The sequence below is a fragment of the Globicephala melas genome, chromosome 6 (assembly GCF_963455315.2).
Source record: "Globicephala melas chromosome 6, mGloMel1.2, whole genome shotgun sequence".
In the NCBI taxonomy this organism is placed as follows: Eukaryota; Metazoa; Chordata; class Mammalia; order Artiodactyla; family Delphinidae; genus Globicephala; species Globicephala melas.
Window position 1 is genome coordinate 97,147,353 of NC_083319.1, and position 72,089 is coordinate 97,219,441.

Here is a 72,089-nt window from a genome sequence, read left to right on the forward strand (position 1 = left end):
GCAAATTCAGGAAAATAATATTCCGGTGGGTCCCCTGATTCTATTAAGGCAATACAAACACTTAGATTCAATTGCAGTGTTTCAGAGACTTTAGAGCGAGCTCAGGAGTGCAGCCATCTGGGCATGTGTCAAGGTCTCTGACATGGTGATATGCCCCTGGTGTGTCCTCTCTACTGTATGGGGCATAGTCATCTCCAGCAATGAACTCTTGGGCTGGGGCAGTCATCTGAGGTGATGTCCTCTCCAAATCTTTGACCCTCCCATGTGGCTATCTGGTTGGGGCTGGTCAGGGGCTGGGGATAGACTAGCCTGTTACAGGAGGCTTTCCTGATGTCTGCCCTTCATATTTGGTGCCTCCTGCTAGTGGAACAAATTATGAACACCTCTCTGGCATCACTGGGGACACATTTAGGAAACAACAGGTGGCTGCCCTTTCAACCCCAGCAGAGCTCATCCAAGGCACATAAAGATTCTGAGCACATTCACATCCCAGGCATTCTTGGGACTGACACATGAGGGTGATGGACAAATCATGGGAGCACAGTCCCAGTAACGAGATGAGTTTTGTGTATGGTCACTCACAGGGCCAATTAGTTTGTGACAATACTCGATATATAGAATTGGTGGGTGAGTATCACTTAGACATCACCTCCAGAGGGCCCATTTCCTGTGAAGGGATTCAATCCCTTTGCTTCCAGATTTGGTGTCATGCTAGCCTAGGCCCTTCCAACACAGCTCTCCCACATTTCCCATTTTTCCACCTTGTGGTGCAGTTGTGGGCTGGAGCAGGATTATTCCAACATTGCCCTTGTGTGATGGGTAGGCCCAAGGGGATCTACCAGTAACTCAGTTATCAGGACTGCACAAAGCAGTAAGAATAGCTACAGCCATACAGAGCACCACATTTGATGAGCTTCGATAGGGTTCCTTCTGGCTGAGCTACTTGAATATTGATTAACAGTCCACAAGAAAGCCTTGGGTTACCTCTTGTAGCGTGGGAAAGTCACATTCTTCTGTAACATGGAAACGCTTTTGATGCCAAGCTTAGACCTTCTTGAAGATACCATTCCCATTTTGCCAAGGATGCCTCAGTGGTTGTGCTGAGCTCCTGCTGGCAGGCATCTCTAACCCAGGGCATTACAGAAACTTGGGTATGGAGTAGTCCTGGGTGTGGGCCATTTAGGGCCTCGGTTTCTAAAAGAGTCCAGTAGAATGCCAAGAGTTGGCACTCAAGGGCAATGTATCAGGATGCCACTGATATACTAGGTTTTAACTTTTATGCCAAAAACCCAGAAGAAACCAGGTAGACTTAGGTTTGGTGCAGAGGCTCCAGGAGGAATAGTCAGGCATAGCCACGAACTATACTCAGAATGTGGAGTAGGTGGCACTGAAGGTAAGGCTTGTTGGACTTCCTGTTGGGCAGTTTCCAAAACACAGTATTGGGCCTCATCCTAATGGAAGGTGGCAAATTTACACGTGGTTGCATAGATGGGGCAAATAACTAGTGGAGAGATGAGGGATGTGTTGCCGCCAGAACCTGAAAAGGTCTATTATTTGTTGTGCCTGTCTGAGCGTAGTGGGTAATTCAACAGTGAGCAATGGCTAGTTGGTACATTTCAGCAGCTGAGAGTAACAATCCAGAGCCCATTCCAAAAACCCGCAACAGTCAATCAGCTCCCTTCTCTCCCCTCTGCTGCACCAAATTTTTAAGTTTTCAATTGAAGATATAATTTCAGATCTCAGTTTTGAGATTTTGAGTTTTTCTCCTGTTACCTGAACCTTATGTGTTGGTATTGGAAATTTTGTGGAGGACTTCCTGTAAGCCCTCTTAGTAAGTGGCTGACTCCCCTTCCTGGGTGTCCCAGTGAAGCACCCAAGAATTAGGGTCTGCCTCCACTAGTGTCTTACATACAGGGTCTTCGGAAAAAGCCCCGAGGCCTCTGGAGAGTAATAACAAAGCCCTGGCCTCTGGCCTGCTGTGCTCCCAAGCCACGCCCAGGAAGTTCCTATAGGGATTTTACATCTATGGAGGAGTTACTGAATCTCCTCCGGAGTTTCAGAAGGCACTGGCACAAGATGTTCAGAACACTTGCAGTTGTCCATTAAGTTTTTTTGCAACACTGTGTTAGGGACTGGACCCACTGTTTTGTTACAGGGCCCAGCAGTAAGGCCAGGTAATAATCACAAGATTAAGATACATGAAACTAGCCAATATTCAACAAGTCACTTGGTTTATTGCACACAGCACACATCACAGATTAGTCAAAATAGTTAACGTTCAAAGGGGATAACGAACCACACCAAGGAGAAGTCTAAGAAAGAAATGTGTCAGCACCAGCAGCAATCTCTCTGGTCCAGCAACAGGTCTTGAGACAAGCAAGAGTGGGAAGTTGCCTTCTGCTCCCACAGAGGCTCCAGCAGCATCAGTCGGGAACAGCTCTCAGCAGGGTGGAGTTGGTCCTCCAGCAAAGTGCCTTCAAGTTGCTGAGTTCAGTGGTCTCATTTGAAGGAGCCTGCCTGTAGGGCACAGTAGTTACACCCAGGGGGTTGCGTATCTTATGAGTTGCTCCTTCTGTTTCAGTGAAGTCTTTCCTTGGATGTCATCAAATTCCCCATCTCAACTTTTTTTTTTTAATTCAAGTATAGTTGATTTACAATGTTGTATTAGTTTCTGGTGTACAGCAAAGTGATTCAGTTATACATATATATATACACATGTTCTTTTCCATTATGGTTTATTACAGGGTAATGAATATAGTTCCCTGTGCTATACAGTAGGACCTTGCTGTTTATCCATTCTATAGATAATAGTTTGCATCTGCTAATCCCAAACTCCCAATCCATCCCTCCCCCACAGCAACCACATGTCTGTTCTCTATATCTGAGTCAGTGTCTTTTTCATAGATATGTTCATTTGTGTGTATTTTACATTCTATATAGAAGTGATATCACATGGTATTTGTCTTCCTCTTTCTGACTTCACTTAGTATGATAATCTTCAGGTCCATCTATGTTGTTGCAAATGGCATTATTTCATTCTTCTTTATGGCTGAGTAGTATTCATTGTGTAATATATATATATATATATATATATATATATATATATATATATATATATATATATATATACACTACATCTTCTGTATCTATTCATCTGTCAATGGATATTTAGGTTGTTTCCATGTCCTAGCTATTATAAATAGTGCTGCTATGAATACAGGGGTACATGTATCTTTTCAAATTAGTTTCATCCCGATATATGCCCACTAGTGGGATTGCTGGCTCATATGGCAAATCTATATTTAGTTTTCCGAGGAACCTCCGTACTGTTTTCCATAGTGGCTGCACCAATTTTCACCCACTGTGTAGGAGGGTTGCACTTTCTCCACACTCCCTCCAGCATTTGTTACTTGCAGACTTTTTAAATGATGGCCATTCTGAGCGGTGTGAGGTGGTATCTCATTTACTTTTAATTTGCATTTCTCTAATAATTAGAGATGATGAGCATCTTTTCATGTGCTTCCTGGCCATCTGTATGTCTTCTTTGGAGAAATGTCTATTTAGGCCTTCTGTCCACTTTTCAATTGGTTTTTTTTTTTTGTTATTGAGTTGTATGAGCTGTTCGTATATTTTGGAAATTAAACCCCTATCAGTTGCATCATTTGCAAATATTTCCTCCCAGTCCATATGTTGTCTCTTTGTTTTGTTTATGGTTTCCTTTGTTGTGCAAAAGCTTGTAACTTTGATTAGGTCCCATTTGTTTATTTTTCCTTTTATTTCTCTTGCCTTGGTAGACTGACCTAGGAAAACATTGTCATGATTTACATCAGAGAACCTTTTGCCTATGTTCTCTTCCAGGAGTTTTATGGTGTCAAATCTTACAGTTAAGTCTTTAAGCCATTTTGAGTTTATTTTTGTGTACGGTGTAAGGGTGTGTTCTAACTTCACTGATTTACGTGCAGCTGGCCAGCTTTCCCAGCACGACTTGCTAAAGAGACTGTCTTTCCTCCACTGTATATTCTTGCCTCTGTTGTTGAAGATTAATTGACCATATGTGTGTGGGTTTATTTCTAGGCTCTCTTTTCTGTTCCACTGATCCATGTCTGTTTCTGTGCCTAAAGTAACACTCAATTTATCATACCAAGACATCTACAGTCACATACCAAACATTTCAAAACAACTAATATGTAAGTTCACGTTAGCCACTGTGACTCCATTTAAAATTATTTAACGTAGCTTAAGTCCTATAATTTCACACAAGATGGATCATGATACAAAAGAAATCAAATCATAACACATGATATCCCATCAGGTTGGGGGACAAAGAGTGATGGCAGGGGTGAGGCAGCCACTGAGAGAAAGCAAGTCTTGGTTGAATTTCCCTTCTCTTGGTGCTGTTAGTTTCTGTTGCAAGAATATTTCACTCATCTAGGTTAGGACACAATAGTCCTTGCACCACCTACTGCCTCAGTGGATGCAGGGACAAGTTTCCCTCCACCTTACCTATGGGAATATCCTTTCCTTGTGCCTTTGACCAGAAGCTCCACCTTGTGCAGTGATAACAGCCTTATGATTCAATCCACCTTCCTCAGCTCTCCTTGGCGTGAGGTGTGGAGGACTCTTGAGTATATGAACAGTTAATTAGGCCTTTATAATTACTGGTCTAATTGTTTTATTAGATCATACAGCCTTGATCATGCAGCTCTGGGAAAACTGTTGAATTATTATGGCAGTTGTGATACTTGGGGATGGGTACTGCTGGCAACACATGGTACAGATAATACACAAAAACAGACAGCAGTGTCAAGGACCTCCAGCAAGTGGCTGCTTCCTTTCCAAAGGGTGTTACCCAGCTAGGTTAGCCAATCTCTAAGCCAGTCACAGCTAAAGGGTATTCCTCTCGGTTACTTGCAAGTGCAATCATGCAATCCTGCTGGCTACACCAGCAGGATGTATTGGTCTCATTCTATTGATAGTGAGGTTACTGAGTAGGAATCCCTGAGGCACTCACCTAGGATGTACTATTGGTACCACAGACATTTCTCCTACCAGAGCCAATGCTATGGCTAGACCAATGCTTGTGGTTATTATGATCACAGGATGCACCTGAGGAAGAAATCATCAGGAAGTTCAGAAGAACAAGAGGTCCTGGAGGGTACAGGGCACACCTGAGGGCCACAGAGTGAGTTAGATATACAGGCAGGGAGCATGGACATGGAGCTCTGCCTTTATTAGGGTCTGGGGTTGGCTGCATGTCTATGCTTTTGTGGGTTCACTTTTTCTTGGCAAATTTAAAGTATAAGAGCAGGAATTAGGGTGCAGAAAGGGAGAAGCAGGGTCATTCAAAAGGATAGTTACCTAGGTTACACAGGGCTTTCTAAAAGGGGAACTTCATGGGTTGAGGTTGCCCGGTCCCTCATCTACTTAATTTGCTAATATCTGTGTTACACAACTGGCAATATGTTTATTTGAAATGGATGTCTCTGAATGGATCCCTCACCAATCAAAAAGTTTTTCCACTCTGTTCTACAAGTTTATTAATTTTGATCCAATTTCTTTATAATATATGGGCATAATCACATCCTTGTGTGAGTTTTGGTAGACTGTCTTATATGAAGTTATATTTCATGAAACTGGTTCATTTCACCTAAGGTATACAAATTGGGGGCATATAGTTGTTCGTAATATTCCTTCATTTTCCTTTTAATTTATATGGATTTAGTAGTGATGGTCCCTCTTTGACTTCTGGTACTAGTAATTTGTGTCTTCTCTCTTTCCTTGCTTAGCCTGGCTCAAGGTTTATTGATTGTCTTATCTCTTCAAACAACCAGCTTTTGGTTTTGTTGATTTTTCTCTACAGTTGTTCTCTACTCAATTTAATTGATATCTGCTCTATTTTTTATTTCTTTTATCCAGTTTGATTTAGGTCTGAATTGTTGTTCTAGGTCTAGTTTCATAAGGTGAAAACACATACCTATTTTTCATACTCCTGATGTGTTTTCAATGAAATTCCTACCTAGAACTGACTGTGCAAATCTTAACTCTGTAATCCATATATTGTCTGACTTTTTAATTAGTATGATAGAGTCCCACATAGCGTACTCTGACTTTTCCAGGTTTGGTAAATGACACAACATTTGAAAACATGGACTTGTTACCAGACTGCATGTGCAGTTGTCTCAGGTCTCCTGTGGGACACTGGGTAGGACACAAACTCTGTAGCACTGTATGTTTATCTGAAAAACGTGTATAATGTATTATCAACCTCATAGGGCTATTATGAAGTATGAAGACTTTAATCTATTGGATTGGCCAACAGGTTCTTTCAGCTCTTCCTGTAAGATGGCTCCAGTAGAACTTAGCTGTCTTTAACTTCATTTGAAACAATTTTGTTAGACTGTATGTGACAGCTGTCATATCACCACCTTGCATTTAAAAAAAGATTTATCAAAGTTGAATTTTTGTGCAGCCATTTTAATACTGAAAATGGGTTTTAAAAAAGCAACATTTTCAGCATGTTATGCTTTATTATTTTGATAAAGGTAAAAATGCAACTGAAATGCAAAAAAAGATTTGTGCACTGTATGGAGAAGGTGCTGTGACTGATCGACCATATCAAAAGTGGTTTGCGAAGTTTTGTGCTGGAGATTTCTCGCAGGAGGATGCTCCACGGTTGGGTAGACCAATTGAAGTTGACAGCGATCAAATAGAGACATTAACTGAGAACAATCAACATTATACCACATGGGAGATAGCTGACATACTCAAAATATCCAAATCAAGCACTGAAAATCATTTGCACCAGCTTGGTATGATCATTGCTTTTCTGTTTGGGTTCCACATAAGTTAAGCGAGAAAAACCTTCTTGACCATATTTCTGCACGCGATTCTCTACTTAAACGTAATGAAAACGTTCTGTTTTTAAAACAAATTGTGATGGACGGGTGATGAAAAGTGGTTACTGTACAATAATGTGGAACGGAAGAGATCATGGGGCAAGAGAAATGAACCACCACCAACCACACCAAAGGCCAGTCTTCATCCAAAGAAGTTGATGTGTATTTGGTGGGATTGGAAGGGAGTCCTCTATTATGAGCTCCATCTGGAAAACCAAATGATTAATTCCAACAAGTACTGCTCCCAATTAGACCAACTGAAAGCAGCACTCAACGAAAAGCATCCAGAATTAGCCAACAGAAAACACATAATCTTCCATCAGGATAATGCAAGACCACATGTTTCTTTGATGACCAGGCAAACACTGTTACAGCCTGGCTGGGAAGTTCTGATTCATCTTCCGTATTCACCAGACATTGCACCTTTGGCTTTCCATTTATTTTAGTCTTTACAAAATTCTCTTAATGGAAAAATTTCAATTCCCTGGAAGACTGTAAAAGGTACCTGGAACAGTTCTTTGCTCAAAAAGATAAAAAGTTTTGAGAAGATGAAATTATGAAGTTGCCTGAAAAATGGCAAAATGTAGTGGAACAAAAGGGTGAATACGTTGTTCAATAAAGTTCTTGGTGAAATGAAAAATGTGTCTTTTACTTTAACTTAAAACCGAAGGCACTTTTTGGCCAACCCAATATATAAAGGGAGTGGAAATACACCATTGTAAGTGTTTTACAAGTGTTAGGTGGTGTTACTATCATCAAATATACACGGAAGATAAGATAGGAAGTTTTAACAGATTCAGTTCATTGGCTGTCCAGGATCCAATCCCTGCTTATTCGTCAGGGGGTGGGGTGGGTGGGGGGTGGGTGGGTGGGGGCAGACAAACATCTGCCCCAGAAGATATAGAGTTAAGGCCTATTAGTTGGATGAACCTGGGAATACACATCAAGCCTGTGGGCATCATAGTTTCTCTCCTGGGTTTACTCCAGCCACCTCCAGATGGTCCACTTGCCTCTAATCTTAGCATCTTTAATCCATTTTCTGCAAAACAGTCACAATGACCTTTTAAAAAATGCAATGTCTTTAGACTTCTCGGCTGCTAGTGACAGAGTACTTAGTACCCAACTGGTACTAATTCAGCCAAAAACAACTGTATAAACGAACAAAATATGTCACACAAGTATTTTCAGTCATGCACAACCAGGCAATTGTTTTTTGTTATGGGGGCACATTCTTGATCCGTAGAAATTACCTAAACTAAAGATCAGATAGAGAAATAGGCTGAGAAACAAGTGAACACTTTATCAGTGATCTGTGAGAAAATACTAGTGATCAAATGTGTGTGGTTAAGACACGGAAAAATGATAAAATATTTGAAGAAATAATTCTTGAAAATTTCCAAAATTTGGTGAAGAAATTATGTTTTGTATCCAAGAATCTCAAAATCAAAGCAACATAAATGTGAAGAAAATATGTAGGTACACAACAGAAAAACTTCAAAACCTAAACATAAAGAGAAAAATTTTAAAGCAGCCAGAGGGTTTTCTGAGGCTAAGCACTGAGGTGTGGTGGATCATCTACTCATATTAAAAAAGAGAAAACAAAACAACAGCAAAATAACTGATTTAACTGGATAAAGTTGTCTTTAAAATATTATTAAGTTTCTGGATATTGCCTGAAGGGCATATCACAAAGTGAAAAACATACATTCAAGAAAATTTAAACTAAGAATGGCCAGAGTCTGAAATACGAATGCACTACTTTCCCCTTCCCTCACCCCACAGATCTTTGCTGTGGGCATGGTAATCTGAGCAAAGTCAAACCAGCAAATGGGCTCCATTCCCCCATTTCAGAATTCTGCATTTTTACCTCAGGAGGGGCAGGACACTGAAATTTCTCATTTCTGCCTGCCCGGGGTTGCAGAAGCTACTTCTTACAGACATGACAATGACTATCCCCACCCAGACAGTACACATGGGATGAAAGCTGTACTCCTGGTACATTGTGTCAAGATTATTTGAGTCCAAGCCTAGCAGTATCATCAAAAACTGTGAAGACTGCTCTGGTTTCTACTCCAACATGTAAAAAAGTCAGAAACTGTCAGTCCCATCTATACAACAATGAAGAAAATCTAACAAAGTGAACAACACTTCTAAGACAACAGAGGTCACTGGGAGAACAAATGCCCCAAGAAAGGTGAATACAGAGAAACACAGCTTGCCAAGAGAAGAAGCTGCTAGAGCCAGAAACTGGTAGGTAAATATAATCAAACTGCTGGAGCTTGACTGTGGACTAGCTTGAGATTTAGAAACTCCCGTGAGCCTATTCTTAGGGGAAATGCCACACATTCATGAGTTTTACCTCAAGGAGCCCCACCAAGTTCTCCTGATGACGGTCAGAGAAAAATCCCCTCGTGTTTCCAGCAGGGAGGGGGAAAAGGAGCCATTTTTAATATATCCAGAGCATACTGTTCTGTGCCTGTTCTTAAGAGAAATTACTCTGAGTTAATCTAACTCATGTAGGGGAAGGAAAACACTCAACGCCAAGCCTCCCTGTTTCTCACACCTACAGGAAACAAAAAGCTGAGAAGCACTTGAGAAGGATACATCCCAGGGGCACAGGTCAAGTAAAAGACTGATAGGTAATCATAGACTGCTTCCCCTCCCCCCACACCTATCAACTCATTAACAGGATTCTTGCATAAAAGAGGATTACAGCTGAAAGAACTGCAAGATTTAGACTCTGAGGAGGAAATTCTAGGGAAACTCAAAGACAATCAAGAACAGAAAAACAAGCATATTAGAGGAAATTGATTTAGACACCTACAGGTATAGCAAACAGTGAACATGCAGTGAACATGCCAGCATAAATCTTACCAAGATAAACATTAACCCTCCCACTGAAGTCCTATTTATCTTAGTTTCTGGACCCAATAAATCATGTCTGCCTTTCAACAAAAAATTACAATGTATCAGAAGAGAAGAAAAAAACACAGTATGAAGATACAAAGCAAGCAAGAGAACGAGACTTAGATATGACAGATTTGGGAATTATCAGATGGAATTTAAAAATATGATTAATATGCTAAAACCTCTCTTGCAAAAATGGACAACATGCAAGAACAAATGGACATTAGAAGAACAGAGATTAAAATTCTAGGAAAGAACCTAAGGGGAAAACTAGTAATTAAAACAGTGCAGCAGAAATGAAGATACCTTTGATGGGCTCCCAAGTAGCCTGGACACAGTAGAGGAACAATAAATGAACTTCAAGACGGAAACATCAGAAATTGAAATGCAAGAGGAAAAAATGGAAGAAAAAAAAGGACAAAACACCTACGGAATGTGAGAACAATTACAAAGGAAGGAACGTACATATAATTAGGATTCCAGAAGGAGAAAAAAGAAACAAATTAGGGGAGTTCCCTGGTGGTCCAGTATTAGGACTCGGCACTTTCTGCCGTGGCCTGGGTTCAATCCCTGGTCAGGGAATTAAGATCCCGCAAGCCGCGTGGATCTTAACAAAAAATAAACAACAAAAAATAATGGCTGAATTTTTCAAAATTAGTGACACACTCCCACCACAGATCCAGGAGGCCAGAGAATACCAGGCCATATATAAATAAAAATATCTAGATATATCCTGTTCAAGCATCCAGCATACGGAGTATTATTTGAAGGCTACTTGAATTACTTTTAAGTGTGTACTGTACTCTGGGGTAACCACTAAAGCTTTAAAAGTTATAACTGATATGCCAAGAAGAAAGAAAATGCAATCATATAAAATACACAGTTAAAATTATATAAGGAAGAAAAAGAGAAGAATGAAAAAGTACAATGAATAGACAATATTTTAAAACATGACAGATATATGTGAATTATCTAAATGTACTAATGAAAAAACAATCTCAGAGTGGATTTAAAAAAGACCCAAAATGCTACCTGTACAAAACCCCTATGAATATAAAAAGAAATATATTAAAGTAAAGGGATGAAGAAAAAAATGTCATACTAACACAAACCAAAAGAAAACTAGAGTAGCTTTATTACTTTCAGACAAAGCCAACTTTAAGAAAGGAAAGTTATCAGGAATAAAGAGGAGCATTACATAACGATAAAGGAGTAAAGACAAGAAGGAGATATAACAGTCCTTAAGAGTGTGTGCCTAAAAACAGATCATCCAAATTGGTGAGGCAAGAACTGATAACAATTATAGTCTGAGATTTCAACAAACTTCCATTTGTACTTCATGGATTCATCAGTCAAAATAAGGACATAGCAGAACTGAGCAGCACCATCAGTCAATGGGATCTAATCAACGTTTATAGAATACTTTATTCTACAACAGCAGAATACACATTTTTAAGCTCAGATAGCACTTTGATTGCGATAGGAAACAGTCTGGGTCAGAAAGCACAATTCAACAAATTTAAGAGCAGAAATCATACAAAACATTTTCACATATGACAAGACAATGAAGCTAGTCATTAATAAATCACGGCTATAAATATCAGAATATTTGCAGATTGAACAACACATTTCTAAATAACGTGTGGGTCAAAAAACTCCCAGATAATTTTAAAATATTTTGAACTAAAAGAGAAGGAAAATACAACTTCTTTTTCTGTTTACAGGGTAAATAGTGAGTACCACTGTTCACAGCAACTCCTTGATTGAATCAGATTTGTTCTCCAAACAACTGTGCTTATGACTTTTGCATAGAGAATCTAATGTTCACACTAAATGCACTGCTGACCTTGAGACAATAAAAGTCTTGCAGAAAACACTGTTTGGCTTCTTTCTTGAAGAGGCAATTCAGTAACAATAGTCTTCCTTATATACGCTGACCAGAAGACAGTAAGAAAAAATAGGAACATATGTTTTTTTTTTTTCTTGTGATAAGCGGGCCTCTCACTGTTGTGGCCTCTCCCGTTGCGGAGCACAGGCTCCGGACGTGCAGGCTCGGTGGCCATGGCTCACGGGCGCAGCTGCTCCGCAGCACGTGGGATCTTCCTGCACCGGGGCATGAACCCGTGTCCCCTGCATCGGCAGGCGGACTGTCAACCACTGCGCCACCAGGGAAGCCCAGAACATACGTATTTTAATTAACCAAATGTATCCTCTAACATATTTACATGATGATGGTTTTTGCATAAAAAGTGCATAATTCCCACAACCCTCATGTTGGATTCCAGTACAATTAAATTGAAGGTAGTCTTTGGGGAGAGAAGTTTTCCTCATCCATTACCTTCACAGGAATTTTTTTCTGTGTAAATTTCTAACACCCATTGAGTAGTCTGGTGGAAAGACTGTTCATAAGTGATTAATTTCAAGGATTTACCACTTGTGTGAGTCCTCTAATGTCCAATGAGGGCTGAAATCTGGTTGAAACACTATCCATACACAATACACATGAGGGATTTCTCTGTGAGTTTTGTTGATTGATGGTTGATTTCTCAAAGGGAAAATTTCCAGGTTTATTATATTCATTGATCTTCCCCTGAGTCCTCTGATGCTGCACTTCCAGTCAAAGTTTCCCCATATCCATTACATTCATAGGGTTTCCCCCACATGGGGACTGACGTACTCTGAGGTTGTTTGTAGATGAAAACGTTCCCACGTTCATTAATAATAGGATTTCTCCCCAGTGTGAGTTCTCTGAAGTGTTTAGGACTGGCATTTGGCTAAAAGCTTTTTCACATTCAACCCATTCACAGGGTTTCTCCCGTGTGAATTCTATGATGCAGAGGTAGATGAGAATTTCTCTTGAAGGACTTTCCACCCTTGTTACACTCCTAAGGTTTCTGTCCTGTGTGAATTCTCTGATGCCAAGTGAAGTGAAACTTCCTAGAGAGAGATATTTCACACGTATTACATTCATAGGGTTTCTCTCATGTGTGGACCCTCTGATGTAACCTGAGGTTGACTTTATAGGTGAAAACTTTCCGACATTCATTACATCCATAGGGTTTCTCCCCAGTGTGAATTCTCTGATGTCTACTTAGTAATGACTTCCAGTTAAAAGCCTTCCCACATTGAATACATACATAGGGTTTCTCCCCTGTGTGATTTCTCTGATGCTCAGTGAGGTAAGACTTTGTATAGAAGGACTTTCCACATTTGTTACACTCATAGGGTTTCTCCCCTGTGTGACTTCTCTGATGCAGAACGAGGTAAGACTTTCTATAGAAGGATTTTCTACATCTGTTACACTCATAGGGTTTCTCCCCAGTGTGAATTCTGTGATGCTCAGTGAGGTAACTCTTTCTGTGGAAGGATTTTCCACATTTATTACACTCATAGGGTTTCTCCCCTGTGTGACTTCTCTGATGATCACTGAGGTAACTTTTTCTATTGAAGGATTTTCCACATTTATTACACGCGTAGGGTTTCTCTCCCGTGTGAGTACGCTGATGTATTTTTAGGGATGACTTATGTCTAAAAGTTTTCCCACATTTATTACAGTCATAGGCTTTCTCCCCTGTGTGAATTCTCTGATGCACAATGAGGTATGACTTCCTACAGACAGATTTTCCACACTCACCACATTCATAGCGTTTCGCCCCTGTGTGACGTCTCTGATGTTTTCTGAGGTATGATATGTGGGTAAAAGCTTTCCCACATTCAGTACATTCATGGCGTTTCTCCCCTGCATGACTTTTCTGATGCTCAGTGAGGTGAGAATTTCTATAGAAGGCTTTTCCACATTTACTACACTCATAGGGTTTCTCCCCTGTGTGAGTTCTCTGATGTCTTTTTAGGGTTGATTTATGGCCATAAGCTTTCCCACATTCAATACATTCATAGGGTTTCTCCCCTATGCAACTTCTCTGATGTTCTCTGAGGTATGACATGTGGGTAAAAGTTTTCTCACATTCACTGCATGCGTAAGGTCTCTCCCCACTATGAGTTCTCTGATGTCCAATGAGGTGTGACTTCCTAGAGAAGGATTTTCCACATTCTTCATAGGGTTTCACACTCACTTGAGTTCTCTGATGTACAGTAAAGGTAGTCTGAGGGTATAAGGTTTGCCAAAATATGGTATCATCACAGAAGCTCCTCTTTGTGTCAAGTTTCTGGGATATGGTAAGGGCTGCATTAGGGCTTAAGTTACTTCCAATTTCAAAGGGCTTTATTTCTGAGTGAGTGCTCTGATGTTCTCTGCAGTGTGACTTCTGGCTGAAAGTTTTCTCACCTGTGTCTGTATTCTGAAGTTGAGTAAAAAAGTCTTGCTGCAAATATTTTCCTTGATTTGCCAGGCTTTTCTCTAAGAGGTTATCAAGTTTGCAGTCTTATAAAATAAAGAAAATAAAAATGCCTTATAAGCCTTAAAACACATTTCTTATAGGATGCAGCCTTTACATATATGCCCTATATTGTATTTGACTCTTTGGTTTCTAGCCACCACATCTTCCCAAAATAAATAAATTCCAAATGTATGTTTCCTATACTCCTTGAGAAAAAAGGACACCAAAATTATGATGATTGTCTCTATATAGCTGGCATTTTAAAAATAAGGAAATGAACAGTAAATAGCTAATAGAGGACTCTCAAAAGTGATTCACTTGGGCAACTGGAAAATGAGACACTGGGATGACTGATTATTAGCAGTAAGTAGAACTACAAGAAAAATCAGTCAGTAAGGGTTTTCAAACAATATATCAGAGAAGGGATTGGACTGAGGAAGAATATCAATGTCTAGGTCTTTATACTTCCAACTAAAGATTATGATCGTAGGAACTTATTAGTCTACAAGCTTCCAGCTGGAGTTCCCTCTGTTCTATTCTACACATCAACACTGAAATAAATTCATAATTGAACTGATTTTCTTCTGATTAAAGAAACAATTCTATAGCTCAAGCTCAAATCCTCCTGGAGTTATTCACAGAATTACAAATGTACAAGAAGGGTAAAACCATATATTGACCTGGAATGAATTCACTTCTATATGCTGGCTCTGATGCCTTAGTTTATTATATCAGTGCTGGTAAACAACAAACTTCTCTTGAATATCAAATCACAAGTTTCCCCTTTCATTATGATCACTCACTCTCCTGAAACTAGTTTTTTTGTTTTGTTTTTGCTTTTTGCCACACTGCACTACATGCAGGATCTTAGTTCCCTGATCAGGGATCAAACCTGTGCCCCCTGCAGTCTTAACCACTGGACCACCAAGGAATTCCCCCTAAAACTAGTCCTAACCAGGACTAATCTCTATGTAGGATCTCAGTTCCCTGACCAGGGATCAAACCTGTGCCCCCTGCAGTCTTAACCACTGGACCACCAAGGAATTCCCCCTAAAACTAGTCTTAACCAGGACTAATCTCTATGTAAGCATTCCATCTACTTCTGAACATACAGCTTCTATTAACTGAGATCCTTTAATATCACGTTTCAACCTGTTTCCAAAAGCCTATTTAGAAATGTACAGTTTATTCATTTCTCATAAAAGTTTCTTTCATATATTTGACTGCTCTTACCTAGGTTATTTTCACTTTCTACATAAAATGCCAGCCCTATGCTAAAACCTAAGATGGCACTGAACACACTGCTCTAAATACAACAGATAAAAAGAGTTAAGTGGCATCATTTTGGAAAATAACCTTTTTTACCAACTTCAGGCACATGAGATATTCTAGCTATCATTCCACAACTCCACGATATTTTCCAATCTAACCTGGTCAGGCTATTTGTCTCTCGTCAGTGGTTCCTCAACAACAATAATATTTTTCATTTTCAACAATTATCTTCTACCCACATCCTTTCTCTACATAACCCTACATCCCAACTTAAGGACTAACAATTAATCTAGATATTTTTTAAGGCAATGCTATTCTCTAAACTTGACCAAGAAAATACCTTCTAAGAGGTTCCCACCAGTAATTTACACTCTCACAATACATGCTGCCTATACCATTTATCTTAACAATGAATATCTGGAGAGCACACATGCACATTGAGGCACACATTTTTAAGTAAATTACCATCATTCAATCAGGATGCATCTTAAAATTTATGGCATGTCCACAGTTTTTTAGCTATCCCTAAAATAATGGTTTGTCTCTCAACTGATACCAGTTTAGATCCTATAAAATATATTTCATGCAGCTTTGTGCTCCTAAATCTGGAACAGAACTCTCATTCTGTGATTATTTTTGCACCCCTCTGTGATATAAAATAAATCAGTTGTCTTTAAAAGTGCAGTATGCTTCAGAGCTACCCAGACCACTCTTGGTTACACTGGCTCAGGTTCAATGCCAATATACAGGATGATTCAGAAGTCAAAGAAATTTGACTGGTGCATCGATAAACATGAAATACCTCTCACCTACCTGGCTCTATTGTCAACCCTAATGTAACTGTACAAAATTAATTATATATTACATCCTAGAGGAGGGAAGAATAGGGAATATTCTTTTTTGGTGCATTACAATACACCAAATTATTTATACACACACACATTAGTTTTACGTATATCTTAATTTGTGTATGTGTGTGTTTTAACATTCTTATTCCAAATAATGAGGCACTATTCAGTTTATTATGTTTCTGACCATTATTTGTATGGCATTTTTCTACCTATAAACATCTTCTGCTTGATTTCATATGCACAATTTTCATTTTAGATTCATAGACCATGATTGCCCTACAGTGTACCATGTTCCGTTTTATTGCTACATCATGATTTAGTTTTAAGTTCACTTGTGAATAAGTATTGAGGTTCTTTGCAGATTTGAGCTTTTTATAAATGTTGTATGAAGAAAGTCTTATTTTTGTCTCCCAGTGAAAAAGTGTAGGAAACTCTAGAAGATAAATCTGGGAGTGAAACTGCTGAGTCATGGGGAACAGGTATGTTAAACTTTTTTTTTTTTTTTAATATTTATTTATTTGGCTGTGCCAGGTCTTAGTTGCAGCATGCGAGATCTTTGTTGCGGCGTGTGGGATCTTCAGTTGTGGCATGCTGGATCTTTTAGTTGTGGCATGTGAACTCTTAGTTGTGGCACGTGGGACCTAGCTCCCCGATCAGGGATTGAACCCAGGTCCCCTGCATTGGGAGCAGAGTCTTAGCCATTAGACCACCAGGGAAGTCCCAGGCATGTTAAACTTTAAAGAAAATGCTAATCTGTTTTCCCAAATACTTACACCAATTAATTCTGCTACCTGCCTTGTAGATGCTTCCCTACATGATATCCTCATACTCTTGGAGTCATAAGACCTCTTCATGTTTGAGAATTGAGTGGGTATAAAATCATACTATATGAGATCCAATCTGAATTTGTACTTCCCACATTACCCAAATTGAGCACTTTTTCTCATAAATTCCATTTATTCCCTTCTTTGAGAAATACCTGTTTATGGACTTTGACTTTTTTTTTTAATGGGTTGCTTGACTTTTTACTCACAATTTCAGTAGTTTAACACTTAACATACATTTGAGTCCCAAGTTTTTGTCTCAAGTGCCGAATCAGTGAATGAAATATTTTAAATATCTGCTCTCAGAGATCTTATATTCCAGTGGAAAGAGACAGACAGAAAACAAAATACCTGGCAATTGTATATTAGGTGATGAGTGGTTGGGAGAAAAATAAAACAGAAGAAAGGACAGGGGTGACATTTTAAATATAATAGTCACAGAAGGCCATACTAAGAAGATACTTGTCTTGAGATCTGAGTTCTTTATCTATTATAGAAACAAATCCTTTCTGAAGTACATTTGTAACAAATATCATCTCTCACTGTATGATCTGTCTCCTCACATTTATAAAAATATGAAATTTAGCATAAATATACATACAACTATTCTGTCCATTATAATAATACCACAGAGTGACCACCCATGGAACTATCATCCTCATCAAGAAATAGAATATGACTGTATCAGGGATACTTCAGGACTTTCTTAAGCACAAGTTTCTGCATCATTACAGGTCACGTCACTCATAAAATTTAGAGTAATTGTTTGCTCTCATTTCTGTACTGTTTTACAACTCTCTTTTAGAAGCCTTAAGAATTTGGACGTTTAGAAAAAATATATCCAATATGTGGAGGAGGAAGATGTAACAAAAGCGATGAGATATAATCCTGCTGTTTTTCTCATCGTGAAAAACTAGGAACCAAAATATATGTTTTTAAAATCAAGTAATAGTCATTTTTGATATTCAAAAGCTAAAAATTAAGAGATTATAACAGAAACTAAAGTTGGGTGTTAAAATATGAGACAGAAGAGAAAATAAGCATTTTAGTCTCATAACTGGTTTCATATCAGGTGATTATCAGATACTGTCTAAATAAATAGATGATTAAGCCATTACATGAGATTATAATTTTTTTTTGTGGCCACACCACGTGGCACGTGGGACCTTTGTTCCCTGATGAGGGACCAAACCCATGCCCCCTACAGTGGAAGCACGGAGTCTTAACCACTAGACTGCCAGGGAAGTCCTGCGATTACAATTTTTAAGGTCACTACTTAAGCCAAAGTACAACTTAACTAAATTACCGGGAGAAAAATACACTTATTTTAAAAAGCAAAGGAAACAGGCCTATTACCGAAAAGAGTTTCTGTAACATTATACATAAGTTTGCATTATAGAAGTAATGGACAGTCAATCAATATGAATGGGCTAAGGTCAACTATTAAAAGAAAATGCTATTAGACTGTATCAGAGGCATACCTAAAATTAATTTGGAAAATTAGAAATAAAAAATTGTAAATGAAGTAAACATTTAAAAATAATTCAGGACTCACTGATCTTAGTTAAGGTTCAATTCAATTTTTCAAAGTTAAATTCAAGATTTAGCATAATGCCAAACAAAGCCTCATGAGTATTATTTTGAAATTTGATCAGCTCATTATTAAAACATGTCATAAAGGTGCTATAATCAATATGAAATGGTACTAGGGTAGAGATAATTAAACAGGCTAGAGAAACAATAGAGAAACCAGGAGCAAACACATAATTTACTGACTCTTGATTTCTATCTAAGGTAGCAGTGCATAAAACTGAAGAAAATTACCCACATGAAAGATCAGTAAATTTTATGTTTGAATGGAAATGCTTATATCATTCATATTTAAAGTTACTATCTACGTAGGTGGATTTCTGTCTTCCATTTTACTGTCTGCAAAGTGAGAACATCAATGTGCTTATATTTTATCCCTTTTCTTACACACTCCCTTACTACATCATATTAGGTCTACTCTTTCTAAACTTCAAGATATAAGTCCTCAAAAGGGGAAGCATTTAAACAATTTCCTGGTGTCCACCTCTAAGTGACCACTTTGGATCCTATTTCCCCTGGAGACCTGTCTACTGTACTCAATAACTCACCTGCATGGCTCTTGCTTAGAATCTCTTCCTCTAACAACAATGGATCATCTTGCTCCAACTTGACGATTACATCTGGTTTTGTTAAACAATACCCTGCAAATGGGAAATAATTTAGCATTTGGATCAGCTGCATTGGCTTTAATGCATATGAATGTGAAGGAAGGAACAGTTCTAGGGAGTAGCATAGTTATGGTGCTCATTTGACCTTTCCTTTGGAGAGGAAACTACAATGTTGTTTTTTCTGAATCTAAAAAGAAATTGATCTCCTTAAACCCCTGAATCATAAGGATACATAACATTGAGTCTACATGTACAGAGGTTTAAATAAGGTTCTGCATAGGAACTTCCAGTCATGGCCATGATGGTGTAAGAGGAATAATAGTACATGCCAAACAACTGGAAACCATACAAAATCAATGAAATAATGACCTTTAGGCATTACACACTGGACAATGGTACTGGAAGACAAGGATCTCTGAGAGAAGAGAAGAAATAGAATTTCTAGGTTATGGTACAGGAAGAAGACACCGAATCACAGCCTGCTGATCTCAGTAACTACAGAAGGCAATGCTGGGAGCTCAGGAAAGCCAAAAAAATTAGAATTTCTGGAGTATAATATTTCAGAGGAAAGAGGTACACTGAGAGAGAAGCAGGAAGCACTAACAGAAAGGTCACCTTGAATAAAATTTGTATATTCATATAAGAAAACTTCCATCAGTGGAGGAAAAGAACCCAAATGCAATAGGTGGAAAAATTCCCAAAGCGTAAACACAGACAGGATGTTTAGAAAGAGTGGAAAGATCTTCTAATACATGTGGAATACACGAGGTATTAGACACTGTTCACAAAAGAGTATTATTGTCCCACTACTGTGACCAAATTAGTCCTAAAGAATGCTCTAGACCTCAAATAACAAGCAAACATTGAATTAATTTAGTTAATTTGCTTAATTACAAGCCAGCACTTAATGGATTAAAGTTACTCCCAAGTCATTTACTACCGCCCCCCCCAGGAATGCCCTCAAGTATTTAAACAAACACAAGACAATCTAGCAGTCAACAGTGTAAAATTCACAGTATGCATGCAGCACACTATCAAAAGAGACCAAGTATGAAAAGAAGGAAAACATGATTCACGACAAGGAGACAAGTCAATCAATGGGACAGAAGAAGAAATGTAACCTGAGATTAAATTAGCCTCCAAGGACGTTAAAACTGCTATTATTAATACACTCCACATGTTAATGAAGATAGAGAAAACAGGAACATGGTGAGAAAACAAAGTTATAAAAAAAGTCACAAATTGGAAGTAAAGGCAGGAAAATATATCATCTGGGGGAAAAAACACTGAAAGACTCCAAAAGATTTTGTGCTATGGATCACCAATATTTACATTAGAAATAAAAACTGACACAGATCTCTTTAATAAGACATCTAGGTTCTTCCATGCTCCTGCTCTATTCGTTCTATCATGTCCGGCCACGCAGTTACTTGAAAACTCCATCGTTTACTTGTGAATGGTGAAAAAGGCTAATATCTTAGTGTCATCATCACAATTTTTGACCTCAAAGGCACTCTGAAACGTCACTGGCCTCCTAGGTCAAAGGACTAAACGATCTTAATAAACCTGCCACATTCAGTGCCTCCAAGAATTCCTCATAAATTTCAATGGGCACCCGGCCAACTGAGCACTCTATTAAGTTGTTGTTCTGGGATGATACATGAAAGATTGCACTTCTAACCAATTCCAAGATGATTCAAAAGTCTTTAATATTAGAATAGCAGACATTTCTGTTCCCCTTTGATTTATTCTAAATGGCAGCTTAAAAAAAAAAGTCAATATGCCCAAACATAAGATTTTCAAACTGTTTATACTTATCTTACACATTCAGTGTATCATTCACCTTACCAACTTTCTCAGCTAAAAAAAGGATCCAAAATTAAATATTAAGTTTCAATAGCCCCCAAATCAAATGAGGCTCCTCTTCTCTCCCCAAACCAGTTATTTGGAATTTTGAGCGAACTCAAACAGAACTCAGAGCGCTAGTATATATCGAAAAATATAACGACTTTTTAAGACAAACAAATAAATAAATAAACCCACTGCCAGCTGACCTGATCTAAAAGAAAAGTTAAAATAAGTCATTTAGATTTAAACAAATGATACAAAGTGTAAATTTGAATCTACACAAAGAAATAAAGAGAACTGTAAATGCACGATACGTAAATAAAATACTGTTCTCATTTTAAAAACATATTGAAGTGAAAACACTATAAGAAGATAATGCATTATGGGGATTACAAGATATGTAGAAATAAAATCAATAACAACAATAACACACAGGATGAAAGAAAGTGAAAATAGTCTGTTGTAATATTCTTATGACGTAGTTGAAGTAACAAGTATTACTTGAAGGTAGACTGATACTTCAGAGATGTATATTTAGCAACCACTAGAAAACAAAAAGTACATTTCATAGAAGCCAAAAGTGGGTAAAAGAGATTCATTAAAAATAAGCACAAGAAATTCCCTGGCAGTCCAGTGGTTAAGACTCTGCGCTTCCACTGCAGAGGACGTGGGTTTGGTCCCTGGTAGGGGAACTAAGATCCTGCATGCCACATGGTGTGGCCAAAAATTAAAAAACAAAAAGCACAGAGAAGCCAGGGAAAAGGAAAGAAAAATAAAGACAGAAAAAAATAGAAGGTATCAACCACAAAGATAACATTAAGTATAAGTGATGTGAACATTTCCCTAAAATACAAAAATTGTCAGAGTGAATAAAATCAAGACAACCTTGCTATCTCTTAGAAACCAACTGTGAATATAAAGACAAAGATAGGTTAGAAATAAAAGGACAGAGAAAAGTATATATCATACGAAGCACACAAGAAGCAAATGAAAGTCTGACTGACTATACAGTACCAAACAAAATTCAGAGAAAGAAATATTACCAGGGATATCAATAAAAACTTCAAAACGCTAAAAGAGAAAATCCACCAAGAGGATGTAATAAGCCTAAGTGGTTTACTACTTAAAAACAGAGTTTCAAAATACACGAAGCAAATCCTATTAAAAAGGAAAGAAGATATAAATAAGTTAGACTTGGATACTCACATTCCTTTCTCAATATTTAATAGAACAAGTAGATAAGATATTAAAAGGATACAGAAGCTTCAAGCAATACAATCAGCCCACTGGAACTAATCCCTATCTAGAAAAAATACCATTTTCAGTCACATATGGAACATTCCCCAGGATCATATGTTAGGCCCTAAGACAAATTTCAATACATTTAATAAGACTGAATCATGCATGAAATAATATCCAGAGTAACACACAAAAAAGGATATAAAAATTGTAACAGTAAGAAATTATGAAACAAATATTTAGAAAGTAAACAAATTCTACAAAACCAATGGATCAAACAGGAAATTACCAGGCATTTAAAGAAATATCTTGGATTAAATGAAAATAAAAACATAACATCAAAACTTGTGTGATGCAGCTAAAGCAGTTTTCAAAGAAAAATATAGCGTCTTATGCTTACATTAAAAAAGTAAAACCAAGTCTCAATTCATGAGCTTAAATTTTATCATAAAACAGCAAAGAAAGGAAGGGCAAGGTAAACCAAATCAGTATAGAAAACCCTGAGGATTCCAAAAATACATAAAGCTCCGAAAGCTAATAACCAGGTTCAACAAGGTTGCAGAATACAAGGAAATATGCAAAACCCAGTTGTATTTCCGTGCACTAGCAATGAACAAGCCTAAAATGAAAAATAAAAACAATTTCATTTAAAAGAGCATCAAAAAGAATACAATACTTAAAATAACTTTAACAAAAGTATAAAATTTGACCACTTAAATCTACAGAATATCATTATAATAAATTTTAAAAGTCCTAAATAAATAGAAAGACAGATAATCTCAATGTTCATGGATCAGAAGAGTTAATGTTGTCAAGATGGCAATACTCCAGAAATTGAGCTACAGATTCAATGGAACCACTAACAAAATCACAGCTTTCTTTTACAGAAATTGACAAAGAAAAAAACTGGAGAGCTCATACTTTTCAATTACTCTGTTTACAGAAAACACTCCTGTTTCTCATTTATATTATTGTCTCTACTCACAGAATACTTATGTATTCTCAATACTACTTCACTGCTGGTCACTGAGTGTGCAGAGGTTTTTCCCACTACCAAGCAACTCTGCAACACCAGCAAGGTGTTCTACATTCAATTCAGTTCTGACATATCCACTTGGAGTCTGCATCAGATCTCACAGGCTAGGGGTTGAGTCCACAAGACTGCCTCTCCTCACACTTCAGATGCCAATTACAAGCCCAGGTTACTACCTGTGCTACTGACCAACTAGCTATAAATGGGAGGTTCCCACATCCTGGTCCTCAGGTTTAATTTGCTAGAATGGCTCACAGAGCTCAACAGTTTGCTTACTATTAATAGATTGCCAGGTTTATTACAAAGCATACAACTCAGAAACAGCCAGACAAAAAAGCTGCATAGGGCAAAGCTTCCATGCCCTGTCCAGGAGCATCAGCCTCCCACCACCTACAAGTGTTCACCAACAACAAAGCTCTCTGAACCCCACAGTTCAGACATTTTTATGGAGACTTGATTATATAGGAATAATTATTATTAGTAATTAAGTCAATCTCCAGCCCTGCCCCCTCCCTCCCTGCAGGTCAGGGGACGGGCCTGAAAGTCCCAACCCTCTAGTCACTTGATTGGCATTCTTGGCAACAAGCCTATATCCTCAGGGGGTTTCCAAAAGTCACCTCAGTAACATGAACTCAGGCATGGTTGAAAGGGGCTTGCTATGAGTAAGACACCTCGATCTCTCGTATCACTTAAGAAATTGCCAGGGTTTTAGAACTCTGTGCCAGGAACAGGGATTAAGACCAAATATATCTTTCTTATTATAAATCACAATACCATACTATACTATTAAGGTAGTACTGGTGTAAGAATAGACACATTAAGAATAAAAACAGAGAACAATGGAGAATTGAGAGGCCAGAAATAAACCCTTAAATTTACAGACAGTGGTTTCACCAGGAGTAGATTTCATCACAAGAAACCACTTTCTTTGCTTCTTCAAGAAGCAACTCTTCATCCATTAAATTTTTATCATGCGATTGAAGCAATTCAAACATATCTTCAGATTTTACTTCTAATTCTAATTGTTTCTGCCACCACATCTGCAGTTACTTCCTCCACTGAAAATTTGAAACTGTCAAAGTCATCCATAAGGGTTGGAATCAACTTCTTCCAAACTCCTGTTCCGGTGGATATTGTGACCTTTTCCCATGTATCAAAAATGTTCTTAATGGCATCTAGAATGGTCAGTCCTTTCCAGAATGTTCTCAATTGACTTTGCCCAGATCTATAGAGGAATCACTATCTATGGCAGCTATGTTTACAAAATATATTTTTTAAATAATAAGACTTGAAAGTCAAAACAACTCAATACATGGGCTGCAGAATGGATGTTGTGTTAGCAAGCATAAGTATACTAATCACATTGTACATCTCCATCAGAGCTCTTGAGTGACCAGGTGCATAATCAATGAGCATGTTTTGAAAGGAATCTTTTTTCTGAGCAGCAGGTCTAACAACAGGTTAGATACTCAGTAAAGTATTTTGTCAACAGATGTGCTGTCATCCAGGCTTTGCTGTTCCACTTACAGAGCACAGGCAAAAGAGATTCAGCATAATTTCTAAAGGCCCTAGAATTTCCAGAATGGTAAATGAGCATTGGCTTCAACTTAAAGTCACCAGCTGTACTAACCCCTAACAAGAGAGTCAGTCTGGGCTTTGAAGCTAGGCATTGACTTCTTCTCTCTACCTTTGAAAGTCCTAGATGGCATCTTCTTCCAATGGAAAAGTATTTCATCTACATTGAAACTCTGTTGTGTAGTGTAGCCACTTTCATTAATCATCTTAACTAGAACTTCTGGATAACTTGCTGCATCTTTTCCATCAGCACTTGGTGATACCCCTTGAACATTCATCTTAAGAGAGACAGCTTCCTTCCTTAACCCCCATGAACCAAACTATACTAGATTCAACCTCTTCTTCTGCAGCTTCCTCGCCTTCCTCAGCCTTCACAGAATTGAAGAGTTAGGGCTGTGCCCTGGATTAGTATTTGGCTTAAGGGAATGTTGTGGCTGGTTTGACCTTTTATCCAGGACACTAAAATGTTCTCCATATCAGCAATTGAGCTGTTTCACTTTCTTATCATTCATGTGTTCACTGGAGTTAGCACTTTTATTTTCCTTCAAGAACTTTTCCATTGCATTCACAACTTAGCTGACAGTTTGGTGCAAGGGGCCTAGCTTTCAGCTGATCTCGGCTTTCAAGCTGCCTTCTTCACCAATAATTTCTAGCTTTTAATTTTAAGTAAGAGACATGCAACTCCTCCTTTCACTTGAACACTTACAGGCCACTGTAGGGTTATTAATTGACCTAATTTCAATATTATTGTGTCTCAGGGAATAGGGAGGCCTGAAGAGAGGGAGAGAGATGGGGGAATGGCCAGTTAGTGGAGCAGTGTGAACACACACAATATTTATCAATTAAGTTTGCCATCTCATATGGGTGCAATTCATGATGCCCCAAAACAATTACAGTATAACATCAAAAATCACAGATCACCATAACAAATAAAATAATGAAAGAGTTTGAAACGTTGTGAGAATTACCAAAACATGACACAGAGATAAAGGTGAGCAAATGCTGTTTGAAAACTGGGAGCAATACATGTGGTCAGACCCAAGGGGTTGCCACAGATTTTCCATTTGTAAAAAACGTAACATCTGGGAAGCCTAATAAAGTGAAGCACAATAAAACCAGGTGTTCTTATAGGTACAAATACTTGCCGTGAGACCCAGAAAACCACAACTAGAGTCTTTACACAAGGGAATGAAAACATGGACTTAAATATCTATAACACCTTTACCTATGATAGCACCAAACTGATAAGGACCTCAGTGTCTTATGAACAACTGAAAATACACGGCATAGAACAAAACACTACTCGTCAATAAAAAGAATAAATACAGATACACACAACAAACATCCATGAATCTCAAAAGAATTAAGCTAAATGAAAGAAGCCATACAAAAAAATAGTACACAACCTTGTATGTGAAATTTCAAAAAAGGCAAATGTATTGAAATAAAAAGTGGATCAATAATTATCAGAAAATGGGTGGGAAGAGAGGACTGACTGAGAAAGGAAAATTTTCATGTGATAGAAATAATCTGTATCATGATTTTGTTGGTACAGCTGTACACATTTTTCAAAATTCACTCAATTATAAACAGAAACTTGCTGAATTTTCTTTTCTGTTAATTATACCTCAATATAGGTAATTTTTTTTAAAAAAAAGAAGCAGCAGAGGGGTTTCCCTGGTGGCGCAGTGGTTGAGAGTCCACCTGCCGATGCAGGGGACACGGGTTCATGCCCTGGTGCGGGAAGATCCCACATGCCGCGGAGCGGCTGGACCTGTGAGCCATGGCTGCTGGTCCGGAGCCTGTGCTCCGCAGCGGGAGGGGCCGCGGTGGTGAGAGGCCCGCGTACTGCAAAAAAAAAAAAAAAAAAAAAAAAAAAAAGCAGCAGCAGAAAATCACATGTACTCTAGGCAGAGTTGCATAATAAAGTAGGCTCACCTGATGAGACAAGGAGGCTGTAGTTCTCCAGCATCACATCTCTGTACAGGGTCTTCTGAGCAGAGCTCATACACTGCCACTCCTCCAGGGTAAACTCCACAGTCACGTCCCTGAATGACACTGATGTCTGTGAAAGCACATTTCTCATCAATCTGAAGAATTCAAAATTAGGGGACATGGAAAATACCTCTGGAAATAATTCCTATCAAGTTTATGGTTAAAAATGTAAGACAAAAACTGAAAATCTTTTCATATTATCAAAAATATCTGACAGTATACTCTTTATATGCAATGTCCTAGGGAAGCAGGCATTTTCATACATTTGGCTCTGCCTTCAAAATCCATTCAAAATTTGATCATTTCAAAGTACAGCTGCTAACATCATCATTTCTTGAAAGGATTACTGAAAGAGCCTGCTAACTCTTCTGTTTTCACCACTGTCTCACTAGAGTCCATTCTCAGAGTTACATTTTAAATTATAAGTCAGGTGATGCCCTTTCTCACCTCAAAATTCTCTAAAACACCTAGTAAACAGAGATAAATATTGAATTCATAGTTTAGGAGGTTCAATATGGTGGAGGTATCAGTTCTCCACAAAGAGATCTATAGATTCAATGAAATCATAATTAAAAGCTTACCAGGTTTTTTTAGATTCAGAACCTAATTCTAATATTTATGTAAAAAGGCAAACATCCTAGAATATGAAAACCATTTTGAAAAACAATAAAGCTGGAGAGCTGATATTACTTGATTTCAAGTCATACCATACAGCCACCTCTAGATAGTGTGTGATATTAACAAAAGTGAAACACACAGATCAAAAGAAGAGTAAGTCTAAAAATGATATATACAAACATATGTGCACACACACATTTCTTTAATTTAGGTGTCTGGGCAATTCAATGGAGAAAGTATATTCTGACAAAAAATCATGCAAGGCTAAAAAACTCCATTAGAAAAAAGTAATAACAATAACCTTGATTCATTCTTTGAACCACAAAAAAAAATTCAAAATGATCACAGACCTCAATGAGTTTGCTTTCTGCTTAGATTTTAGAGTCAGAGGAATGTATCACCTATCTAAAAAAAGAAACTGACAGCTGGTTTAATGAAGTGGGAACCAGCAAAATGGTTGAGTGTATGCTCCCTCAACTCAGTATTTAGAATACACTACCTGTACAAATTTCCAACGCATCCTCAGACTCTGAAATTCTAGATTTATGACAGGGCCTACCAGCAACACATTTGGTTGCTTTCTGATCAGCATTCCCTGTATTAAGTAAAAAATTTAAATATATGAAAACAGAAATTATAGATATAACAAAACAGATATAAGAGAATACAATCAACAAGGTTATGAAATACATTTAAAAACAGATAAAAATGTACAATTTTCTCTGAAAATGTAGTAATTAAAAAAATAGAAAACCAGACTAGATCTATGATTGTTTAAATAAAGTGATTCAATAATCTACATCTACACAAAAAAGCAGATGTACTCACAAAGCCCAATTTTAGAGGTAAGTTTAAGGAAATATATAGCAGGTGATTTTCTCATATGAAATAGAGAGAGAGAGAGAGAAAAAGAGAGGAAGGGGGATAGGAGAAAGGAAAGGGGAAGGGAGGGGAGGGGGGAAGAGAAAAGAGCAGGAAAGTGCCCTGAAAAGACTAGCACAACCGAGATACCACAGTTGGTCAGGTATACAAGAAAACAAAATTATAGGCTAATTTAGTTTGTCAATACAGGAATAAAAATTCAAATATGATATTAGCAAAAAGATGTCAGTTACAAATTTAAAAACAAAAACAAAAAAACACACCCATGAGCAAGCAAATAGGGTCTACACAGGAATTCAAGAGTTAATATTCTAAAATCCATTTTAGCTACATCTAATATTTGTAGATTAAAGAAAACAAGCTATACCTTTACTCCAAAAGATACAAAAAGGTGTTCAATATAATTCAGTGTAGATTCATGACTCAAGTAAAATCTTAAACCGATTATAAAAGAGAAATAACTTACACTGATAAAGGATGTGTAACACAAGCTGAGAGCAATCTGAAATCAAGTTAAATCTATCATAGCACAAAGTAGCTGATGAATAAAGAGCTCACCTTAGATATGTTCATTTTTGGTAGTTTTGGGGACAATGTAGAGGACGGTGAAGATTCAGCTAGGGGGACAAAAAGAGCAAAGGGTCAGGACACCTGGCCTGCCTTACAGTTCCTACACTCACCTCCCAATCACATCAGCAGCCCAGCTGAGAAGCAGCCTCCCTACAGCATCCCTTTAGCCCTTGAAAAGGCAAAGGAAAGACCCTGTGGAAACACCATCTGTCCACCTACCAGTCTGAAATGATCACGGGGCTTAAACTTACCACTCTCATTGGGTAAAAATAATTTTGTCTATTGATGTAAATTGATTTAATTAAATACAAACAAAAAATGAACAACAGATGATTGAAGTACAGCAAAGGATGACACTACTTCGTTAAAATAAACACTAAGAAAAAGAGACACAGGCTGCATCCTTTATCTATTTTCCTAGCAAAACTGTTTACCCCTTGAGTTAGAGAATCCACAGAATGCCCAAAAAAAAGGATGCGGTGCTTTAAGGCAAAGTTTTAAAAATTACTACTTTCTAGTGGGCTGCAGTTTCTCAAAAGAGACTCAGTAAGTTTCTTCTGATGACTGAACGGTATGAACGACTGTTCGACCCCTGGCTCTGTCACATGCCGGGTGAGCCTGGAGAAGTCACAGGCGCTCTCAAACTCAGGACCACCTCACCACCCTGAGACTCAGATCCGCTTTTTGCTTAACGTGTGTTTAATGCAGATGCTCATACCGCTATCACGAGATAATTGGGAGGCTTATGTAAACCACCCAAGGAAAGAACAAAGTGTCTTCTGAACAACAACATCTACTGTCACTTTTTCGGCGGTTAGTACCTGGCACTTGCCTCTTTTTCCAAATGACACCACATCGAATTCTCAGAACAACGCCATGAAGCAGGCATTATTCATAGCCTCCTTTGCAGACCTGACTCGTCCCCAGGTTACTTCTTCCGCCCACAGTACCAGTGACACTGCTGTAAGTGACCGGGTCTCTCCCGCTCCAGAGCAGGGCTGCCCAGCACACCCTCCTCCCGCGCTTTCTGGCCCGCTCACGGCCAGCGTGACCACCGCGCTTTCCCTCCCACTGTCCGCCCCGGCGTCCCCCCGTCAGATGCAGGCGGGGCCGGGCATTCCGTCCCCACACGCACCGTCCCCGCTCCTAACAGGTCTCAGCTCCACCTGTCCCCGAGACCACGAGGCCAGAACCGGGATCGCCCCACCCACCTTCCCAGGTCCGAGATCCAGGCCAGACCCGGGCACTGCGGCCCCGCCTGGGCCGGAGGGCGGCCCGCGACGTACCACTTCCGACCCCGCCACAAGAACGCAGCTCTCAGCAAAGCTCCAGGCCACGCGAAGTCCCCGTCCCGGCTGCGCAGTTCTCGCACATGAGATCCCGAGAGAAACGCTCCACAATCTTCCCTTCTCCAGACCTGTGAACTCAAAAGGGAAGAGGCGGGGCCTAAGTTGCACTTGCGCAGAGGCAGCCCCTAGAGACCAGGAGGAAGGTGGAGGGGAGAGACTACATTTCCCTTCGCTCTCTGCGCGCTCCCTAAGCTGACTTTGAACAGAGCAATCGGTTTCCTGCTGCAGGGTAGAAATATGGGAGAAATGCTTGTCCAAGGGTCCACGGTGCCCAGAGACGCTGGATCGGGTGTGTCACACTGTGGGTCTTAGGCCATCTTCATACCTGGCGTATGTGGAGGTTCAAGGGCAAAACTGGGAAAGCTCACGGCTGAAATCAGATTGTCCAAATTGCTAAATCCTTATAGTCTTGAGAAAATGTCCTAATGGAATAGAATTTTCTGTCTGTGCATTAGTTAACCTACTTGCCATCATGTGGGCTTCCTTTGTAAAGGACAAATAGCGTATTTTTTCAAAAGTGAATTCACCAGTTTATTCATAATGGAACAGATATCTTTTTTCATTTTTTGCAATTTTGAAACCAAGCAGGACCCTGCAGGGCCCTGCTAGGAACAAAAAGCTTTCCCTGTCCCCTGCTTTTTTGCAGGCAAAAGGTTTCAGCCTCCCAGGCCATCCCTGAGTTCCAAAGGGCAGATTCAGACAGTTACTAATAGGGGAAAGAATGGAATGTAGAAGAAAGGTGGAGCAGTCAAAAAACCAATAGTGCAACTATAAAGCAGGGACCTCGTTCCTCCTCAAGGGATATACATAACAACATGTATTTCAGTTCCTCTGAAGGAACTAAGGCCACAAACCGGGGCTGCAACCCCGCTGGAGGATGGTAGCTTCAGGTGCAGCACAAGATTCCTGAACACCACCCTGTTAGCTCACCACCAACCACAGTAACACACCCTGTAGCTCTTGCCTGAAATTTTACCTATAAAAACTCTTACCCCCAAATCACCCAGGAGTTTGGGTCTTTTAAGCATGAGCCACCATTTCTCCTTCCTTAGCCTTTTCAATAAAACTTTATCTGCTCCAAACTTCCTTTTGGTTTCTTTGGCTTCACTATGCATCAGGCACACAAACTTGCTTTTGGCAGTGATTTTCTACAAAAAAATCCTTGAACTCCAAGTGTTAAAGCTAAATATGACTATATGATAAACTGATAACCCAACCAAGTATGTTTTATGTAGACTAGATGGCCCTCCTTATGACATAGGCCTAGCAAAATACTCAATATACTTTGCAACTTTTCCTACACCTGAAATTCTGGGCTGAGCAAAGCTGTTGAAACAGTATTATTCCTTCACACTTTATGGAGCATTTCCTATTTTCTTTATCATATATAAATGTGTATTTCAACATTTTGTATTAAATTATACAAAAACACAGGATCCATTTAATCAAAAGAGTAGTGCTTGATGGGATAACTGGATCAACTTCCCACTCTCCATCTCCTTCCCAAATGTAACCAATGTTAACCGGTGCTTAGCTCTGACTTTATTCAGTGCAGACCACTAGAGGAATGCATTTTTCAAAAAGGAATTATTCTTTTCTCTGACTTATTTACAACTTGTTTTGATCCTCAGTTAGGGTATAATCATGTTAGCAGGTCAAATTATTTAGAATTACATCATGCCATTTCTTGGCTGCATGATATTTATTGGACGGGTATATCTTTTATTTTTAAATAAAAATCTTTTTCATGGATGTTTAGTTTGTTCCAATTTTCACTACTGTAAATGTGCACTATATATTTGTGTCTATACTTCTTTTCATGTTTGCATTATTTCTGCAATACAAATTCTAAAATATAGAATTGCTAAATTAAAATAGATGTGTAAAAGTTGGTAGATGTTAACAACAAGCCATCAAAGAGGCTATGCTGGGCTTCCCTGGTAGCGCAGTGGTTGAGAGTCCGCCTGCCGATGCAGGGGACACGGGTTCGTGCCCCGGTCCGGGAAGATCCCACATGCTGCGGAGTGGCTGGGCCCGTGAGCCATGGCTGCTGAGCCTGCGCGTCCGGAGCCTGTGCTCCGCAATGGGAGAGACCACAGCAGTGAGAGGGCCACGTACCGCCAAAAAAAAAAAAAAAAAAAAAAGACGCTATGCTAGTTTATGCTCTCACTAGGATTTGTGAAAGAAAAAGCTGTTCTGACACTTAGTAAAACAGTAAGAAAGAATTTATTCAAGAAGATTGCAGTAGGAGAGAGAGATCAGACTCCAAATACAGTAAAGAAAGGTGGGGATTTATAGCTGATGAGCAAAGTGAGGGAATACATGGGTAGAAAATGACTAGAGGGAGATTTTAAAGGTAGAGGGATTCTTACTAAACCCTAACAGGACCTAACAGGATTCTTGCTAAAGAGAGTCCAAGGGCTTAGATGTCAAAGGTGAGGGATGAAGATCAAGGATGAGGATTCTCTCTAAATTGACTTAGCAGGATTCTTGCTAAAACTGGACTATGTACGCTTGTTAAGGATGGGATGGATACAGAATGCCAAGGTCAAGGCCTAGTGAAAAAGAGACCTTAGAGGAGCCTGACTAACGTTTGGTCAAGAAGGGAGTTTAGGTCAAATTACATGAGAGTCCCAGTTCCACCATCCTTATTCCAATGTTGGATTTTGTCATTCACTGATAGTTATTACAGAGGCTAATCAAATTGACCATTCACATCTACATATTTCCATTGGACATTTTCTTACTGTATGTGTGAGTTACAAGTACCGATTTTTTTACAAATATGTTCTGAAACAACTGTCCTCTTTCTTATTCTGAAAACCAACTTCTATTACATATAAAATTCCATTCGGTACTTGGATCTATTGATAGACTTTTTGTTGTTGCTGTTGTTCTCTTGGTCTATATATTAATGCACCATTTATGCAATATGTTAATTATTTTAGCTTTCTTATAGATTTAACTACCATGTAGTACAAATCATATCTTTGGCTCAATTTTCAGAATTTCTGTAGCCATTCTCAGAAACTATCAGCAAGAGAAACATTAGTATAAGTTTCTAGGGCCAAATCCCTAAAATAATAATGTTGAGGTTCTGATTAGGATTATATTAATACTTATGAATTTAAGTGAGAAATGATATCTTTACAATAGTAAAATAATAACATTATCTGGTTTGTAATAATATAATTCTGGCCACTATATATACTCTCTCTTCTTTAAATCCCTTATGCAGCTTAAGAGCTTTCTATACATGGAGGTATATATAGGTAAACATTTATTAAGTTCTTTCAATTTAAATCTTATAACAGTAAATAAAACACTCTCACATATGGTATAACAAGTAATTATTTGCACATAGAAGAGATGCTGGTTTCGATATATTAACAATGTTTTTCCTTCATTCTCTAATTTATTTTTAAACTAATTTTAATGATCTTGGACTTTCATGGACATAATGACAAGTTACTCATTTTCAATATTTATCATTATTTGTCCTTCTATTATGGGCTGAGTTGTGCCCCATCCTTCAAATTAATATATTGAAGCCCTAACCCTGAGTACCTTAGTATGTAAGTATTGGGTTGGCCAAAAAGTTTGTTGGGGTTTTTCCACAGGATCTTATGGAAAAACCCAAACAGACTTTTTGGCCAACCAAATATATTCAGTTAGGGCCTTCAGGGAAGTAATTAAGTTAAAGCCAGGCTGTTAAGGTAAGCTCTAATCCAACCTGCCTGGTGTTCTTATAAGAAGCTTTGGATACACAAGGAGACACAAAGAATGCATACATACAGACAAAAGACCATATGAAGATACAATAAGAAGCCAACACTAAGAAAGTCCCGGAGATCTAAAGCACAGTATAGTGAATATAAACAACAGTACTGTATTACAGTCACCAAACTTGCTAAAAGACTAGATCTTGATTATTCCTACCAACAAAAAGAAATAATAATTATGCGACATGATCAAGGTGCTAATTGTCACTACAATGGCAATCATACTACAATACATAAACCTATCAAATCAACATCTTTTACATCTTAAATTTACATTATGTTATATGTCAAATATATTTCAATTCAAATTAGGAGGTGAACATTTGCAAGCCAAGGAGAGAAGCCACAGAAGAAACTAAAATTACTGACACAATGATTATGAATTTCTAGCCCCTCAGACTGTAAGAAAATAAATTTCTGCTGCTTAAACATCCAGTCTGCACTATTTTGTTAAGGCAGATATAGCTAATAACTAATACAATTTCTCTAATGAATTAAAAATAATTAGCGCAAAAATGCTGGTGGAGCTATATTAAATAAGCCATAATAGACCATAATGTAAAGATTACCAATAGAGATAAAGTAGAGATAAAGTGTATGTGTATATATATACACACACATACATATATATTTCCTATATTATACATATTATACGTAAAATATCTTTTATGTCTATTGATAACCCGCTGTGTGACAACTATTATTCTAGATGCTGGATTGGCAGTAGGGAAAAAGAAATTAAAATCCCTGTACTCTTCTCTCGGGTTTGTGTTCAGGATTGGTGTGGGGAACCTATTAGTTGGAGTCACAGCAAGAGAGCAAGGGAGTATGACAATAACCTGACAGAAGTGGCTACCAAATTGGTGCTGCTCCCTTAAGTTAAAGTGTTTGGTCACAGCCGGCCCTTCATTCAGGACGAGATAGTCCAAAGATGAGTCTTGCTCTCATCTCACTTAACAAATCTTAATGGCAAAACACAAAGAGATCAAACCATTTACAAACAACATATATACATCTCAGAACCAAGCTGAAGAATAGTTATATGACTGCAAAATATCCACCACCAAACGAGTCTAAAATCTAATTAAAAATGAACAGATTGGGGCTTCCCTGGTGGTGCAGTGGTTAAGAATCTGCCTGCCAATGCAGGGAACATGGGTTCGAGCCCTGGTTCAGGAAGATCCCACATGCTGCAGAGCAACTAAGCCTGTGTGCCACAACTACTGAGCCTGTGCTCTAGAGCCTGTGAGCCACAACTACTGAGTCTGCGTGCCACAACTGCTGAAGCCCACGCGCCTAGAGTCCATGCTCCACAAGAGAAGCCACCGCAATGAGAAGCCCGGGCACCACATCGAAAAGCAGCCCCTGCTCGCTGCAACTACAGAAAGCCCATGCACAGCAACGAAGACCCAATGCAGCCAAAAATAAATGAATAAATAAAATTTATATTAAAAAAAATCACCAGATTAGTAAAGACTCAAGAAAATGGGACCCATGAGGAGCAAGATAAATCAATTAAAATTGTTGCTAATCATACACATGTGTTAGAATTAAGAGAAAGGTTTTAAAACAGTTATTGTCACTGTATTCTGTACATTCACAAAGTTAAGTAGAGGCATGGGACATAAAAGATTCAAATTGAACTTCTAGATATAGATGAAAACTACAGTGCTTGATGTAAAATATATAATGAATGGGATTAACAGCACATTATGAATTTCTAGAGAAAGGACATAAGGGAATAAAACAGAAAGGAAAAAATTAACAATGAACAGCAAATGGTAGAAAAACTTCAAGTGACCAGATAAATATGTAACTGGAGTCCTTGCAGGAGTGTGAGGGACATGGGAGAGAAAATTTACAGAAATAATGCATGAAAAAATTTCAAACTGTAAGTCTATACATCCATGAAGCTTAATGAATCTCAATCATAAGAAACATAAAGCTTCACCAAGGTATATCATAATCAAATTGCTCAAAATCAGTGATAAATATAGAATATTAAAAGCAGCTGGTGAAAAAAAATTTTTACAAGGAAGACAAGGTAAAGATGACAAATTTCTTGTCAGAATCAACATAAGAAAAAAGAAGGAAAAAGACTAAAATAAAAAGGAATACAAAGAAACAGGAAATACAGGCCATTCAAAGGAAGAAAATAAGGCAGGAGAAAGGATCCCTGAAGAAACACAGGCATTAAAATTAGTATGCAGTCTTTAAACAACTGTTTCTACTGTGCTCTAAGAGCTAAAGGGAAACCCAAAAGAGAACTAAAGAAAATCAAGAAAACTATAAACAAAATGAAAATATTAGGAAAGAGATGAAAATTACAAAACACAAAGAACCAAACAGAAATTCTGGAACTGAAGAATTCAATAGCTGAATTGAAAATCCACCAGAAAAGAATGATAGCAGACTTGAGCCAGCAGAAGAATCAGAGAACTTGAAGACAGGTTATTTGATATTATCCTGCCTGAGTGGTAGAAACTAAAAAGAAAAAAGGAAATAAAAAAGTAGGGGGATTAGGGGAACAATGGAGTACCATCAAGTGTACCTATGTATGCATTATATGAGTTCCAGATGAAGAAGAGAGAAAAGAGCAGAGAGATTATTTGAAGGATGAGGGCCAAAAATTTCCCAAATTTGAGAAAACATAAGTATATACAAATTCAAGAAACTCAATCATCTACAAAGAAGGTAAAACCAAAGAGGCCCACACTGAGATATGCTAAAATTAGACTGCTGAGAGACGAAGACAAAGAGAGAACTTTGAAAGTAGTAGGAAAAAGTGACTTCTAATGTAAAAGGCATCCATCCTCGTTAAGATTATCAACCAGTTTCTCAGCAGAAATCTTGGAGGCCAGAAGGCAGTGGATGCTATATAGAAAGTGTTGAAAGGAAGGAAAAATTAAACCTTATCAACTGAGAATTTTATATCCAACTGAGAATTTTAAACCCAGAAAAAATATCTTTATAAATGAAGATAAGAAGGTATTAACATATTTCCCGTTAAACAAAACCTGAGGGAATTCATGATCACTAGACCATCCTAAAAAATGCTGAAGGGACTCCTCCAGATTATAATGAAAGGACACTAGTTTGAAGCCATATGAAAGTAAAACGATCTCCAGTAAAGGTACACATGTGGGGAAATATTTAAAAATTATGATTTTTGTTGTAAGTTTACTTTTTATTTTCTACAGGATTTAAAAGAAAAATGCATAAATGTCATTATAAAACTGTGCTGGGCTTCCCTGGTGGCTCAATGGTTGAGAGTCCACCTGCTGATGCAGGGGACACAGGTTTGTGCCCTGGTCCAGGAAGATCCCACATGCTGCGGAGCGGCTAGGCCCATGAGCCATGGCCGCTGAGCCTGCGGGTCCGGAACCTGTGCTCCGCAACGAGAGGCCACAACAGTGAGAGGTCCATGTACCGCAAAAAACAAACAAACAAAAAACTGTGCTAATGAGTACAGAGTTTATAAAGATGTAACTTGTGACATCAGCAACACAAAGTGGAGGGAGATGGAACTGTAAAGGAGTAGTTTTGCGTGCAATTACATTTATATTGTTTCAACTCAAAATACAGTACTATAACTTTAGGAAGCTATATGTAACCCTTATGGTAACCACAAAGAAAATATCTGTAAAAGGATTTAGAAGGCATTCAACACATGTGACTACAAAAAATTAAGTAAACACAAAGAAGGTAGTTATAGACAAAATGAGTTATCACAAAAAGCCATAAGAATTACAGAAGACAAATAATTATTTATGGAAAAATAACAAAATAATTATTTCTTAACAGTAATTAAATATAAGTGGTTTAAAATTCTGAAGCACAAGGCATAGTTTTGCACAATTGATGTTTACAAAAAGGATATGCTATATACAGCAGATTCACTTTAGTTCTAAGGACACACATAAGTTAAAAGTGAAAGGATAGAAAAAATATCCTATGCAAATAGTAACCAAAAGAGCTGCATGGCTACATATTAATATCAGACAAAATTGACATTAAATCTAAAACTGGTAAAAGAGAAAAATAATGACATTATGTACTGATAAAAGGAATAGGGCTTCCCTGGTGGTACAATGGTTGAGAGTCTGCCTGCTGATGCAGGGGACACGGGTTCGTGCCCCGGTCTGGGAAGATCTCACATGCCGCAGAGCGGCTGGGCCCGTGAGCCATGGCCGCTGAGCCTGCGCGTCCGGAAGCTGTGCTCCACAACGGGAGAGGCCACAACAGTGAGAGACCCGCATACTGCAAAAAAAAAAAAAAAAAAGGAATATTTCACCAAGAAGATATAACAATTACAAATATGTACATGCCAAACCTCAGAGCTCCAAACTAAGAGATGCAAATGTTGATAAAATTGAAAGGAGAATTAGACATGTCCACAATTACAGCAGGAGATATCAATACCCCACATTCAATAATAGAACAACCAGACAGAGGATCAATAAGGAAACAGAAAACTTGAACAACACTATAAAACAATTAGACATATATAGAACACTAAAAGACATATATAGAACACGCCACCCTGAAAGTGCAGAGCACACACTTTTTTTCAAGTGTACATTGAACATTTTGTGTAATACACCATAGGTTACCTTACAAAAAGAACAGAATAAAAAAGGAAGAAAGTCTATGTGAACTACAGGATACCATTAAGAGAAATAATCTACACATAATTGTGGTCCCAGAAGGATGAGACAAAGAAAGGGATATAAAGTATAGTTAAGGAAATAATGGCTGAGAACTTTCCATCTCTGCAGAGAGATTTGGACATCCAAGTTGATGAAGCTCATAAGTCCACAAACAGATTCAACCAGAAAGATCTTCTCCAATGAGCATTGTGGTAAAACTGCCTAAAATCGAAGACAAAGAGAGAGTTTTAAAAGCAATAAGAAATAAAAAAGCATTACATGCAGGGGAAACTCTTTTTTTTTTTTTTTTTTTTGAGGTCAGAATTATCCACTTTCCAAAGCCTGATAAGGACATGACTAGAAACAAAAACCACAGACCAATACTCCTGATGAATATAGATGCAAATCCTCAACAAAATACCAGCAATCCAGAATCAGTCACAATAAAAGGAACATACGCCCTGATAAAGTGGGATTTATCCCTGGAGTGCAAGGAAGATACAAAATATGCAAATTAATAAATGGGATATACCACTTTAATTAATCAAAAGTTAAAAATCATATCATCTCAGTAGATGCAGAAAAAGAACTGTACAAAATTCAAAATTCTTTCATGATAAAAAACTCTCAACAATTGGGCATAAAAGGAATATCCCACAAAACAATAAAGGTTGTATATGACAAACCCACTGCTAACCTCATACTCCACAGAGAAAGTTTTAAACCTTTTCCTCTGGAATCAGAAACAAGACAAGGGGCCCATTTTCACCCATCCTTTCAACAATGTATTGGTAGTTCTGGCCAGAACAATTAGGAGAGAAGAAGAAGCAATAGGCATCCAAATTGGAGGGGAAGAAGCAAAATTGTCTTTTGTAGATGACATATTATATGTAGAAAATCCTAAATACTCCCATGCAAAAACCATTTAGAACTAATAAACAAATTTAATGAAGCAACAAGATACAGAATAAATATACAAAGAAATGCAGTATCGTTTCATTATGCTAGGAAACAACTATCTGGAAAAAAAATCCCATTAAAATAGTACCAAAAATAATAATACTTAGGAATGAATTTAACCAAGGAGGTGAAATTCTGTACACTGAAAATTATCAGACTTTGACAAAAGAAATTGAAGAAGTCATAAATAAACATAAAGATATATTCCTGGATTGGAAGAATTGTTATTGTTATAATATCCATACTACACAAAGCCATCTAGAGATTCAATGCAACCCTATCAAAGAGTCAATGACATTTTTCACAGAAATATAAAATTGCTAAAATTAATCTGGAACCACAACAGACCCCAAATAGCCAAATAAGTCCAGAGAATTTTTTTAAGTTGCAGACATGACACTTTCAAACTATACTAAACCACTATACTAATCAAAATAGAATGGTACTGGCACAAAAATGGACATACAGATAATGAAACAGAATTGAGAGTCCAGGAAAAAACTCATGTATGTATGGCCAACTAATATCTGAGAAGGGAACTATGAATATACAATAGTGAAAAGATAGTCTCTTCAATACATAGTATTTGAAAAGGTGGATATTCACATGCAAAAGAAGGACACTGGACCATTTTCTTAAACCACTCACAAAAATTAACTTGAAATGTATTAAGACTTAAATATAAAACCTGAAATCATAAAACTCCTTAAAGAAAATGTAGGGAAAAGCCTCTTGATTTTGGTCTTGGCCATGATTTTATGTGTACAACACCAAAGCACAAACAACAATAGCCAAAATAAACAAGTGGAACTACATCAAACTTCTGCACAGCTTATGAATACAGCAAAAGAAATAACAAGAAAATGAAAGGCAACTGACAAAATGGGAGCAAATATTTGCAAACCACACTTGATAAGGGGTTAATTCCAATATATATAAGAAATTCATACAGCTCAATATAAAATAATAATAATAAATAAATAATCTGGTTAAAACATGGACAAAAGACCTCAATAGACATTTTTTTCCACGAAGAAAACATACAAATGGCCAATAGAAACATGAGAAGTTGCTCAATGTCAGTAATCATCATTGAAATGAAAATCGAATCCTCAAACAAATATCACCTCACACCTGTTAGAATGGCTATTATATAAATGACATAAATCACAGCAAGATCCTTTTTGACCCACCTCCTAGAGAAATGGAAATAAAAACAAAAATAAACAAATGGGACCTAATGAAACTTCAAAGCTTTTGCACAGCAAAGGAAACCATAAACAAGACGAAAAGACAACTCTCAGAATGGGAGAAAATATTTGTAAATGAAGCAACTGACAAAGGATTAATCTCCAAAATTTACAAGCAGCTCATGCAGCTCAATAACAAAAAAACAAACAACCCAATCCAAAAATGGGCAGAAGAGCTAAATAGACATTTCTCCAAAGAAGATATACAGATTGCCAACAAACACATGAAAGAATGCTCAACATCATTAATCGTTAGAGAAATGCAAATCAAAACTACAATGAGATATCATCTCACACCAGTCAGAATGGCCATCATCAAAAAATCAAGAAACAATAAATGCTGGAGAGGGTGTGGAGAAAAGAGAACACTTTCACTGCTGGTGGGAATGTAAATTGATACAGCCACTATGGAGAACAGTATGGAGGTTCCTTAAAAAACTACAAATACAACTACCATATGACCCAGCAATCCCACTACTGGGCATATACCCTGAGAAAACCATAATTCAAAAAGAGTCATGTACCAAAATGTTCATTGCAGCTCTATTTACAACCTAAGTGTCACTTAGGACACTTTGGTCAACCAGATGTCCTTCAGTGTGTCCAGGATTTGGCCTCTGGCACCAGGCTGGCATGTTGACCAGCTGTCCATACTGGACATCCCAGACCTGGCCTGAACAACTAATGACCCAAAGAAGAAATCAAAAGGGAAACCTAAAAGTATTTTGAGACAAGCAAAAATAGAAACACAACATATAGAAACCTATGGTGTCTAACAAAAGCAGTTCTAAGAGGGAAGTTTACAGTGATAAATACCTACATTAAGAAAAAAGATCTCAAAACAGAATCTAACCTTACACCCCAAGGAACCTGAAAAAGAAGAATAAATTAAGCCTACAGTTAGAAGAAGAAAGGAAACAACAAAGATGAGAACAAAAAAAAAAATGTAATGGAGAGACCCCCCCAGCAAAAAAAAAAAAAAGGAAATAGAAGAAAAGATCAACAAAACTAAGAGCTAGCTTTTTAACAAACTGTACAAAATTAACAAACCTTCAACTAAACTAAGAGAAAAAGAGAGAAGACTCAAATAAAATCTTAAATGTAAGAGGAGACATTACAAATCATACCAAAGAAATACAAGGGATCATAAAAGATTACTATGAACAAACTGGCCAACAAATTGAATAACCTAGAAGAAATGGATAAATTCTTAGAAACATAGAAACTGAATACTAATACTGAAACTAATACTGAACCTAATACTGAATCATGAAGAAGTAGAAAGTCTGAACAGACCAATAACAAGTAGAAGATTCAGCAGTAATCAAAAACTGCTCATAAAGAAATGCCCATTACCAGATAGCTTTATTGATGAATTTGACCAAACCTTTAAAGAAGACTTAATACCAATCCTTCTCAAACTCTTTCAAAAAAGAGGAGAGAACACTTTCAAACTCATATTATGAGGCCAGTATTACCATGATATAAAAACCAGATAAGGACACTACAAGAAAAGAAATTACAGGCCAATATCTCTAATGGACATCATTTCAAAAATCCTCCACAAAATACTAGCAAATCAAATTGAAATGCACTTTAAAAGTTTCACACACCATGATCAAGCTGGATTTATCTCTGGAATGCAAAAATGATTTAAATACACAAATTAATCAGTATGGTAAACACAAGAACAGATTGAAGGATAAAAAAAAACCATACGATATCTCTATAAGTACAGAAAAAGCATTTGACAAAATTTAACATGATTTCATGATAAACAAAAAACTGCCAACAAATTTGATATAGAAGGAATGTAGTACAATGTTATAAAAACCACATCTAACATCATGCTCAGTGGTGAAAAGCTGAAAGATTTTCTCCTAATTTCTGGAAGAAGAGAGTGGTGCCCACTTTCACTACTTCTATTCAGCACAGAACTGAAAGTCCTAGACAGAGCAATGAGACAAGAAAAAGAAATAAAAGGCTCCAAATCAGAAAGGAAGAAGTAAAATCGTCTTCGTTTGCAGATGACATGATCTTATATGCAGAAAACCATAGACTTCATAGAAAAGCTGTTAGACCTAGTAAATAAATTTAGTAAACTTGAAGGATACAAATCAACATACAGAAATATTTGTGTTTCTATACACTAACAACAAACTATCAGAAAGAGAAATTAAGAAAATCATTCCATTTATAACAGCATCGAAAAGAATAAAATGCTTATGAATAAATTCAACCAAGTAAAATCATATGATATGTGTCTTTGTCTGACTTATTTCACTTAGCATAATGCCCTCAAGATCCATCCATGTTGTCACAAATGGCAAAATTTCATGATTTTTTTTTTTGTTGTTAATTTATTTTATTTCTCTATTTTTGGCTGCATTGGGTCTTCATTGCTGCACATGGTCATTCTCTAAGTTGTGGCAAGCAGGGTCTACTCTTCAATGTGGTGCATGGGCTTCTCATTGCAGTGATTTCTCTTGTTGTGGAGCACGAGATCTTAGGTGCATGGGCTTCAGTAGTTGTGGCATGCAGGCTCAGTAGTTGTGGCTTGTGGTCTCTAGAGCGCAGGCTCAGTAGTTGTGGTGCACAGGCTTAGTCTCTCCGCGATATGTGGGATCTTCCCAGGCCAGGGCTTGAACCTGTGTCCCCTGCATTGGTAGGTGGATTCCTAACCACTGTGCCACCAGGGAAGTCCCAAATTTTCATGTTTTTAATGACTGAGTAATATTGCACATATATATATATATAATATTTATCCATTCATCTATCAATGGACACTTCATTTGCTCCCGTATCTTGGTTATTATAATAGTGCTGCAATGAACATAAGAGTGTGTATATATTTTCTCAAATTAAAGCTTTTGTTTTCTTTGGATAAATGCCCAGAATTGGAATTTGATGAAGTAGTCCAGTATGATTTCTTTTATGTGTGGCTGTCCAGTTTCCCAAAACCATTTACTGAACAGGATGTCTTTTCCCCATTATATATTTTTGCCTCCTTTGTCATAGATTACTTTACTATATCGGTGTGTGTTCATTTCTGAGCTCTCTATTCTGTTCCATTTATCTATGTGTCTGTTTTTGTGCCTGTACCATACCATTTTGATTGCTGTAGCTTTGTAGTATAGTTTGAAAACATCTTTTGTGCTGTGTTTGGATTCCTTTCTTTTTGTGTGTGTGTGTATGTTACTGATTTTTGGTTTGGGGTTACCATGAGGTTCATATATAACAAGCCATATATATATATATATATATATATGTACATATAGCTTTATATATATATAATTATTTAATGTTGATAATCTCTTAAGTTCAAGTGCATTTTATCATCCCTGAATTTTACTACCTCCTCTCCAACACGTTTAATGTTTCTGACATCATATTTTACATCTTTTTGTTTTGTGCATCCCTTAACTTCTTCTTGGGGATACAGACGATTTTACTACATTTGTCTTTTAACAGTTTTGCTTGGAAAAGTTCTTTTAACATTTCTTGTAAAGCCAGTTTAGTGGTACTGATCACTTTTAGCTTTTGCTTGTCTGTGAATTTCTTTATCACTCCTTCAAATCTGAATGATAGCCATGCTGGGTAGAGAATTCTTGGTGGTAGGCGCTTTTTCTTTCCTTACTTTGACTATTGTGCCATTCCCTTCTGGCCTGCCAAGTTACTGCTGAAAGTCAGTTGATGGTCTTATGGCAGTTTCCTTGTACATAACTAGTTGCTTTTCTCTTGGTGCTTTTGACACATTATTGACTGGGGGATTTTTGCAGAAACTAATGTCTGTTGCTGGCGATTTGTTATGTCAATTAATATTGAAACATCTCTGGTCAATAACGTTTGGGTAACAAAAGTTATATTAACACATCTCTGGTTAATAATGAGTTAAGATTCTCTCTTTATCTTTAATTTTTGCCATTTTAGCTTTATGATGTCCTGATGTGGACCTCTTTGGTTTTATCTTGTTTGGTGCACTCTGTGCTTCTAGGACCCAGATATTTGTGACCTTTTCCAGGCTAGGGAACTTTTCAGCTGTTATTTCTTTAAATAATTTATCTGCCCCTTTTTCTCTCTCTTCTCCTTCTGGGATCCCTACAATGCAAATGTTAATAAGCTTGATGTTGTCCCAGAGGACTGCTAAACTATCCTCATTTTTTAAACTTATTATCTTCTTCTTTTCTGTTCAGTTTGGGTGATTTCCACCACTCTGTCTTCCAGTTTGCTGGTCTACTCCTCTGTACCAACTAATCTACTATTGATTCATTCTAGTGTATTATTATTATATAACAATATAATATTGTTTTTATATAAGTAATTATTATATTATATATAATATTATTGTTATATAATAATTATCATTATTTTATTTCAGTTATTGTTTTCTTCAGCTGTGTTTGTTTTTTCTTTACATTGTCTAACTCTTTGTTAAACTTCTCATTGGGTTCATCATTCTTCTCCTGAGTTCATTGAGTATCTTTATGATCGTTACCTTACACTCTTTATGGGTGGATCTCTTATCTCCGACAAAACCTTCTGGGGTTTTGTCTTGTTTCTTCATTCAAAACAAAATTATCTTTCTCCTTATTTTGCCTAATTCTCTCTGTTTACTTCTATATATTACATAGGTAAGTTTCCCAATCTTGGAGTATTGGCCTTATGTAAAGATATGACTGATCCTTCACCGGTGTCATGTTTCCTTGATTTTTTGTTTCTTAGTTTTATATTGCTCTCTTCCAGTCTTTATGAAGTGCCTTGGGAGAGTAATACCTTTTATCTGTCCTGCTAGGTATTTTGAGACTTTCTCAGACTGTCTATGAATATACCTGCTCCACATTTCTTGCTATTTCTTGTAATAGAGTTTAAGCACAAATGATTTCTCTTGATCCTGCAATACACCAGGCAAATTTTTGACAACATTTTTGTTTTCCTAATGGTGGCACTAGAACTCAAGTTCATGGTCTCTGCCTTGCTGCAGATTCAGGCAGGCTTTCTGCACACGTTCACTAGCCATCTACCAAAGCTTGCTCTTGCCAACACCATGGGGAACGCACACAGGGAGTCAGCCACAGAGTGGGAGTATGTGTGGGTGAGGCACACTGAGCACTGGAGGTGCCCAAGGGTTAGTTGGGAAATCCATGTGTGAGGCATTCTCAGCAGTTCAAGGAAAGGCTTCTTGATGGAGTCCACCATGGGTTTGTACCTTCTGAGAGGCCTATCTGCTCTTCTTTTAGGGTGTTCCTGCGCCTCCCATTAATGCAGCTCACAAATTGGTACTCTGGATGGAATGAGAGAGAAATGAGCCTCTTTGGCTGTGTCCTGCCTTGTTGAGAAACCAGATGCTCACTCACATGCTCTCACTTTCCTTCACAAGAGAAATCATGGGCCTAGAAGATTTCTCTTGGTCCTAAGCTGTGCCACCTTGGGAAAAGGGGATGAGAATAAAGTAATGTTGCTCCTCTTACCCTCTCAAATGCATCCAGACTCATATTTTCCCCCCTCTAATAGTGTCCTGAAACATCCTCTAGACACCTGAACTTCCACAAAGGCTTTTTCACCTGTGGATGATTGTCTAACACAGTGTTTTCCAGGGGATCCTAGATTGTGACCAAGAAGAGCTGAAGCTGATTCATATACTGCTGTAAGGTCCACATCCAGGATTGAGTTTTGTGTTCTGATGCATGGGAGGGTGAGACTCCTTGGAGGTATCTTGGTATATGGTGTTGGATCCCACAGCTACCCAAAGGCATTTTGTCCATGGATGGATGCCTAATTATTGTTGCTGAAGGAAGGGACAAAAGCAAGGTATGTCTTATTCCACCATGATACTGACGTCACTCCTCTGTACATGTTAAGTATATACAATTTTATTTGTTAATTATATCTCAATAATGCTGGGGGGAGCAGAGAAAGAGAATGAGTTAAACCCTTAAAATTCTGGGGGGAATTTTTTTAAACAAATAATTGTATGCCCAGAAAAATATCAATCAAGTGTGATGGTGGAATAAGTACATACTTATGAGGACTCAAAAAATTCACACCTCATGCCCCTTTCTTAAAATGCTGTTAGACAGTACACTCCAAAGACAAGGAAAATGTGACTCAAAAGAAAGAGATGCCAATTTGAGCAGGCAGTGAGGATTCCCCAAGGGCCATGTCCAGGAAAGATGGAATTGATAAAATATCTGATCTGTGTAAACATTTAGAAATAAACTACTAACAGGAATTGGCATAACCAATGGAAAAAAGGGAAACAAAGCTAACATAAAATTATACAAATAAAAATAAAGAGGCAATCAAGGAAAAGCAAAGAGAATAAGAAAGGTGATAAAGTGCTATTATACCAGGAGACTCATAAGGAAACAGTAATGTAATACCGTAACATCATCATTTAACAATGTAAATCCTGACCTTATGTAACCAAAAATTGCAAAGTAAATATTTAGTATGATGGGAGTGGGGAAGAAGGAAAGCTAAATTGTCATTTATAATAAAATGAAAGCAACAGATAATATCTAAAATGAAGAAATCAAGAGGCACCAGTTTAAAACTATTATCAAAATGAAGTAAAGGGACCTCCCTGGTGGCGCAGTGGTTAAGAATCCACCTGTCAATGCAGGGGACATGGGTTCGATCCCTTGCCTGGGAAGATCCCACATGCCATGGAGCAACTAAGGCCGCGAGCCACAACTACTGAGCCCGTGTGCTGCACCTACTAAGCCCACGTGCCACAACTACTGAAGACTGCGCACCTAGAGCTCATGCTCTGCAACAAGAGAAGCCACTGCAGTGAGAAGCTTGCACACTTCAATGAAGAGTAGCCCTCTCTCACCGCAACTAGAGGAAGCCCAAGTGAAGCAAGGAAGACCCAGTGCAGCCTCTTCCCCCAAAAAAATGTTGTTTAAAGATGAATACAAGGAAACACAGCTAAAAAGATTGAAAGTGCTTAGTTATCTCTGTGGAGCAGGGGGAGGGAAGGGGAGAGAAAGAGCAAGGCTGTAGACTGTTTTTTGTTGTGTTATTTAATTACACTGGATTTTAAAAATGTGTTCGAAGCTTCTTAATTTAAAATTTTAAAAGTTATTTTAAAGTTAAAATTTTAAGTTAAAAAATTATTTAGAAAAATCATAGTGCTCTTTTTTAAAGAAAGAAAAAGGTTATAAGATTACCAGCAGGTGGCACTATTTTCTATCTCAGTGTGAGACTTTTCTTCCTAAATCCTGCCTCCTCTGCTTTTTCCTCATTCATTTGACTACATTAAATTGTATAGCTTTTTCCTCACAAGAACTGAGAAGCCCAAACTTGTTGATCTTGATGGAGAAAATAGTTTGTTTCTATATTGCTTAGATTGTAGGCAATCACAAGTATTTCCATAGTGGCTACACTAAACTGAAATTATCAATTCTCTAATGCAGTACAATTATCTTTATATTTTTCTTTTGTAAAACAGAGATGAAATAACTAAACTCTTCTCTTTTTCATAAATCTTTGCCTTCCAAGAAAACCAGCAAATTTTCCCAGAACCAGCTTACTTGTTTAGGTACTTAACCTGCAAGTTCATGAAAAACTATCAAATTTTGAAAGTACAAATGCTACTGGTTATGTTAATATAATTTGGAATATAAACACATACTGATTACAAAGAGTAAGATTAGAGATTAAATTGATTTTACTTAACTCCACCGCCTAACTCTATATGACACTAGAACGTAGATCTTGAAGCAACAGAAAAGATTATTTTTTGAGCAGTAGTTCCTGAATTCTACTCACCTATAACTTCCTATCAATGCCCTGTCCTGTCTGGCACCTAAAATTTCTCACTCTTCCACCCTGCCTTCTCCTCACACTTTCTCGCCAACCCTGGCATTCATCTCTCCTCCTCTCACCTGTCAACCTGTCTATCCACCCACCATCTGACAGCTTTGTCTTATTGTCTGCTTTGCACCCACTTACTTCACTCTCTTTGCCTTACCCACTCTTTCCTCCACCTAGCAAACAGTGTTTTTCCAACATTTTGTATTTCTGCTGGGACTCTTGTTGTTTTTTATTCTAGTCCAGTTTTCCCTCTCCGTTGGTAATTATGTGCCTTAGTCTTCCTCCATGGGTTGAGGTTAGGGCAAGATTAGGGTTAGGGTCAGGGTCTTCCATATTTCTTTCCTCTTACTGTCCCTCTGAGCCAGCTCTTTTATCACAAAGTCAAAAACAACATCTTAACTCTGCCATAAAGATAGATAACGTGTATGGTGTACTGTGAAAATAATTAACTTACCACAGTGTCTAACAGAAACCTGAAACTGGTATTTTTTTCCTGATATTGAATAACTTGGTATTGGTGCAATGGCGGAAGTATTTTTGCCTCAGCTTTTTTTTTTTTTTTACATCTTTATTGGAGTATAATTGCTTTACAATGGTGTGTTAGCTTCTGATTTATAACAAAGTGAATCAGTTATACATATACATATGTTCCCATACCTCTTCCCTCTTGCGTCTCCCTGCCTCCCACCCTCCCTATCCCACCCCTCCAGGTGGTCACAAAGCACCGAGCTGATCTCCCTGTGCTATGCGGCTGCTTCCCACTAGCTATCTACCTTACATTTGGTAGTGTATATATGTCCATGCCTCTCGCTTTGTCACAGCTTACCCTTCCCCCTCCCCATATTCTCAAGTCCATTCTCTAGTAGGTCTGTGTCTTTATTCCTGTCTTACCCCTAGGTTCTAAAGCAATTAGAGAAAGAAGAACAAAAGAACCCCAAAGTTAGCAAAAGGAAAGAAATCATAAAAATCAGATCAGAAATAAATGAAAAAGAAATGAAGGAAATGATAGCAAAGATCAACAAAACTAAAAGCTGGTTCTTTGAGAAGATAAACAAAATTGATAAACCATTAGCCAGACTCATCAAGAAAAAAAGGAAAAGACTCAAATCAATAGAAGTAGAAATGAAAAACGAGAAGTAACAACTGACACTGCAGAAATACAAAAGATCATGAGAGAGTACTACAAGCAACTCTATGCCAATAAAATGGACAACCTGGAAGAAATGGACAAATTCTTAGAAATGCACAACCTGCCAAGACTGAATCAGGAAGAAATAGAAAACATGAACAGAACAATCACAAGCACTGAAATTGAGAGTGTGATTAAAAATCTTCCAACAAACAAAAGCCCAGGATCAGATGGCTTCACAGGCGAATTCTATCAAACATTTAGAGAAGAGCTAACACCTATCCTTCTCAAACTCTTCCAAAATATAGCAGAGGCAGGAACACTCCCAAACTCATTCTACAAGGCCACCGTCACCCTGATACCAAAACCAGACAAGGATGTCACAAAGAAAGAAAACTACAGGCCAATATCACTGATGAACATAGATGCAAAAATCCTCAACAAAATACTAGCAAACAGAATCCAAAGGCACATTAAAAGGATCATACACCATGATCGAGTGGGGTTTATTCCAGGAATGCAAGGATTCTTCAATATACGCAAATCAATCTATGTGATAAACCATATGCCTCAGCTTTAAAATGAGACTTGTAAATGATGAGACCCAGGCTGAAAATGAATGAGCTGTGAGTAGAATGACAAAGAACAGAAAAGTATGGGACAGGTAACCTCACTGCCATCTCTACTCCTCGCAAATGAGTAAGCTGAAACAGGTCTCTTTACCCTCAGTTTCTCAGGACTGTTTCTTAATCTGTAAAAAGGGCATAATAATATTGATAATATACATGCCTGAAGCCACAGCCCCTGGACCTGGAGAATTCTTGATTTCCTGTCCATTTTTAGGATCTGTACACACTGCTTTCGCAATTGCCTTAAATTGGCACACAGTGAAGAGCTTCTGGAAAGAAAGCGACTTAATAAAGACTTTACCCAGTGATTCAAGACTGATCTGAAAATATAAGGGCATTCTTTGTACCAGTAAAGGAAACTGAGGGAATTTGGCTCCATGACATGGTGATAAGAAATAGAACTTTGTACTTTCTAGACAATGATCCTGTCACTGTCTCGGATCTGCACATAAAACTTACCTGCTTCCAATAGTGGGTCTGGTCCATTGAATCATTCAGTTTCTTTCACAGTAATTGGGTGGGATTTCTAAGTCACTTCCTTAACATGTATATATTTATTCATTCAAAAACATACCTGTAGTTCTGCTATGTGCAGATACTTCACTCACTTGTGATTTCTTGAGACATGAAAAAGGGAGATAGTAGGGATTCTCTTTCCATGGGAGTAGGAACATCAGAAAGGGATTTTAGAAAGTGGCATTAAGGGCCTTCAAAACCAGCAATGGGGATAGGAGAACAGTCTGGGTTTTCCACCATAAACATCTAATAAAGCACAGTTTGTCACACTAGCCAGGTCTGCTCAATTAGTATTTCCTTCGTTTTGTATCTTTTGCTCAACAAAATTAAATATTAAAAATAGAACTTGTCTTGGTAATACCAGTATTATAAAGTTAAAATAAAGTTGACAGATATTCTTTCTTTCAACACATGTTTATTGAGCACCTACTATGTGTGAGGTATTGTTCTGTGTTCTAGGAATGCAGCAGTGAAGTAGGCAGGCAGCATGACTCAACAGGAGTTTCTGCTCTGATGATGGGAGGCAATTAATTAATCAACTAATAAATAAATAAGGTAATAAGAAAATTTCAGATAGTGGTGAGACAGTGGAGATATCTAATGACTGCACAGCTACTTTAGTTTAGATGATTAAGTAGACATTTTGGGTTGAGATCTGAAGGACAGAACGGTAAGCATAATGAGATTGGTGGAAACTGCATTCTGGACGTAGTGAACTGATAGCATACATGCTCTAATGCACAACCAGGCCTGGAACTCAGATAGGCCTCTGTATCTGGAGTAGGCTCACAGACGGTGAGAGTGGCAGGAGAAATTGGCAGGGAAATAGGTAGAAACCAGGCTGTGTGAGATTTAGCATTTTGGATATCTGTGCACGTGCAGACAAAAACAAGTATATCATAAGTGTTCCTCAGTTCACAGCAATGTAACATAGTCCGAATTTTAGCATTATTAAAACATTTTTTAAAGTGCTCTCAAATCAATAAAATATGGTACTTTAAATGTGTTGCAGAAAGTTCTATATAAATAGAATGTTTTAAGTCATTTTATGGAACTCTAGTTTAGACTGTTCAATTTTTGTGAAGTAAACTATCACTTCCATGTTTTTTTTTGTTATAAATCCAGATACTTAGAATAAAACTCAAATGTAAGGAGAGTGCTTGCAATGTCTGGTGAATAATCTATTTTAAAATTATTGTAATTAGAGCATCTAGAAGACAAAGTCTAACTTTTTGAAACTGAAGTTTAAATCAAATAAAATTAAAAGCTCAGAAAATCTTCTTTCCAAGCTCACTTTAGGGAGCAAAAATAATTCCTTATTAATGACTCAGTAGCTATTTAAATTTGCTCTTGCTCAAAACAAAATATCTATATGCTCAATATTAGGAGAAGTAATAGACTTATTTCTTTAAAAATAGGTGTGAGTTAGGATGACTAATCTGGAACAAGGAACAAGAATTTGTAAGAAATTTGGGGATCTTACTTCTCTGTCCATTTCTTTCCATGTACACTCCCAGTCCAGAAGCCATAGAGAAAAAAATATGCCATAAATTGAGAAAAGCCAAGTAGTTTCTAGATGAATTTTAGAGAGTTGACAAAGTTGAAAATATAGTAATGAGCTCAATATCAACTTTTACCAGTTACCTGGCATTTAATTCTTTGCCATCAACACTAAGCTGGGTATGATTTTGTTTTGTTAAAGCACTATAACCCTAAAATATACTTACTACTACAGAGCACTGCATATTTAAGTGTGAAATTAACATAAAGGCTAGAAGTACCTTGTTTTGGAACATAGAAGAAGGAGGCCCACAAGATACATAGGAATTTGATAAGCAGCTTAGGAATTCTTGAATTTATGGGTTTAACATTGTTTCACCTAGAGAGTTGAAGCTCTAGGAACAGTGGAGAGAGGCTGCACTGGAGATCATGGGACTTGAGTTCTCTTTCTGACCCTTCTGAGTTTTCTTTCTGACCTTGCTGTGCAGAGACTTGGCTCCTTTGAGCAAGAGCCCTTTCTTCTCTGAACCTCAGATCTGACACTCTAGGATTTTTTAGTATTTTATTATATTATTTTATTATTTAAACGCTTCTCTCATATCACCTTGGCCGATCTCTATTTTCAGCCACAGCTTTCTAGGAGATTTTGTGTACGTTTAGACCCATTCCAGAGAGCCAGCCTTCCACTTAGAGAAGCTTATGTCTTTCTGCATTTTGCTGTAGGGCTTTACCTACTCCACCTTGGGCTCTCTGCTGAAAGCACTGCCTGGAAATGCTGGGTCATTAAGCCTCACTTAACTAAGAAGAAGCTAAACTGAACTGTCAGATAGTTTTGATGGATAATTCTGGGTGGTATCCTGCCAACTTCTAAGGAGATCACAGGAGAATTGAGACCCCGCTGCCCTCCCCGACTCCCCAAAACAACCTCTCATCAGGTACCCTTACTATTGGCTTTCTCTCTTGCCCTCCTCACTCTCTGCTCCCTTACTCATACTTCCTAAAATCATGTCTTGTACTAGAGTGCTATTGCTGCATACCAAATTACCTGTAATAAACATATTACCTATTCTGTAGGTCAGAGTTCTGGGTGGGATTGCCTGGATTTTCTGCATACAGTCTCACAAGGCTGAAATCAAACTGTTGACTTAGCCAGGTTGGGCACTTATCTGGAAGATCTGGGAAAGAATCTGCTTCTAAGCTTAGTTCCTTGCAGCTGTAGAGCTGAGGTCCCTGTTTCCTGGCTATGAGCCAGGGGTCATTCTCAGCTCCCAGAGGCTAGTCTCAAGTCCTTTCCAGCTGTCTCCTTCCATTTTCACAGCCTATGATAGTGGCATGTCAATTCTTTCTTGTGCTTTTAATCCGTTTGACCTCCACTTCTGCAACCAGCCAGAGAAAACTTTCTGCTTTAAAGGGCTTATGCTATTAGATTAGGCTTACCTGAATAATCTCCTTTTTGTAACTCAAAACCAGCTAATTAGTAACTCAATTAAATCTGCAAAATCTCTTTTGCCGTGTCATATTAATGTAATCCGTTCATGATATTTCATCATATTCACAGTGCCAGGATTTAGGATGGAAAATCTTGGAGGACTATCTTTAGAATTCTGCATACCACACTTTCCAAATAAACTAATTGTGCCCAAATCTTTGCCCCCAGGCTCTGCTTTCAGGGGGACCCAGAGTAAGATAACCCATAAATAACAAATGGCTACTTTTCCAAATTCTAATTGAGCTTTCCAATCGTTCCAATTAAATCAAGATTTTAGAGACGTTTTCTAATTTAGTTGTCATTTTCATGACTGGAAACTTCTAAGAGAAGTAAGTATAAAAATTAAACAATTTCTCAAGTTTCCTTAAGAATGTTTGAACTATTTAAACCTAACTAAGGCTGGCAGCCCCTTGCCTTCTGATCTTCTAATTTTACCGTACATTACACTTTATATTTTTGTATTCTTCTCACCTAGCAGATTTATTGAATTTATTTCATTTACTCTGCACAAGAAGCCTGAGAGCCTTTATGACCCTAATTTTATAAACAGAAACTGGGGCTCAGTTTCAGAAATTTTCTCAAGGCCGCATGGCTAGTCATGGCAAAAGTGGAAAAAACGTCCAGCTCTGACTCCAGGTGCCCACTCCTTCCATTTTACCTTGCCAGCCTCCAAAACTGAGCAAATAAGCAGGTAATCTGGGAGAAGGAGGTATTGCATAGCCCTATATAGAGATACTTTAAGTGACTGAGTTGGAGAAAATAACAATGTTCAGCACAGACTGGCTTTATAGAAATTATAGTGCAGAGTACTGATCTCAGATCATAGTCCTGATTTTCTCTTACAGACTTCCTCCTTCCAGAAAATTTAACAAACCTCAGAGAACTCAAATATAGCCCTATAAGTGTCTCCATGGTTGCATTTCAACAAAACTGTTCATTAAACAGCAATCTATTATCTTATCATCTTCGGACTTATGCTTATGAACAAACATTTTCCCAATATATCTCTTTCTAGAAAACTTTACATGCCGGTCCTTCTGAAGGAAATTTAGAAAGTATTAACTACACCAAAGTCGAACCAAAATTTTTGGAATTTTACTGACTTCAAATAATGCCACGAGGACTTTAGCTAGGAGGGTATTATTTGTGAAAAAGAACTCTAAAAAGCAGAAAATTGAAAATTAATTGTTGCTTTGTAAACTTTCTGTTTAGTAAACTTTTATTTTCTATATGAGGCTTATTATCATATCAAGGATCAAGGTTGTCCTTGAGATGAGTGGGTTGTTCTCTAAATCTTAAAAAGTCAGAGAGAGAGAGGGAGAGAGAGAGAGAGAGGGAGAGAGAGAGGGAGATGGAGAGGGAGAGAGAGAGAGAGAGAGAGAGAGAGAGGGAGGTGGGAGGGAAGAAGGAAATTCTTGTTTGTAAATAAAGCAGAATGATGGATGACTTACTTTAAAATTTGTGATTGTTTTAATTTTGTCATTATTGTTGTTTTTGGATAGGTATGTACATATACAGGAAGACAATAGACATATACAGTGCTTTCAGATGCAAAATATTATGGTAGAATGGAACACCTTGATGTATTATCCTCATTTATCCTCACAGGGAAGCAGAATGTGAACGATGCAGTTCTAGCTTATGGTTAAATTTGACTGTAATTTGCCTGGTGAACATTTCAGGGTCTTGAGGCTCAGGAGCTGGCATGTTCACACAAAGAGCAGAGCAGGGACCAACGTGGGGAGCACAAGTCTATGTCTCTAATTTTTCTTTAGCTCTGACAGTTTTTGAGTATCTTCTTTCTTCTGGGGTCCCTTACACCCATACAAATCCACTGCACATGGAATCAGGTGTAGCCCATCTTTAGTGCTCGCTGCTTTCAATGTCTTTGCTTCTCCCTCACATTAGCTCTACAGTTTTCCTTCCTGACCCCTACCCCTGCCAGTGGGCCTACCTGCCGCTATCTTTCCCAAGTAAGCATGTTTTAAATATACTTGCCAAAATAATAAAGACTTGCATATTAAATGTCTCAGGAGTTGCAATGGATTCCATGTTTGTGTCCCCACCCAATTCATTTGTCGAAATCCTAACCCTCAATAAGGTGGTATTAGAAGGTAGGGCTCTTAGGAGATAATTAGGTCATGAGGGTGGTATCTTCATGAATGTGATTATTGTCCTTACACAAGGATTCCCAGAGCTTTCTGCCATGTGAACAAGCAGTAAGAAGGTGGCAGTCTATGAACCAGAAAGTAGGCCCTCACTAGATACCTAGTCTGCCAGCACCTTGATCCTGGACTTCCCCAGGCTCCAGAAATGTATGAAATAAGTGTTTGTTGTTTAAACCACCCAGTCTATAGCATTCTGTAATGGCATCCTGGACTAAGACAGGAGTGTCTGATTGAAAAGAAGTCCTCAGTAAGAAAGCCACTCATAATGAGAAAGAATATACTGCTAATGAGAAATTAGGAATTGATGATGGTAAGAGAGAGTATCTATTAGATTCAAGGGAGCTCATCTTTTATGGTCACAATCTTTTGACATCAGTTGGAAGAAAGTCTCAGGGCAGGATCTTCCCAACATTCTTAATTTTGGTCACTCAAGGACTTCCTACTGAACCTTGCCCCTGTAGCCAGGTTTCTTCTACTCCTGTCACTTGTTCCCTTTCTCCCTAGTTCCTTTTTCCCCTCTGTTGACGACTCCATAATTTTATCCTACTTGTAAGCATTTCATGACCCAGCTCCCTCTTCAGTTCCAGTACCATCTCTCTCTGAGTGTTTTCCAAACACATCTTTTATGAGAAGCAGCATGGTGACCTGAAAAGTCATGGGCTTGATTCTGGAGTCTCAGCACTGCTATTACTCACTAGGGATGGGCCTTGGGGAAAGATAGTTCTCTATGTTTCCATATTTTTGGATGTTCTCTATGTCCCTTTAGCAAGAACATTGTGGAGTTCAGCATTTGCTTAGTTTTATAACTATCTATTCCCTTTCCTCTCAAGGTTTCCCATCGATTCAACCGGAGTCAAAATAATCTAAAACATTGCTATTCAAAGAGTTGCCCATAAGCAGTCAGTATGGGCCTCACCAAGGAGCTTATTCAAAATCTCAGGCCCACCTCAGAACTGCTGAGTGGGAATCTGTATTTCAGTGAGGTCCCAATGATTGATTGAACATTGAAGTTTAGAAGTACTTACCTAAACATATACTTAGGCATTGAGTTCAGAGTGTGGGAGCAACAATTCTTGGCAGTCTGAGGGAACAAGTCCAGCTGGGCCACATGAGCAGAGTGTCCAGAGATTCAAGGAAGCTTATTTTTTTATGGTTAGAGTTTTATCATTGACATCAGTGACCTCAGAGCTTCCTCCTGGTGCTATACTTGGAATGGTGCCACTGTGCAAGATTCAGGAGCATGCCTTACTTATTTTTAATTAAAAAAATATTTTTAAGTCTTTATTGAATTTGTTACAATATTGCTTCTGTTTTATATTTTGTTTTTTTGGCCGTGAGGCATGTGGGATCTTAGTTCCCCGACCAGGGATCGAACCCACACCCCCTGCATTGGAAGGCGAAGTCTTAACCACCGGACCACTAGGGAAGTCCTAGGATCTTGTCTTTTAGCAGCAATAAAGACCCCCCAAAATTATGCCTCCAAAAGAAAGGGAAACCAGTGACAAATGAGCTCAAAGAAAAATCATCCTAGTTCTTCCTGACTCTTGGAGATTTTATCCTCCTATAAACATCCTTCTGTCTTTCTCTGGCCTCTGATTTCTCTACTCCACTTCCAAGTGGGGATATTGTTCAGATAGGCTCTCTCCTCTGCTTCCTTTCTGACTTCTTTGAATCTAGCACTCAACATTTTTCCTTGAAATAATACTCACTAAATAAGATAATTATCAAAAACTAGTAAAAGTTGCCAAGATATCTGGCTTAGAATCAGACTCTGGCCTGGCTCCTCTCTTGAGACCAAAAGAATGCTGCTCTACAACTACCTGCTGGGTTCCCCTCAAAGATGGCATATGTTGCTGTAGATGCAGCTGCCATTGCTAATCTCAAATGTGAAGGTGAGAGATTGAATTTAGCTAATAATAGAGCAATAAATTCTAGATTTCACATAATCTCAGGTAACTCACAGCTTCAGCCCTTCTCTTCACAATACAAGAGAGAAACAGAATTTTTTAAAGTACTCTGAGCTGCAAAAATAAACATTATATAGGTACCATACATGGGAGAGTTGATGCATTTTATACCTAGTGTCTCACTCAGAATTTATGTACCCTTGCTTGACACTTTATTCTAATAAGATTATATATCTGATTTCTAAACCATGATAAATTAGAAAAGAGATAAATATTGCTCTAGATAAGTGTGTTATTACAGCTATTGGGGATTAAGGATGTAGTAAAAGGCAGAAACCCTGCACACACACACACACACCCCCCAAAAGTAGTATGAGACTATTTTATGTAGGGGCAAAGATCCATCCTTACCCTTGTCCTCTAGCCCTGAAAGCTTTATTGTATTACAACTCAATACCCCAATTAATATTCTTAATAACAGAGCTGATTTTATGCAGGAAATACTCTCCAGTAAACTGAAAAATAAAAAGACACATAAGCATATGTTATGGTTTAACTATAAAAACTGTAACCATAGCAGAAATAGAATTTAGACAATTTTTTCATTAAAAATAGTTTAAATAAAATTTTGTGAGGCTATTCAAGGGTTATGACTAGATAAAACTTCACAGCGTCTTTTTTTTTTTTTTTTTTTTGAGGTACGCGGGCCTCTCACTGCTGTGGCCTCTCCCATTGTGGAGCACAGGCTCCGGACGCGCAGGCTCAGCGGCCATGGCTCACGGGCCCAGCCACTCCGTGGCATGTGGGATCTTCCCAGACCGGGCCACGAACCCGTGTCCCCTGCATCGGCAGGCAGACTCTCAACCACTGCCCCACCAGGGAAACCCCACAGCATCTTTTATTTTGTATAATCCTTAAAGTTTTTCAAGAGGTTCTCATATACATTATTTTCTCTCATTCAAATGAGATTAATGAAAACTTGAGATGCATTTAAGTAAACCAATGAAGGAAAATAAATGTATTTTTAAACACAAAGTAGAAGGCAAAGTCTCTATGGAGGCAGAATGATTCCTATGACTCTCTCTAAAATTACAGATAAAATGTTTTAGAGAAATGGGAAAAAACGTGTGTAGAATCATACCTCTCTGGCTAGAAGAAGTTTAGTAATTACTTGGTCCAACCATCCTTATAATATTCAAGACCTTTCTACAACATCTCTGATAAGTGATTCTTCAATCAGGATTTAAACATCTTAAGAGACAGAGGAATACTTACCTCTATTTCCACTTCTTTTATCTTTAAGTAACTCCCTTAGCATATTCCTTTTTATACTGAGTCATAATCTACCTCCTTGTAGTCTCTACCAGTAATATCTAGCTTAATCTGTTTTGGTCTTTGTTCATAGGGAAAAGACTCAGGAATAAAAATAAAGAGAGGTGAGGGTGTTCTCTTCAAAGACCCATTATGTGAAAGAGAAATTGGACTTAACGTTTTAAGATCATGGTGATCTATTTGTAGAAGTTATGAAAAGGCAAAAACAAACATAAACCATTTAAGCAGTCATTACTGTCCACCAATGTGATGAACTTCCTTGAGAAATCCTTAGTTTCCCATTAGCAGAAGCGTTCTAATTGAGGCTTGATGACAAATTATCAGGATACTATAGAAAATCCTGCTATATTACATGGGACACTGTGTTTTACAAACCCTTAGTTTTACTTACTACACTGTTATGATTTCTAGATTACAACTTAACGCTCCACATTTTAAACATCACCATTATCATCATCATCATCATCATCGTCATCATCAGTAACATTTATTTTGTGCTCTTAATGTACCAGGCATTGTGCCAAGTATTTCATATATATTATCTTATTTAATCCTTTTAACAATCCCAGGAAACAGGTGATATTATTAATATTTCCTTTGATGAATGAGAAAACCAAGGCTTACAAAGATTGAGAATCCTGTCTTTGAACGAGAGAGACTGAGAACATATCAGTTGTTGCTGAGGACTATTAGTGAGAGGAAAGGTTGATTACAAAAGAGCACAAAAAAATTGGGGGAGGTGGTGGAATTGCTCTGTAACATGATGGTAGTTACCACATGGCTGAATGCATTCATCAAAACTCATAGACTTGTACAGGAAAGAGAGTAAATTTTACGACATAAACTATACCTTAATAAACCTGACTTTAAAAATCTTGCCTTTGATTGTACAGTTGGTTAGTACTCTTCTGTGGGCTGAGGTAGTTGTAAGTTTGGATTCTGTGGTTATTCTGTGCTCCTCAACTGAGGTCTCTAATTTGGATAAGGTGCCACATTTGCAACTTTGGTGCTTGGCCTAGGCCCAAAGTCTATGTGGATAGTATCCTATGGGAATGCGTATGTCTTAGTAAGTTCTATCACTTTTTAACTATATTTGTCACTATATTCACCTCTGTAATTCACTTCTCAATTCATGGTTTCCAAACTTGCTACATTCTGATTATCTTGAAAGACGAGACAGTTTGTTTACTTCTATAATTGTCTCTAAAATTCTAGTATCTTTCACAGTACCGTATTCAGACACAAGGAGTATTTTCCTCAATAAAAAACACTAGGAAAACTGAGATTTGGGTTCAGCATAAGGAAGCATTTCAGATAGTCACTGCTACTCAGAGATGGACCAGGTACCCACTAGGACATGGATGTCTTACATCAGAGAACAAAGTATTTCTAAAACCACCTTTAACTGAATTTATCAAAGCTCACAAATAAAAAATGCTCAGTGATTTCTCTAAAGGCATGAGGACTACTGATTTCGTAGATTTATAAATGCAGAACATTATGAGAGATAAAAGGAGGAGAACCTTGCTTTGGTTCTACTCCCACTCAGCTTTCCTTCTGTGCCTGCTTTGTGTGTGTGTGTGTGTGTGTGTGTGTGTGTGTGTGTGTGTGTGTGTCTGAGAACATGTGTCCTACTGAGGGTAACTTAAGGGCAAGATTTGAGGCAACTGATGAATGAAATCACTATGAGTAATCAATTTGATAAGAGAAAAATGTTTTTTTTTAAATTTTATTTATTTATACAACAGGTTCTTATTAGTTATTTATTTTATACATATTTGTGTGTATATATGTCTATAAAAATCTCCCAATTCACCCCACAACAACCACCCCTTCCCTGCTTTCCTGCCTTGGTGTTCATACATTTGTTCTGTACATGTGTATTTCTATTTCTGCCTTGCAAACTGGTTCATCTGTACCATTTTTCTAGAGTCCACATATATGCGTTAATATACGATATTCGTTTTTCTTGTTCTGACATTTCACTCAGTAGGACAGTCTCTAGGTCCATCCATGTCTCTACAAATTACCCAATTTCATTCTTTTTTATGGCTGAATAATATTCCATTCTATATATCTTCTTTATCCATTTGTTTGTCAGTGGACATTTAGGTTGCTTCCATGATCTGGCTATTGTAAATAGTGCTGCAATGAACACTGGGGTGCATGTGTCTTTTTGAATTATGGTTTTCTCTGGGTATATGCGCAGTAGTGGGATTGCTGGGTCATATGGTAATTCTATTTTTACTTTTTTAAGGAACCTCCATACTGTTCTCCATAGCGGCTGTCTCAATTTACATTCCCACCAACAGTGCAAGAGGGTTCCCTTTTCTCCACACCCTCTCCAGCATTTGTTGTTTGTAGATTTTCTGGTGATGCCCAATCTAACTGGTGTGAGGTGATACCTCACTGTAGTTTTGATTTGCATTTCTCTAATAATTAGTGATGTTGAGCAGCTTTTCATGTGCCTCTTGGCCATCTCTATGTCTTCTTTGGAGAAATGTCTATTTAGGTCTTCTGCCCATTTTTGGATTGCATCGTTTGTTTCTTTAATATGGAGCTGCATGAGCTGTTTATATATTTTGGAGATTAATCCTTTGTCCATTGATTCACTTGCAAATATTTTCTCCCATTTTGAGGGTTGTCTTTTCATCTTGTTTTTAGTTTCTTTTGCTTTGCAAAAGCTTTTAGGTTCCTTTTGTTTATTTTTGTTTTTATTTCCATTACTCTAGGAGGTGGCTCAAAAAAGCTCTTGCTGTAATTTATGTCAAAGAGGGTTCTTCCTATGTTTACCTCTAAGAGTTTTATAGTGTCCAGTTTTACATTTAGGTCTCTAATCCATTTTGAGTTTATTTTTGTGTATGGTGTTAGGGAATGTTCTAATTTCATTCTTTTACATGTAGCTGTCCAGTTTTCCCAGCACCACTTATTGAAGAGACTGTTTTTTATCCATTGTATATCCTTGCCTCCTTTGTCATAGATTAGTTGACCATAGGTGCATGGGTTTATCTCTGGGCTTTCTATCCTCTTCCATCAATCTATATTTCTGGTTTTGTGCCAGTACCGTATTGTCTTGGTTACCGTAGCTTTGTAGTAATGTCTGAAGTCAGGGACTCTGATTCCTCCAGCTCTGTTTATTTTTCTCTCAAGATTGCTTTCACCATTTGGGGTCTTTTTTGTCTCCATACAAATTTTAATATTTTTTCTAGTTCTGTAAAAAATGCCATTGGTAATTTGATAGAGATTGCATTGAATCTGTAGATTGCTTTGGGTAGTAGAGTCATTTTCACAGTATTGATTCTTCCAATCCAAGAACATGGAATATCTCTCCATCTGTGTCATCTTTGATTTCTTTCATCAGTGTCTTATAGTTCTCTGAGCACAGGTCTTTTACCTCCTTAGGTAGGTTTATTTGAGATATTTTATTCTTTTTGTTGCCATGGTGAATGAGATTGTGTCCTTAATTTCTATTTCTGATCTTTCATTGTTAGTGTATAGGAATGCAAGAGATTTCTGTGCATTAATTTTGTATCCTGGAACTTTACCAAATTCATTGATTAGCTCTAGTAGTTTTCTGGTGACATATTTAGGATTATCTATGTATAGTATCATGTCATCTACAAACAGTGACAGTTTTACTTCTTCTTTTCCAATTTGAATTCCTTTTATTCCTTTTTCTTCTCTGATTGCCATGGCTAGGATTTCCAAAAGTATGTTGAATAACAGTGGTGAGAGTGGGCAACCTTGTCTTGTTCCTGATCTTAGAGGAAATGGTTTCAGTTTTTCACCATTGAGAATGATGTTGGCTGTGGGTTTGTCATATATGGCCTTTATTATGTTGAGGTAAGTCCCCTCTATGACTACTTTCTGGAGAGTTTTTAATCATAAATTGGTGTTGAATTATGTCAAAAGCTTTTTCTGCATCTATTGAGCTGATAATATGGTTTTTATTCTTCAATTTGTTAATATGGTGCATCACATTGATTGATTTGCATATATTGAAGAATCCTTGCATCCGGGATACATACCATTTGATTATGGTGTATGATTCTTTTAATCTGTTGCTGGACTCTGTTTGCTAGTATTTTGTTGAGGATTTTTGCATCTATATTCATCAGTGATATTGGTCTGTAATTTTCTTTTTTTGTAGTATCTTTGTCTGGTTTTGGTATCAGTGTGATGGTGGCCTCGTAGAATCAGTTTGGGAGTATTCCTTCCTCTGCAATTTTCTGTAAGAGTTTGAGAAGGATGGGTGTTAGCTCTTCTCTAAATGTTTGATAGAATTTGCCTATGAAGCCATTTGGTCCTGGACTTTTGTTTGTTGGAAGATTTTTTTTCACAGTTTCAATTTCATTACTTGTGATTGGTCTGTTCATGTTTTCTATTTCTTCCTGATTCAGTCTTGGAAGGTTATACCTTTCTAAGAATTTTTACATTTCTTCCAGGTTGTCCATTTTTTGGCATATAGTTGCTTGTAGTAGTCTCTCATGATCCTTTGTATTTCTGCCATGTCAATTGTAACTTCTCCTCTTTCTTTTCTAATTTTATTGATTTGAGTCCTCTCTCTATTGATGAGTCTGGCTTTAAGTTTATCAATTTTGTTTATCTTTTGTTTATCTTCTCAAAGAATCAACTTTTAGTTTTTTTGCTATAGTTTTCTTTGTTTCTATTTCATTTATTTCTGCTCTGATCTTTATGATTTCTTTCCTTCTACTAACTTTGGGTTTTGTTTGTTCTTCTTTCTCTAGTTCCTTTAGGTGTAAGGTTGGAATGTTTATTTGAGATTTTTCTTGTTTCTTTAGGCGAGATTGTATTGCTATAGACTTCCCTCTTTGAACTGCTTTTGCTGCATCCCATAGGTTTTAGATTGTCGTGTTTTCATTGTCATTTTTCTCTAGGTATTTTTTATTTCCTCCTTGATTTCTTCAGTGATCTCTTGGTTATTTAGTAATGTGTTGTTTAGCCTCCTTGTGTTTGTGTTTTTTAAGTTTTTTTCCCCTGTATTTTATTTCTAATCTCATAGCATTGTGGTTGGAAAAGATGCTTGATATGATTTCACTTTTCTTAAATTTACCAAGGCTTGATTTGTGTCCCAAGATGTGATCTATCCTAGAGAATGTTCTGTGTGTGCTTGAGAAAAAAGTGTGATCTGCTCTTTTCAGATGGAATATCCTATAAGTATCAATTAAATCTATCTGGTCTATTTTGTCATTTAAAGCTTGTTTTGTTATTAATTTTCTGTCTGGATGATCTGTCCACTGGTGTAAGTGAGGTGTTAAAGTCCCCCACTATTATTGTGTTACTGTCCATTTCCTCTTTTATAGCTGTTAGCTTTTGCCTTATGTATTGAGGTGCTCTTATGTTGGGTGCATATATATTTATAACTGTTATATCTTCTTCCTAGCTTGATCCCTTTATCATTATGTAGTGTCCTTGTCTCTTGCAATAGTCTTAAAGTCTATTTATTCTTATATGAGAATTGCTACTGCAGCTTTCTTTTGATTTCCATTTGCATGGAGTATCTTTTTCCATCCCCTCACTTTCAGTCTGTATGTGTCCCTAGGCCTGAAGTGGGTCTCTTGTAGACATGATATGTATGGGTCTTGTTTTTGTATCCATTCAACCAGTCTATGTCTTTTTGTTGGAGCATTTAACCTATTTACATTTAAAGTAATTATCAATATGTATGTTCCTATTACCATTTTCTTAATTGTTTGGGGTTTGTTTTTGTAGGTCCTTTTCTTCTCTTGTGTTTCCCACTTAGAGAAGTTCCTTTAGCATTTGTTGTAAAGCTGGTTTGGTGGTGCTGAATTCTCTTAGCTTTTGCTTTTCTGTAAAGTTTTGATTTCTCCATCAAATCTGAATGAGATCCTTGCTGGGTAGAGTGATCTTGGTTGTAGGTTTTTCCCTTGGTTGTAGGTTTTTCCTTTTCATCCCTTTTAATATATCATGCCACTTCCTTCTGGCTTGTAGAGTTTCTGCTGGGAAATCAGCTGTTAACCTTATGGGAGTTCCCTTGTATGTTATTTGTCATTTTTCCCTTGTTGCTTTTAATAATTTTTCTTTGTCTTTAATTTTTGTCAATTTGATTACTATGTGTCTTGGTGTGTTTCTCCTTGGGTTTATCCTCATGGGATTCTCTGCACTTCCTGGACTTGGGTGGCTGTTTCCTTTCCCACGTTAGGGAAGATTTCAACTATAATTTCTTCAAATATTTTCTTGGGTCCTTTCTCTCTTTTCCTTCTGGGACCCCTATAATGCGAATGCTTCATGTTGTCTCAGAGGTCTCTTAGGCTGTTTTCATTTCTTTTCATACTTTTTTCTTTATTCTGTTCTGCAATAGTGAATTCCACCATTCTGTCTTCCAGATCACTTATCCATTCTTCTGCCTCAGTTATTCTGCTATTGATTCTTTCTAGTGTATTTTTCATTTCAGTTATTGTATTGTTCATGTCTGTTTGTTTTTTATTTAATTCTTCTAGGTGTTTCTTCTTTAATTCTAGGTCTTTGTTAAACATTTCTTGCATCTTGTCAACCTTTGCCTCCATTCCTTTTCTGAGCCTCTGGATCATCTTCACTATCTTTATTCTGAATTATTTTTCTTATCTCCACTTCATTTAGTTGTTTTTTTGGGGCTTTATCTTGTTCTTTCATCTGGTACATAGTCTTCTGCCTTTTCATTTTGTCTATCTTTCTGTGAATGTGGTTTTCGCTCCACAGGATGCAGGACTGTATTTCTTCTTGCTTCTGCTGTGTGCCCTCTGGTGGGTGAGGCTATCTAAGAGGTTTGTGCAAGCTGCCTGATGATAGGGACTGGTGGTGGGCAGAGCTGGGTGTTGCTCTGGTGAGCAGAGCTAAGTAAAACTTTAATCCAGTTGTTTGCTGATGGGTAGGGCTGCATTCTCTCCCTGCTCATTGTTTGGCCTGAGGTGACCCAGCACTGGAGCCTACAGGCTCTTTGATGCAGTTAATGGTGGACTCCAGGAAGGTTCACACCAAGGAGTACTTCTCAGAACTTCTGCTGCCAGTGTCTTTGTCCCCATGGTGAACCACAGCTGCCCCCGGCCTCTGCAGGAGACCCTCCAACACTAGCAGGCAGGTCTGGTTCAGTCTCCTATGGGGTCACTGCTCCTTCCCCCTGGGTCCTGGTGCACACACTGCTTTGTGTGTGCCCTCCAAGAGTGGAGTCTCTGTTTCCCCCAGTCCTGTCAGAGTCCTGCTATCAAATACCACTAGCCTTCAAATTCTGATTCTCTGGGAATTCCTCCTCCCATTTCCAGACCCCCAGTTTGGAAAGCCTGATGTGGGGCTCAGAACCTTCACTCCAGTGGGTGGACTTCTGTGGTATAATTGTTCTCCAGTTTGTGAGTCACCCTTCCAGTGGTTATGGGATTTGATTTTATTCTGATTGCGCCCCTTTACCATCTGTGTCTTCTCCTTTGTCTTTGGATGTGGGATATCTTTTTTGGTGTGTTCCAGTGTCTTCCTGTCAATGATTGTTCAGCAGTTAGTTGTGATTCTGGTGCTCTCACAAGAGGGAGTCAAGAAAAATACTTTTATAATTATCATGTCTAAAAGTATTTTTCAGATCATTCATTTTATTGCAACTGAAAATTGTTACAAGTCAAAATAATCTAAAGTGATGTGTGTCCTTTTTTAGTAATAATAAGAAAAATTCATAAGTGGTTGTATCCACCTAAGTTGTAAACGTTTTTGAAAAGCAAATAATATAATTTGTATTTTCTTCACATGTATCTCAGATACCCATGTCAGATCTGTGAACACCACACTAGTCTCTGAAATTTTGTAGCACCAACAGGACCATAGACTAACCATGGCCATGAATGCAGGATGCTGAAATCCACACAGCACCAAATCCCCTGAGAGAGCTTGATTAGATACATACTCAAGGATGGAGTCCTATAGCAAATGAGCTTGGCAGCTCTCTGCAACAAAAGGGGTGCAAAGCAGTTGACATGACAAAGGGAAAGTCAAGCGGTGCTCCAGTGCTCTCCTCCTACCTAAGTACATGACCTTAAACAAGTCACTACATGTTGGGCTTTTGTTTTTCACCTACAACATGAGGAGTACACAATTGCTTTCATAGATTTCAGGACAAAACTGTTATCATCTCAATAGCTAATGTAGTAAACATTTTAAATAAAATTCTTATCTGACATTGGGAGCACTTGGAAAATTCTTAGTTTTCAATATTTGCATGGATTTTGAAATGCCAAGCCATTGTGAAAATGTCTTTTACAACTTTCCCATGTCTGGCCAATCAGGGCAAACAGCAACTCATGTGAATTGAGTAAGATGAAGACTTATTTTAGAATAGAAAAATCTTGCCCCATAGAACTTGTGTCACTATGAACACTGAGAAATATCGAAGAACAATTTCTTGTAGTTGCTCAACAGTGTTAGAAAAGGTTATATAAAAGGGACAAATTGCCCAATATGCACTCCTTCTCCAAACCATAAAACAAAATTAGCAGCCACATGAGGCAACTATATAAAGCCAGGAAGACCTAAAATGGAAGAGTAAAGAAGTAAATGTCTACTGGAATAAAAATACTACAAAACATGAAAATATGCAGATTAAATTCTATAGGAGACAAGGAAATAAAAGACTTTTGTAGCCCAGTGTGTAGCAAGATTTGATAGCACATACTTAATTCGCAATGTGAGTAGTGACAGCATGGGATCGTAAAGATCAATTAACCTAATAATTTATTTAGCATATTTATGTATATGCTTTTTTGTATAATGTTTTACAATTTATTTATTTATGTTTTCACAGTGCAATTTATTCCACCAAAAGTTCACAGTCACATTCTAGGGATGGCATTCAGGACAACCAGAAATATGAACAGGTCTATGCAGCGTATGAAAAAGTTTAAAGCTGTGGTGGCATAGGCATGAACTGGTTAAGAAATGTAGTGTTACTGACCCACAGGACTGAAGAAAAGGAGGTTGGAGAGAAAGTATAGTGGAGTGGTTTGAAGAAAGGTTTTTCATGTCTAAAGGGTTTGGACATTAGCTCTGCCACTTACTTACTCTGTGACCTTGGAGAAGATCCTCACCTAAGATCAGTGAACTCTTCTGTAAAATGGACTCCTGGGAGGAATGAGACACTTCATGCAACATGCATGACACATATAGAGTAAGTACTTAACAAACATTCACTCTTTTGATGATGATGATAATGACAATGACATGGACTGTTTTCTGAAGGGGGTAAAAACACCTACAAAAAGGTCAGATAGTTCTAGGGTAAATAATAAGATGGACAATCTAGAAGAAATGGACAAATTCTTAGAGAGATACAAACTTCCAAGGCTGAACCAGGAAGAAATAGAAAATATGGACAGACCAATCACAAGTAATGAAATTGAAACTGTGATTAAAAATCTTCCAACAAACAAAAGTCCAGGACCATATGGCTTCGCAGGTGAATTCTATCAAACATTTAGAGAAGAGTTAACACCTACACTTCTGAAACTCTTTCAAAAAATTGCAGAGGAAGGAACACTTCCAAGCTCATTCTACAAGGCCACCATCACCCTGATACCAAAACCAGACAAAGATATCACAAAGAAAAGAAAATTAGAGGCCAATATCACTGATAAACATAGACATAAAATACTCAGCAAAATACTAGCAAACTGAATCCAACAACACATTAAAAGGATCACCCTGATCAAGTGAGATTTATTCCAGGGATGCAAGAATTCTTCGATATAGGCAAATCGATTGATGTGATACACCATATTAACAAATTGAAGAGTAAAAACCATATAATCATCTCAATTTAAAAATAGTTTTCACACATTATCCTAATTCAAAACTCAACAAAACTCTGAGGGAAATAGAGTAGCCTAGTCCCATTTAGACACCTGTCCCTACCTCCCACCCAGGGGCCAAAGGGAATGGCTTACATAAACTTAAAGCAAATCCTAGAGATCAAGTATCCTTATGTACATTGTGAGACAGGCTGATGGCCACATTTTTTACTTGCATTCCTGGGTTGGAAAGAAGTAACACACAATCTCCAAATCAAAAGCTGTCACTTGCAGATAACTACAGGTTAATACAAAAACTAAGCCTCAATCAACAGAAAGCTGCACTTCTAAGCCTGGGACATAGCAGATCCCAACTATTTAGAGGCTATGCACTTAAGTAAAATATTGGTAGAATAATACTACCACTAAGGGTTGTTGTAAGAACTGCATCTATTCATTCAATCAACATTTATTGAGGCCAGAATGACATCACCAAGATGGCAGCATAGGATACACCAGCCTCTATCCCCCAACAAAGACCAACAATTAGATAGCTATCCATGAACAAAAATAGTTCTGGGAGAGCTTGGTGTCCATTTAAGAAACTTCAGCAACACAGTGGAATAAAAAAAGAAAAACCTGAAACTGCACAAGAAGAGAAAAGAGGACAGCTTAATTTTCCCTGAATCATCCCTTCCCCCAAACTGGCATTGCTCATTGCCAAAATGGAACTCCCCAGTTAGAAAGCATTCCCCTCAACAGGAAAGGAAGAGTGAGATGAGTGACCAGTTTTCCCAGTCTTTTGGGTACCACATGAAGGTCCAGCTTCAATTTCACCTACCCAGACCAGCAAAGCTGAGACTTACAGAGTTGGCTAGAAACAATGAAGAAAACCAGGGGCTACCAATAGCAGCCATGCATGGAAGTGACTGATGTTCACAGTAACCTGCTTTTACAGGCAAAACCAGCAGCTTTTGACAATGAGGGAACAAAAAACCAATGGCTGGTACAGCTGGCAGATTTCCCCAGCTTTTCCCACAGGTTTTTACATTCACTGACTTCCGCCACCTGAGTCCTCCCTGCTCCCTTCCTTTACCCACCAGAGTCCAGGAATTGCATCAGCAGCCAGCCCAGGCCTCTGCAGGTGTAAAATGCAAGTCTAGACCCCTGTGGCTGCCCACCCCCATCAGTTGTGCATGTGCCTGTGTCTAGCCCCTCTGGTTGTGCCCCTGTACACTGCTGCCTGACACCCATCACCAACCTCCACTGTGTGCGCACACCCAGGAAAGACTATCAGGAAAACATCTGGCAGCCATGGCCACCACAGCTGCTTATGGGCCCAGACAAGACCTTGTCTTCTGTCACTGGCCTCCACCACGGTGATCACCTGCAGCCAGCCCCTATAGCTGAGCACCTGCATGCTGTCAGCCCAACTACTTCATCATGCTGTGCTGCCACGTGCATGGAGCAAGACCCAGCAGCCAGTGTAGTACATGCCAACAGCCAGGGCCTCTGAACTCTCAGTGCACCAGCAGTTGCCTATCGTACCCCAACAACTACATGTGTGCCTGTAACTGATCCCTGTCACTACATAGGCACTTACAGTTGGCCTCCAGAGCCAAATGTGTGTACACTACTACCAGCTCTGGTCACCACCACTGTCTGCAGTGGTCCCTAACTGTTGGACCTGGAAGCATAGCTGAGAAACGCAAGAGCCTTTGCAGCCACCATGGGCACCCAGTGACACTCACCAAGAACCACACAATTATCAATGCCATGGACCCAATGGCCTGAGTTTAAGAGACATCATGCCTCCTGAGACCCAGTGCCACCCCCCACTCTCACTTGGCACCTGCAACACTAGACCCAGGGCCACAGCATGCTCCAGTGTGTCCCCACTTTCAGGTGAAAATCTTTCTTACTGAAGTCATTTCATGAAGTCTGAAAGAGGTGACTGCTTCTTTAAATGTGCAGACAACTACACAGAACTACAGGGATCAGGGAAAATCAGGGAAACACTGACTCCACCAAAGGAATGCTGTAAACCTCTAGTAACTGGCCACAAAAAAATGGAGATACAGGAATTACCTGACGAATAATTCAAAATAATTATTCTCTAGATGCTCAGAGATCTACAAGAGGACACAGACAAACAATTAACAATCAGGAAGGCAATACAAGAACAATATAAGAATTTCAAAAAAGAGATAGAAAACATAAAAAAGAACCAAACAAATTTTGGAAATGAAGAATACAATGGCTGAACTGAAGAATTCAATAGAAAACTTCAAGAGCAGACTTGACTAAGCAGAAGAAAGAAGTAGTGAGCACAAAGACTAAAATAAATAAAATTGTAAATGAAAGAGAACACATTACAACTAATACCACCGATACACAAAGAATCAGAGAGACTACTATGAACAGGAACACACAATATGGAAAGGATAGTCTCTGAAACTACTGTTGCTGAGAGAACAAGATTGCCACATGCAGAAGAAAAGAAATTGGACCCTTATCATACACCAATCACAAAACTAACTCAAAATGGATTAAAGACTTAAACATAAGACCTGAAACCACAAAACTTCTAGAAGAAAGCATAGAGAAAAAGCTGCTAGTACTGGTCTTGGCAATGATTTTTTTTTTTGGTGGGGGGATGTGACATCAAAAGTACAAGCAATAAAAACGAAAATTAACAAGTGAGACTACAGCAAACTAAAGAGCTTCTGCACAGGAAAAGAAACATTCCAAAAATGAAAAGGCAACCTATGGAATGGAAGAAAA

At 37.9% G+C, this 72,089-nt stretch overlaps 1 protein-coding gene across 5 annotated transcripts; it reads right to left on the reverse strand.

Annotated features, from left to right (window-relative positions):
- Positions 1-3,577: 3,577 nt before the first annotated feature.
- Positions 3,578-30,465, reverse strand: LOC115840086 (zinc finger protein 420-like). 5 transcript variants are annotated; one of them, XM_030832547.2, is made up of 5 exons: positions 30,332-30,465; positions 29,034-29,092; positions 26,919-27,070; positions 19,226-19,318; positions 10,921-14,184 (listed from the first exon to the last, which is right to left on the reverse strand). In XM_030832547.2, the coding sequence occupies exons 3-5, from the start codon at positions 27,064-27,066 to the stop codon at positions 12,785-12,787; spliced, it is 1,641 nt and encodes a 546-aa protein (XP_030688407.1). In that variant the 5' UTR covers positions 27,067-27,070; positions 29,034-29,092; positions 30,332-30,465; the 3' UTR covers positions 10,921-12,784. The 5 variants fall into 5 exon arrangements, 1 of the variants encoding a protein (XP_030688407.1); XR_009564395.1 differs by lacking the exons at positions 10,921-14,184; positions 19,226-19,318 and adding an exon at positions 3,578-7,102 and having other exon boundaries at positions 26,919-27,045; XR_009564393.1 differs by lacking the exon at positions 19,226-19,318 and having other exon boundaries at positions 10,921-11,736; positions 26,919-27,045.
- Between the last annotated feature and the right edge of the window lie 41,624 nt (positions 30,466-72,089).

Coding starts and splice junctions, on each gene's coding strand:
- LOC115840086 (XM_030832547.2), bottom strand. CDS start 27,066: ATGAGAAATGTGCTTTCACAGACATCAGTGTCATTCAGGGACGTGACT. Junction 19,319..26,918: donor CAGCCTCCTTGTCTCATCAG/GTGAGCCTACTT, acceptor TCCCATTTGCAG/GGTATTGTTTAACAAAACCA. Junction 14,185..19,225: donor TCTAAGCAAGAGCCATGCAG/GTGAGTTATTGA, acceptor TTATTTTATAAG/ACTGCAAACTTGATAACCTC.